The sequence below is a fragment of the Aulonocara sp. 'chitande type north' Nkhata Bay genome, linkage group LG2 (genome assembly GCF_057382095.1).
Source record: "Aulonocara sp. 'chitande type north' Nkhata Bay isolate Kocher_YH1m ecotype deep benthic linkage group LG2, A_spYH_male_GT1.1, whole genome shotgun sequence".
NCBI lineage: Eukaryota > Metazoa > Chordata > Actinopteri > Cichliformes > Cichlidae > Aulonocara > Aulonocara sp. 'chitande type north' Nkhata Bay.
In genome coordinates this window covers 5,677,770-5,749,858 of record NC_141345.1, presented here as the reverse complement: position 1 = coordinate 5,749,858, position 72,089 = coordinate 5,677,770, and the positions used below count along the sequence as shown (strand labels likewise).

General features: G+C 41.8%; 2 protein-coding genes, 1 long non-coding RNA gene and 2 pseudogenes across 3 annotated transcripts; 4 read left to right on the top strand and 1 right to left on the bottom strand.

The window, feature by feature from the left end:
- The first annotated feature begins 23,347 nt into the window (after positions 1 to 23,347).
- LOC147337345 (TBC1 domain family member 2A-like) lies at positions 23,348 to 32,749 on the top strand. The gene is made up of 6 exons (XM_086264387.1): positions 23,348 to 23,734; positions 27,216 to 27,403; positions 27,491 to 27,611; positions 27,696 to 27,881; positions 32,097 to 32,218; positions 32,548 to 32,749. The coding sequence occupies exons 1-6, from the start codon at positions 23,348 to 23,350 to the stop codon at positions 32,747 to 32,749; spliced, it is 1,206 nt and encodes a 401-aa protein (XP_086120513.1).
- Positions 28,602 to 30,313, top strand: LOC147337347 (uncharacterized). Its single transcript, XM_086303966.1, has 2 exons — positions 28,602 to 28,876; positions 29,767 to 30,313. The coding sequence occupies exons 1-2, from the start codon at positions 28,617 to 28,619 to the stop codon at positions 30,035 to 30,037; spliced, it is 531 nt and encodes a 176-aa protein (XP_086160092.1). The 5' UTR covers positions 28,602 to 28,616; the 3' UTR covers positions 30,038 to 30,313.
- On the bottom strand, positions 30,373 to 31,976 carry LOC147337346 (uncharacterized). The gene is made up of 2 exons (XR_015130754.1): positions 31,479 to 31,976; positions 30,373 to 30,641 (listed from the first exon to the last, which is right to left on the bottom strand). It is a non-coding gene; the product is annotated as an uncharacterized LOC147337346 (long non-coding RNA).
- An 11,500-nt stretch (positions 32,750 to 44,249) lies between the features above and the next one.
- On the top strand, positions 44,250 to 50,110 carry LOC147337344 (TBC1 domain family member 2A-like; annotated as a pseudogene).
- An 11,849-nt stretch (positions 50,111 to 61,959) lies between these two features.
- Positions 61,960 to 70,955, top strand: LOC147337343 (uncharacterized; annotated as a pseudogene).
- The last annotated feature ends 1,134 nt before the right edge of the window (positions 70,956 to 72,089 follow it).

Below are 72,089 nucleotides of genomic sequence, written 5' to 3'. Positions count from 1 at the left end.
GCCCATCTCACATCCCTCCCAGGCAGAGAGTTCTGCTGTTTGTGGCCCGAGATGGTTCTGAGGCCTCTCCAGACTTCACCAACGTTGTTTTGTTGAAGCTGGTTCTCCATCTTCTGCCTGTAGCTCTCCTTCCCATTCCTTATCAGTCCCCTCAGCTCTCTCTGCACCCTTTTCAACTCCTCTTTGTCTCTGGATTTGAAGGCCCTCCTCTTCTGCTTGAGGACAGCTTTAATTTCTGGGGTAATCCAAGGTTTGTTGTTGGAGAAACACCGTACAGTCCTGGTAGGTACAGTGTTATCCACACAGAAGTTTATATAGTCAGTAATGCATGTAGTAAGGCTGTCGATGTCCTCACCGTGGTCATCACAAATCACCTCCCACACAGTCGACTCAAAACAATCCTTAAGAGCCTCCTCGCTCTCCTCTGACCATCTCTGTACTGTGCGGGTGGCTGGTGGCTCCCTGCGCACTAAGGGCTCATACACAGGGACAAGGTGCACCAGGTTGTGATCAGATCTGCCCAGGGGAGGGAGAGGTGATGAACTGTATGCCTCTTCTGCATTGGCATACAGTAAGTCCAGTGTTTTATTGACTCTGGTTGGGCAGGTCACATACTGGGTGAAGGTGGGCAGTGTGGAGTCCAGTGAGGCATGATTGAAGTCCCCTGATATTATGAGAAGGGCTCTCGGTGATTGTGTTTGCAGTCTGCTGACCACAGAGTGGAGAGAGTCACAGGCTGCATCCGCGTTGGCCGAGGGGGGGGACATACGCTGTTATCGCGATAACATGCGAGAACTCCCGGGGCAGGTAGTACGGACGCATGCTAACGGCTAACAGCTCAATGTCTCTGCTGCAGAGTTGCTCTTTTACAGTGATGTGCCCAGGGTTACACCATCTGTCGTTCACAAAAACTGCCAGTCCCCCTCCTTTCCTCTTACCGCTGTTAGCAATGTTAGCAATGTTAGCCACGACTCCGTTAGCGCAATTTAATTAGATTAGATTAGATTAGATAGAACTTTATTAATCCCTCGGGTGGGTTCCTCTGGGAAATTCGATTTCCAAAAAAGCACAGCACCGACAGAAGTTACAGAGTTATACACACACACACATATATATAAATACAGAGACAATATAAATAAAATATACGAAGGGGATAAATATAATAAATAGGAATAAAAATAAAAATACAAGTGAATTGCACATTTCAAGTATTGAGTCTATTGCACCGTTGACTATTTACAAAAGTATTGCACAAAAGGTATTGCACAGTGAGGTGAAGAGGCACTACAGCTTAGTTGTTCCCCCCTCCTTTGTCCTCCTGTCTCCCCTCCCTCTCCCCTCCAGAGAGGAGTTAAACAGTCTGATGGCGTGTGGGACAAAGGAGTTTTTAAGTCTGTTAGTTCTTGTCTTTGGGAGAAGCAACCTGTCACTGAACAGACTCTTCTGGTTGTTAATGGCCGTGTGCAGAGGATGCCTGGCATTGTCCATAATGTCCATCAGTTTCTTTAATGTCCTTTTCTCTGCCACTGTCACCAGAGTGTCCAGCTTCATGCCGACCACAGAGCTAGCCCTCCTGATCAGTTTCTCCAGCCTGGATGAGTCCTTCTTTGCTGTGCTGCTCCCCCAGCACACCACAGCATATAAAAGTACTCCAGCAACCACTGACTGGTAAAACATCCTCAGGAGCTTCCTGCAGATGTTAAAAGACCTCAGCCTCCTGAGGAAGTACAGTCGGCTTTGGGCTTTTTTATACAGGTGCTCTGTGTTGCATGACCAGTACAGTTTATTGTCCACCCACAGCCCGAGGTACTTGTACTTGTTGACCACCTCCTAATTGAGACATTATTTATATTATTTCACTTTCAATGTGAAAAATGCTGTAAAAACGTTGAAAATAATGGTCACCCCTGTTCGCTGCAATGTAAAATAGTACAACTGCTGTCAGCCTTCATTAAGTTGCATCATTTAAACATTTGCATATTTTTATTCAACTTCTGCAGGATGCTTTGATGAAAGACTCCCTTTTCCCAAGTAGAGGCTTTACTAGAGGTCACAGGAACAGCGCTGCTGTTTTGGATGCGGAAAAATGTTGTCTTTCACTCTACCTGAGCTCAGTGTCCCAGTAAGGGCTCCGCCTCATTGTAGCTGACGCTGAAATGTTTGTGTGGGTTGCCATGACAACACCAGAAGTGCATCTGAGATCGTGTCCAAATTCATGGGCTGCATCCTCCTGAGGACTCGGTGTTCTGACAAAACGTCTTACTTTGGCAAAACGTCCTACCGTAAGTAGTTCATGCGTTCTCGGCAGCTCTAGTGACCCTCGAACTCTCGGCTAGCTATCGAGGTGGTGGATAACATACGTCTCCCCCACAAGAGCACGAACCTACAACTTTTCTACTACTGGTTTTACAAGGCGTACACGGTAAAAACATTATGCTGTTATTTGTTAAGCACTTGTGCACCTTGTGAAAAGAAATAAGTGGCTGAGATGGATGTCATATGTGCTATTGATATTATTTTACTCGTTTCTAGTTTTCACGGTGCTCCATGATTGTGAGAGGAATAAAAAAGAATTGTGGACATCAGTACGAAGCATGGATTCTTTTGACCAGAGTAGATACACTGGTCCCTTGAATATACTAATCTTTTTGAGGTGGGTGACTGTTCCTGTGTATTTACAGAAACAATGGTTGTGATAACCTCAGCTGTTTCAGAGGGTGACTGTTCGTTGCTTTGCGCACTTTTAAATCTGTATACAATGGTTTGTTCCCTTTTTGTGTTCTGAGGTTTAAACAAAGATGTACTAGATGTATTATACCGGTCCCTCGAATCTACAAATCTTTTAGATGTGGATGACTGTTCATTTTCATCTGTGTTTACAGAAACACTGGGTGTTGGAACCTCAGTAGTTTCTTTTTGGCTGACAGACTCTGGAGCTGTACAAGAGGAATAAAGAGCTGCAATGCTTTTGTGAACCTGACCTGGGAAGGGAGAGAAATATATTTTTGTTTTGTTTTTGTTTGTCTTCTTGTTTTATTTGATTCCTTGTGGGATTTGGATCCAACAAGTAAAGTATGCATATTATGCACACACACAAACACACATGCAGCTATTACCATTTCTTGTATTCTTGAATAAAGACATTGATCTGACACATTTAAAATGCAGCCAATTGTTTTTATTGTTATATTATTAAGAAAAAAGAAAAGGTGGGGTTGGGGGGGGTGTAAAGAAGAGCTTAAAGGAAAGGGCTAGAGGAGAGAAAACCCCAACAATTAGCAGGGCATTTTTTTACTTGGACAAATTGTTAATAAAGTTTCCATATCTGTAACAATGATGACGGTATAATTGTTTATAAACAATTATATTGACAATTATATGTGTCCAGTATGTTGGCTCATTTTCTTTTACTTTTTGCATTTGAAAATAAAAGTTGGGCTGATTTTGACACCATTACAAGAAGTGTTGTTAATGATTCTTTTTGAATTAAAATCAGGTTACCACAAATTGTTTTTTAATTTAATTTCATTTGAAATGTTTGTCAGTGGGTAAACAATTCGTAATGCAAAGTCAGAAACATCGAGTTATTCTTGTACTGCATGCTTGCAATAAATAAGTTGTCCTAACAGTCAGTCAAAGGAGCTTGGAAAGAAAAGCGTCTGGACTTCTTTGAGTTGAAGTGACTGATATATATATTTTTTGTCTGTTTGTTTTGTTGGTTTTTGTTTTTTGCCCTTTATCACCATTCCTCTTCCCTGCTGTTTTTCTTTCCCTCTTTCTTTCTCCCCTTTCTTTCCCCCAGTCATGTCTGTCCTATGTGTAGCAAGTGAAAATAAAATAAACAATAAAAACAAAGGTGAATCAAATAGACCAATACGGCAAGGCCGGGATGGTCCATTTGGTAAAGTAAATCCGTTAGTTATATTTAACATAATGTTAAATGGCAACATTCTGTTTACAATGTTACCATTTCACATTATGTTAAATGGTAACATTCTGTTTACAATGTTACCATTTCACATTATGTTAAATGGTAACATTCTGTTTACAATGTTACCATTTTACATTGTGTTAAATGGTAACATTCTGTTTACAATGTTACCATTTTACATTATGTTAAATGGTAACATTCTGTTTACAATGTTACCATTTTACATTGTGTTAAATGGTAACATTCTGTTTACAATGTTACCATTTTACATTATGTTAAATGGTAACATTCTGTTTACAATGTTACCATTTTACATTATGTTAAATGGTAACATTCTGTTTACTATGTTACCATTTTACATTGTGTTAAATGGTAACATTCTGTTTAGAATGTTACCATTTCACATTGTGCTTAAATGGTAACATTCTGTTTACAATGTTACCATTTCACATTGTGTTAAATGGTAACATTATGTTTACAATGTTACCATTTACATTATGTTAAATTGTAACATTATGTTTACGATGTTACCATTTTACATTATGTTAAATTGTCAGTAGGCCTGGTACCGGAACCGGTACTGGACCCCCTTTTACTTTCAGCCATCAGAAGAGGGTACACTGTGGTCATAACAATACTCAGACTGTAGCATTTAAAGGTCCCAAAGTGTACCAGGAAAATATCCCCCGCACGATTACACCAGCAGCCTGAATTGTGAATGTGAGGGAGGATGGATCCATGCTTTCATGTTGTTCACTCCAGGCTGATATAAAAATGATATAACTAATACTACTTCTACTAATAATGACAATAACAACAAAATAATAATAATAATGTCAAAAATACCAGTAATAATAATAACAATAACAACATAAACAACAACATTACTACTAATAATAATAAAGATAAACAAATGTATTAAAAAATTAATAATGATAATAATAATAATAAAACTGATCATAACAGTAACAATATCAATCATAACAACAACAGTACTAACAACAATAATAACAATAACAATGAAGGTGTTGCTGCAGATCTGAGTCCCGACTCTGCTGCCTTTCTAGTGCGGCAAAGAAAGTAAGAAATAGAAAAAGAAAAACACAAATAAACTGAGTGTGAGGGTTTTTCTACAAGTTACACTGAATATTTGCACAGACATGCTGACTGTTTGCTGGGAGACGTCACCTGTCTTTTATAGAATAGCAGGTAAGCTGTTCTCTGCCGCTGCTCACACACAGACTCACACGTGGTCTGGCAGACCAACTCGTCATCGTACGTGAGCCGGCTGTCTGTGACGTCGTCTCTTCCGCTCATCTGGTGAACGCCGTCACAGACGTAATGTCCTGAGAGGAGAAGGCGCACTTATTAACGTCTCATAAACTTTCAAAGCTGACCTGCATTCAGCACATGTGTCTGAAAGCACCCACTCACCGCTGTAAGCTGAGGAGCCCAAACGACTGATCACGCTGACCAACAAATAGCGAGCAGTTTACTGGGAGAGGGCAGCGGCACCACCCGTTAGCTTAGAAATGGGCTCCATCCATACTTGAAATGAACGGTGTGCCTTTTCCCTTACCTCTTCAGTAAAGGCTGTGTCCTGGCTGATCACCAGCTGCTGTGTCAGAACAATGGGGCTGTTCTTCTTCTCCACGGTGAATGATGGAGTGAACGTAAACCACTTCAGCTGGAGGATCAGCACACTGAAAGAGATGAGACAAAGAGGAGAGGCTCAAAGGAAGACGCAAGGAGGACATGACATGAACAAAACTGACACCGACTGAACTGTGGTGGTTTGAGGCCTTTGGGGACCGATTTGAGGTTACTCACTTTGGCAGGTTCAAGAACAACAGCTCCTCTTTGATCTTCTTAGCTCCGCACTGGCATTCGTAGTCCAACAGGCCGCCCTGCAGCAGGGAGCAGGAGGAACAGGTGCATTAGAGTTAAACTCTTTTACAGATGAATTCACATATTCGTGGGAGCAAGCCTGTTCACAGAATAGAGTCTAAACGAGCTCTTACTTTCAGACTCCAGCCCCGCCCTTCAGCAGCATCCTGCTGGCTGGCACAACCTTGCCATTGGCTGCTGCCAGGGACTCAACAGGTTAGAACAAAAATATAAATATTATATCTGAGTTCTTATGTGGACCCGCCTTCCAGGCAGAACCTCACCTTCCATGAATGTCCACAGGTTAGCGGCCCTCGCTCTGCTGGTCCTCCAAAGTAAGAAAAAATGAGGAAAAAATAAGGAGCAGACCAAGCAAAAGAGGGTATTTAAAGAGACAGTGTTCTTAAGGTGCATTTTTGGCGAGTTTTATTATCTAAATGTCATTGTGTCACTTTCTTATGAGGCTTCAGTGAACTGAAAAAGCTTCTGGGATGAGAAGCGAAACGTCTTCAAAAAAGTTAAAGAAGTCCGGTTGCTTTTTTCCCCCAAGCTCCTTAGAGTTCTCTGAAAATGGTCAGGTAGAAGGACTGGACTGAAAATGAGTAAAAAAGCAGCCAAAGCCCAAGGAAGTTGAAAGACTGGAAACTATTGCTGAGGTCATGTCAGTGTAAAAAGTTACCTACAAGTCTGGCACCTTGGAAGCAAAACATAAAGAAATAAGGTGTAAGGCCAAATGTTTGGTCCTGCAGCCAACCGGACTATGAAATATAGAGCACAGGTGAACAAAGTGAGGCAGCAGTTTGCTGATTTCCACCTTGTGCCTTTCATGTTGATCAGCTTAGTAGTTTGCCAGCTTTCTAGCTGTTAAAGACTTTTGGCGAGAGGTTATTCATATTTGAACTCTAATTGAACCCCTCTTTTTTACTGTTTTTTTGTTTGTTTGTTTTGGGGTTTTTTGTTGTCTTAGATGGCCTGACTCAGCAGGTGGGGGCAGTTTCTGAGTTTACCTTCGTTCAAACAGTGCAGAAATGGTTTCGCTATGCTCCAGACCGGATGGGTGGTGCAGGACGCCCGATATCCAGCCCCGTCATGGAGTAAACTAAAAACAGTAAATAATACATTTAACAAACAAGCAAGCTCTAAATTTAAGCGGAGAGACTGCAGACATAGCCGCACCATTCCAGGGATTTTTGGTTAGCATGAGGGGTCTAGCCAGGACCCTTACTGGATACTGGGTGGGAATCGAACGTGCGACTCCAAAGATGTGTAGTATTACCACTACGCTATCCAGCTGCGCTACACTATCCAACAAAAAAAGTTTTTAGAAAATTTGATAAAGTCTGATGCTTAATATCATAGGGATATTAATCTCCCTATGATATTAATACGGATTAAAATTGTAACATTATGTTTACAATGTTACAATTTTACATTATGTTAAATTGTAACATAATGCTTAACAGATAATGGTTATCCTCTTTTTATATCATACTTCATTGTCTTTGTAGGAGGGTCTGGAGCACCCCCTGCTGAGCCGCTGGGCTCAGTACCTTGCAGGCAGGTCCGACGATGACTTCATCATCTCACCTGAGCTCAAAATTCTGGTGCGTGAAGGCGTCCCTCGGGAGTATCGGCAGAGTGTGGCGCTGTTTGGTCCGAGCCAGAACTTTGACAAGCCAAGAGTGCCACACGCAACGCTATCAGCAGGTACAGCTGTAGAGAGAGAGAGTGTGTTGAAATAAGAAGAGAAAATTCTCTCAATTATGGAGACAGTCAAATGGTTTATTTATGTTTGATGTGTGCTTTACATTTGTGTGGCTGTTAATAAAGTTAGCGCGCTCTAGGGGGCGTATGCGTTCATCAAAAAATGGCCGAAGGCTGATGTGTGATTATTCCTCCCAAAATGTCGTTGATGAAGTTAGCTATGCACGTTAGATTTTACTGCGCATTTTCATACCTCTGCCAACAGGTTATGGGCCCAGGAAGCTAAGAAGTTTTCCAAAAGAGTCCATGTCGTTTTGCCACCGAGAGAAACGCCGCGACGTACTGCGCACTCGGTGAGGATTAGCATACCATGCTAGCGCCATGAGCCGACGAGCCGCTGAGTCAAATAGCCGTTGGGCTCGGCTAGTTTTTGATGGGGATGAAAAGAATTACGAACTATGGGAGACGAAATTTTTGGGCCACCTTCGTCTGCAAGGTTTAAGAGACATTATTTTGAAGCAGCCTACCGACGCGGAGGGAGAAGAAGAGAGAGCAAAGAATGCAGAGGCCTACGCGGAGCTGATCCAGTTTCTGGATGACAAAAGTTTGTCTCTTGTTATGCGAGAAGCAGCGGATGATGGACGGAAGGCGCTGGGGATTCTAAGAAACTATTATGCAGGTAAAGGAAAGCCTCGTATAATTAGCCTGTACACAGAACTCACTTCGCTCCAAAAGTGAGAGTGTGACTGAGTATGTGATACGAGCAGAGACAATAATCACAGCCCTGAGGAATGCTGGTGAAACTTTGAGTGATGGGCTATTGGTAGCAATGGTTTTGAAGGGACTGCCAGAATCGTTCAAACCGTTTGCTATCCATGTCACACAAAGTGAAGTTGAAGTGACTTTTGCTGAATTTAAAACTAAACTGCGAAGCTTTGAAGACACAGAGAAAATGCGCGCCGCAGCGTCAGATGACAACATCATGAAAGCACGTGCACGACCGAGCGACAATCCCACGTTTGAAAAATCGAATGACCGTGGGGCCGGCAACGCAGACATAGTGTGTTTCAGATGCGGACTAAAGGGACACAAAGCCAGGACGTGTCAGCGCAAGCAGTGGTGTAGCGAGCACCACCCATCGGGACTCAACATGCAGACGGAAACGGCGGCAAGACAATGCACGGAAAGTTTCCGAGGAGTGGGGTAGCAAAGACTACGCATTCCGGGTAAGCAGCGAGGGTGCAGCGTTCCAGTCAGAGCATGGCATCAACAAAAAGGGTCTGATGGTGGACACAGGGGCAACTTCGCATATTATTACAGATATAACGAAGTTCAGGAGATTCGACGACAGTTTCCAGCCCAAGTCACACTACGTAGAGTTGGCTGACGGCACCAAGTGCACTGGAGTTGCAGAGCAAAGAGGGGAGGCAGAGTTTTGCTTGATGGACAGCAGGGGGCAGTGCCACAAAACAACCTTGAAACAGGCACTGTACATCCCATCGTATCCACAAGACATCTTCTCTGTGAAAGCAGCTACCTCAAATGGAGCAACTATGATCTTCAAGCAAGGAAAAGACACCCTGCGACACAAAGACGGTACAAGGTTCCCAGTATATGAGTACAACAGACTGTACTACCTACAAACAGTAAACACTGAAGGTAAAGACCAGTGTAAGGGTTGCTATGACATGCAAACATGGCATGAAATTCTTGGTCACTGTAATTATGATGACATTCAGAAATTACAGGGGGTTGTTGATGGTATGGCAATCAAAGGAAAAACAGACAAATCTGTCTTGCATTGTGAAGTGTGCACACAGGGAAAGTTTGTTCAAACTAGAAACAGGGACCCTGATGCACGAGCCAAAACCGCCTTAGAGCTGGTACACACAGATCTAGCTGGTCCAGTAGACTCAGAGTCCAGAGATGGATATAGATTTGCACTATCATTCACTGATGACTATTCCAGTGCAGTGTTTGTGTATTTTCTGAAAAATAAGAGTGACACAGCAAAAGCAACACAGAAGTTTTTGGCTGATACAGCCCCGTATGGGCAAGTTAAATGTATCAGGTCTGACAATGGAACAGAGTTTATGGGAAATGAGTATCAGGCACTCCTTAGCAAAAATGGAATCAGGCATGAGACCTCAGCACCATACTCACCACACCAAAATGGTACTGCAGAACGCAATTGGCGTACTCTTTTTGATATGGCCAGGTGTATGTTAATAGAGAAACAGTTACCTAAAGAGTTGTGGACTTACGCAGTGCAAACAGCAGCTGTAGTGAGGAATAGATGTTTTAACAGACGCACAGAACAGACACCATATTTAATGCTGACAGGAAGAAGGCCAAACCTTTCCAGGATGCAGACATTTGGGTCAGTGTGTTATGCCTACAGGCAGAACAAGAGAAAACTAGACTCAAGGTGTGAGAAAGGAATTTTTGTTGGATATGACAAGAACAGTCCAGCTTATATGGTCTACTACCCGGGCAGTGGGAAAGTACAGAAGCATAGACTGGTGAAGTTTGAGACTAAAACAAGAGTAGAGAGACAAACACAGACTGACAAGGTGCCAGATGATGAGGGTGACTTTGAGACACCAAACAGGTTCACCAAGACCAGAGAACAGACTGATGTGAGTACAGAACACACAGATACTCAGGAACAGATCCCAGTAAGCATGTCTGAGATGAGCAGCCAGTCACAGGAGAATGAACTCGACTGCGAGGCTGCAAGGTATCCTTCCAGAGTGAGAAAGAGGCCTGGGTATTTAAGTGAATATGTTACTGATAAGGAGGATTGTGATCAAGTACTTACAAACATGGATTATTGTTACAGAGCAATGTGTAACATTCCCCAAACATTCAAGGAAGCAATAACTTCATCTAACTCAGAGAAATGGGTCAGTGCAATGGATGAAGAGATGCAATCACTAAGAGAAAATGACACATTTACCTTAACCACTTTGCCTGAGGGTAAGAAGACAGTGGGGGGTAGATGGGTGTACGCAGTCAAAAACAATGTTGATGGATCTGAGAAGTACAAGGCACGTTATGTTGCTAAAGGATATAGTCAGAGGATAGGTGTGGATTATGAAGAAACCTTTTCCCCTACTGCTAACCTGACTAGTATCAGAGTGTTGATGCAAAAGGCAGCACAAGAAAACATGCTTTTACACCAGATGGATGTTAAAGCTGCCTATCTTCATGCACCAATAGATTGTGAGGTATTCATGGAACAACCTGAGGGTTATGAGGTAAAATCCGACACAAATGAAAAACTGGTGTGCAAGTTGAAAAAGTCGCTATATGGGCTAAAACAATCAGGCCGGAATTGGAACAAGTTGTTGCATGAATATCTGAGTGAGAACAACTTTGTGCAAAACCCCGCTGACCATTGTGTTTACACAAAAATGACAGAAAATAAGAAGGTGATTCTGATTGTATGGGTAGATGACCTGATCATTGCTGCTAGTGATGAAAGTGAACTAACTGTTGTGAAGAAAATGCTTGCAGCAAAATTCAAAATGAAGGATTTGGGTAAACTGAGACATTTCATTGGTATAGATTTTGACCAGAGTGATAACTGTGTAAAAATGTCACAAAAACAATATGTGGAAAAAATACTTGAAAGATTCAACATGCAGGATTGTAAAGAAAGACAGACACCTTGTGAGCAAAAACTGAACTATGCTGATGATGCAGAAAAGATGAGTGATGTCAAAAGGTACAGAGAGGCAGTTGGTAGTCTGATCTATTTGGCTACATGCACAAGACCGGACTTGAGTTTTATAGTCAGTAAACTTTCACAGTACTTTACTGAGCCAACTGAAGACAAATGGACTACAGTAAAACATGTACTGAGTAGGGCTGGGCCATATTATACCGTTCACGGTAATACCGGTATAATGTTAGGCAACAATAGGAAAATGAAATATCGCGATAGAATATGAGTAAAACGCGCATGCGCAGTGCCTTTGTTTTCATACGCACACGGCCGATTGTTGAGTGAAACAGATGAACCAGAATTGGTTTGTAAAAATGGTGCAACTTCAGTGATGTGGAACTGGTTTGGTGTTTGTCCGTCAGATACACGACAAAGCACATTTTTTTGCAGAACATGCAAGCGGCCGTCGTTATTGTCGTATTTGTCGGACTAAGATGCTCTTAAATCTGGGAGTAATCTGGGTCCTAAACTCCTTAATTCTTCAGTTCAAACGAACACTGCAGCATCACTTAGAGTTAAAAACTGTCTAAATTCTTTCATCTTTAATAAAACGATCAGCATTGCTGCTTTACCAGGTGTAACTATGAAGTTTAACTTCCAGGCATCCATTAAAACAAAATTTATTACATTTAACAGAGTTAGAAGTTAGCGGGAAGCTAGCGGAAGTTAGCTCGCTAGTTACCTAAGCATGATATTGCATGTTCTGACTGAGAGATTTCTGAAAAAAATCAAACGTACAGCTCTGCTATCACTTCCAACATAAATGAAGACAGGAAACTAAACAGCAGTGACGTTTGTAGGGTTACTGAAGTTGGGCTAGCTGGTATATAATGATGTGCTAGGTAATCGCTAGCGACACAGCTATGTTAGCATAACATAAACAGGGAAGCTGGAGGACGAACACTAACACTTTTCCACTTATAAAAGTTAACGTGAAGGTTCTTCATGGTTAGAGACAAATGCAATCGCATGGCAGGGTGCTGTAAACAGACCAAACTTCAGTCAGGAGAACAACTGAGATAATCCATCCACAATACGAGGTTAGTCATTAATATACTGCAACAACATGGGAATAGAGCAGCTGCCAGAGAATTCAACATTAATGAATCAATGGTACAGAAGTGGAGGAAGCAAGAAGAATGAGTTTAATAAAGTTTGATTTATCTGACTGCTTTGTTTCGCTTGATGTGCCTTATAATCCCGTGCACCTTATGGTCCGAAAAATACGTATTGCATACTGCAGTTTAATTTTGCAAAGCACCTCTTTTTAACTTCAGTGGATATTATATATGGTTATGCTCAGGATATGTCAGCCCATTTCTAATGGAAATGCCTTTTGGTTAAACTTTCAGCAAGGAATTTGTATTTGCACTGTTACATTTTTATAAAGCTTTAATGTACATAAAAACCAGCTTCTTATTTAAGTGAAAATAAATGGAAGGTTTTCTTTTTGCGCTAGTAATGTTGTGGAGTTGTATTTTGTCTCGCATCAATTATATCGTCAGTTATATCGTTATCGCAAATTTTCAAATATATATCGTGATAAATATTTTTGGCCATATCGCCCTGCTCTAGTACTGAGGTATCTGAAAGGGACAACCGAGAAAGAACTGTGTTACAGGAAATGTGACAACAAAGAACTGAGGTTGTGGGCATACAGCGATGCTGATTGGGCAGCTGATGTAACAGACAGACGGAGTACAACTGGTTATTGCATAAGCTTGTCTGTAGATGGTCCTTTAATCTCATGGAAAACCAAAAGACAACCTACTGTTGCATTATCTACCTGTGAAGCGGAGTACATGGCTTTAGCTGCGACCCTACAAGAAGTTTTGTACCTAATGCAACTGTTACAAGGTATTGATGGACAAAAATATGCACCGCCAAAAGTTCATGAAGATAATCAGGGTGCAATTGCGTTGGCGAAGAATCCTGTGACGAGACAGAGATGTAAACATGTTGACATAAAGTACAACTTTGTGAGATCAACTGTGAGTGCAGGAAAAATAACTCTGGATTATTGTTCAACAGAAGAGATGGTTGCAGATGTAATGACAAAGCCTGCAACAAAAGTTAAGCTGTTCAAGTTTGAGAAGTTTATGTTTGGGCATTAACATGGTATACGAACATGTATACAGTACTGAGGAAGAAACCTTTTGTTTGTTGTTTTTTTTTGTTTACTTAAGAGCATCATAATATGAGAGCAAGTGGGGGTGTTGAAATAAGAAGAGAAAATGCTCTCAATTATGGAGACAGTCAAATGGTTTATTTATGTTTGATGTGTGCTTTACATTTGTGTGGCTGTTAATAAAGTTAGCGCGCTCTAGGGGGCGTATGCGTTCATCAAAAAATGGCCGAAGGCTGATGTGTGATTATTCCTCCCAAAATGTCGTTGATGAAGTTAGCTATGCACGTTAGATTTTACTGCGCATTTTCATACCTCTGCCAACAGAGTGCTTTATCCGCACCTGAGCACAGGTGGCTCCTCCTCCTTCCTGTTGGGAATGCTGGCGAGCACTCAGTAATCCTGTTCTGTTTCCAGCTGTGTGAGAAGAGTCGGACAGCTCCTAATCCTGCCTCCAGGCAGGTCCAGCTGGACCTTCACCGAACCCTGACGACCAATCAGCACTTCTCCTCGCCGTCCAGCCCCGCCCTCCAGCCCTGCCCTCCAGCCCTGCCCTCCAGCAGCTCCGCCGCATCCTTCTGGCCTTCTCCGGGCATAACCCTGCCATTGGCTACTGCCAGGTACTCAACAGGTCAGAACAAAAGTATAAATTTTATATCTGAGTTCTTATGTGGACCCGCCTTCCAGGCAGAACCTCACCTTCCATCAATGTCCACAGGTTAGCGGCCCTCGCTCTGCTGGTCCTCCAAAGTGACGAAGACGCCTTCTGGTGTCTGGTGGCAGTGGTGGAAGCCATCATGCCTCAGGACTACTACACCAAGAATCTGGTGGCCTCTCAGGTCAGCAGACACACTCACCTGCTTGCCTGCTGTGATCTGTTTTAGTGATCAGTGAGGCTGATCTCTGTGAGTCTTTGTGCTCAGGCGGACCAGCGCGTGCTAAAGGACTTCATGGCGGAGAAGCTTCCTCGCCTGGCATCTCACTTTGAGGATCACAACATTGACGTCTCTCTGGTCACCTTCAACTGGTTCCTGGTGGTTTTTGTGGAGAGTCTGCCCAGCGACATCCTGATGCCTCTGTGGGACGCCTTCCTGTATGAGGGTACCAAGGTACCATACACCCGAACACACCATGACAGAAATGCAGACAACACTTGAATGCACCACAGTAGTGTCCATGGAAACAAAAATGATTTTGTTTTCACCTTTAGATGTCTTTATTTACATTTTAGGAGTAATAAGACATTGTTTACTAAGCATGGGGAACTGTCATGTGACATGAAATAGGAGTGGGAAAGCAGATCATTCTAGTAACGACCTCACAGTCTACCACAAGCAGCGTAAATCCAGACGATGAGCGGGACAATGGCTTTGGGCTTGTTTCTGCAATGTGACAAATGCAGCACAGCTTTTACATCGTTTGTCTCAGGAAATAAAATCACAGTTCAGACACAGAAATATATACCACACAGGGATAAATGCTGACAACAGCTTCAGCCACGTAGATCCAACCCAAAAGTTTAATTTAAACTTAAAGCTCAACTACCAAGTAAGTTAATATTATCTGGCAACTGAGGAACCAAGTGGCTTATTGGAAATCGATCAGAGCTGTAATGAGTAAAGGGCCCAACTGCACCACAACTGAAAGAGTAATTTTATGACTCACCTCCTCAAAGTTTCCAATTAATTGTGTGGCGTGAGTGTCCTGTTATGAAATGCGTGTCTGTGCTGCAGGTGATCTTCAGATACACTCTGGCTCTGTTCAAATACAAAGAGGACGACATCCTGAAGATTCACGACAGCGTGGAGATCTACCAGTACCTACGCTTCTTCACAAAGACCGTCTCCAATGCCAGGTACGCACTCGCCTCCACCCGCCTTAATCTACGAGCTGTTACACTCTCAGAAGTGTAGCGGATGTAGCTGTTGAATCTTTGAGCTTCAAACCCTTTTTACTGAAATTTTGTGAGAAGTTTAAATTTCCCTGATCACAGTAACAACGATTTAAAGATTTTTAAGTATCTGCAGCTCTCGGATACATGTGGTCCAGTCAGTCCAGTATTTCCTGCTCAAACTGCAGTACCTGAAGTATCAAGCAGCATAAAACAGAAACACTCAAGCTGATCAGTTTCCAGTTCCTCTGTGTTGGTGATCGAGTCCTTTCCACCTGCGTGTGTCCATGCAGGAAGCTGACCAGCATCGCCTTCAACGACATGAACCCATTCCCCAGCCGGCTGCTGAGGAACCGGCGAGTGCTCCACCTGGAGCGCCTGCAGGCGGAGCTGCGTGAGCTGGAGGAGCAGCACAAGGAGTTCATCACCGAGAGCGTCGTACGGAAAGACAAAGAGCTCGACGTCATGGTGAGCGAGGACGACGAGGACCTCTGATCACACGGGACGCTTCAGCTGCTCACTTCGAGACGACGATGAGTTTTCCATGAGTTCAAGAGAATTTTACTAAACCGGCTGTTAACTGGTTTCCTTCACACCAAACACAGGATTGTGTCAGGTTCACCATCTCTACTAACACTACAAGGAAACAGACGCATACAGATTTAACTGCATCACATCTCTGAAACAAGCTTGCAGTAAACAAATGTGTACTGTGTTCACGTGTGTAATAAGTCAGGCTGCAGAAATGTGCAGATGTATTTCAGTGAATTCATTTGGATTAATATGTGATAGCTTATTTATTTCATTGCATCTTTTGCTTTATACCTAAAAATGCGTGACATTTCTAAATGTAGTCACATCCCTATGAAACATGGTTGATTATCAGCTGTAGTCACAGCTGGTGATAAAGTAATTAAAATGTCCAGCTATTCAAAAATAGGGCATTCTGCACAATGAGTACTTTTTGGTACTTGAAGTATATTTTGATGCTGATGCTTCAGGGCATTGTGCTGCATTGTCGAAGCTCTCTGGGCTTCCGGTTAGAACGACCTCACAGTGTTTTATTTTGATCTGGTGTAAAGTGCATTGTGCAGAAATGACAGCATGATAGTCACATGATAAAACTGACTTTTCTTTTTTTTTTTTAAATTTTACTGGGTGTGCATCTTGTTCAAATGTCTTTTTCAGCATTTGTACATAAATATTCTGTATATAAATATTTGATTTTCATTTATTTTACAGAGTCCTTTATTTTGTTTCACAAATATGACATTCATGTCAAATGACATCTGCAGACTTTATAATGACCAGCAGGGGGCAGTGTATTGCAGTCTATGAGAACATTTACTGAGACCTGTTTCATGCACTAGTTTCATGTCTCATTGAATCCAACATGATGTTGATTTTGTAAATTAAGGTCACATGTTCATCACATCTAATTTCAAAACACTGATCAATTTTAAAAAAAAATGAATTCCATACCAATTGCAGGAATAAAATAGGAATAAATAACAAATGAGAAATACATACAAAACAAGAGAAAGGCACACATGAGAGAACAGGTCACATGACAGCACAGCATTATCTACCCACAATTTGAACTAAATAACAGATAGCACAGGCAATGAAAACAAACGGAAATCAGAGTAAAATTTAAAAACTTTTATTGATGTTAACTTGAAGTGCTGAATTAGCCCTGTTGTCAGTTCAAATCACTTCAATCTATAGCGCACTTTAAGGTCTTTAGACCTTGAAAAGGAATACACTGCAAGGTAAGCTTGCAGCATCTTACTTTAAGGTCAACTGTGAAACTTTGTGGAAAGCCTGAGACAAGTTGATGAGTCAGTGAAGCGCACTTCCTTCTGATGACGGCTATACTGAGGTGAGTTTTTAAGCATATCCTGAACTTTATTCATTATTAGACTTCTGACACCTGGCAAATAAACTCTCACGCGATATGAGAACATAACAGCAAAAAGCCAGTAGCTGGTACATGAATGGATAAAAATTGGATCCCTCTTAGATTGAATTGGTTGCCCTCTTATATTACGTTGTTTTGCACCTAACCGCATCCACTGAATTAATGCAGTTTTCAGGACAGTAAAAACAGAGAACTCTGATATACACAATTTCTGATTGCTGATAGTGTTTCTTAATGCAAAATGGGCTTCCATTTAAAATGCAATTGCTTTATGTTCGATCTTTAGTGAAGAAGGGTCATTTTTGATTCTGTGGACAAGGGATGCAAATGGAATGTGAAGGCAACAGGTAGTAGGGTGAATTAGGGTTTCGTGTGGTCTTCAGTGCATGAATTTTATTGCCACTTTATTTCAACTTTTTATTAATGTACTCAAAAGAAAAACAAGAACCACAAAGGAGATTCTTGTGATTCTTGTTTGTGCTATCTGTTTGTGAAAGAAAGCACATTTTACCACATCATACTGTGTTTGCTGCCATTTATTTTACTCGTCCTGCCTGAGTGTCTGGGCTGCGTTTGTCTGTGCACCTTTGTTCTGGCCTTCTGCTGATGGGTTTCACATGCTGGGCTTTCCCTCTTGGTCCACACCCAGCAGCCTGCTGCTGACCACACACAGCCTACAAACTGATCCATCCATGCATCCATCCATGCATGCATGGCCTGGTTATTGTTGAGTTATCACCTCCAGCTCCTTGCTCATAACCAGGTAGATACTGGGCTGGGCCTGATCTCTGAGCTCAATAACAATGACAAAAATGCCAAACACTTTACTCTTCATGGTAAAAAATGTTTATAATACAGTAAAAACTGGATGTAGCCAAAATCAGTGTTTTATATACAGTGTAAGTGAACAACATTGCTACACTGCTGGTGTTTGATTGATAGAGGCTTTCTTTATAAGAACTATGATATCATTTCTTTTGCTGATTAACAGTTTTTATATAATTTTTATATCATATATAGCTTTCAAGAAGCCAAAGATCACTGGACGAAAAGACTACAGACCTGTGGCTCTGACATCTGGTCAGGAAGTCTTTTGAGCGCCTGGTTCTCTCCTATCTTAAGACCCTCACGGCCCCCCTCCTGGACCCCCTGCAGTTTGCATACAGAGCCAACAGGTCTGTAGACGATGCCATCAACATGGCCCTACACTTTGTCCTGCAGAATCTATGCTAGGATCCTGTTTGTGGACTTCAGCTCTACCTTCAACACCATCCTTTCAGACCTTCTTCAAGGATTGCTTTCCCAGATGAATGTGCCTGATCCCATCTGCCGGTGGATCACTGACTTCCTGACGGACAGGAAGCAACCAGTGAGGCTGGGGAAGAATGTCTTGGACTCCCGGACCATCAGCACGAGCTCCCCTCAGGGCTGTGTTCTTTCTTCTATGCCCTTCTCCCTGTACACCAACTGCCGCACCTCCAACCACCAGTCTGTCAAATTAATTAAGCTTGCAGATGACACCACCATTATTGGACTCCTCTCAGACGGGGATAAGTCTGCCTACAGGATGGAGGCTGAACATCTGGCGTCCTGATGCAGCCGCAACAACCAGGTGCTGAATAAGTGTTATTTTCATTTACCACTGGCCCAAGTACATTTTTATTGGCTTGTGAACAAAGCTGTAGTTTTTGTATTTTTAAATATTAACGCAATTTAATTGAGACATTATTTATATTATTTCACTTTCAATGTGAAAAATGCTGGAAAAACGTTGAAAATAATGGTCACCCCTGTTCGCTGCAATGTAAAATAGTACAACTGCTGTCAGCCTTCATTAAGTTGCATCATTTAAACATTTGCATATTTTTATTCAACTTCTGCAGGATGCTTTGATGAAAGACTCCCTTTTCCCAAGTAGAGGCTTTACTAGAGGTCACAGGAACAGCGCTGCTGTTTTGGATGCGGAAAAATGTTGTCTTTCACTCTACCTGAGCTCAGTGTTTCAGTAAGGGCTCCGCCTCATTGTAGCTGACGCTGAAATGTTTGTGTGGGTTGCCATGACAACACCAGAAGTGCATCTGAGATCGTGTCCAAATTCATGGGCTGCATCCTCCTGAGGACTCGGTGTTCTGACAAAACGTCTTACTTTGGCAAAACGTCCTACCGTAAGTAGTTCATGCGTTCTCGGCGGCTCTAGTGACCCTCGAACTCTCGGCTAGCTATCGAGGTGGTGGATAACATACGTCTCCCCCACAAGAGCACGAACCTACAACTTTTCTACTACTGGTTTTACAAGGCGTACACGGTAAAAACATTATGCTGTTATTTGTTAAGCACTTGTGCACCTTGTGAAAAGAAATAAGTGGCTGAGATGGATGTCATATGTGCTATTGATATTATTTTACTCGTTTCTAGTTTTCACGGTGCTCCATGATTGTGAGAGGAATAAAAAAGAATTGTGGACATCAGTACGAAGCATGGATTCTTTTGACCAGAGTAGATACACTGGTCCCTTGAATATACTAATCTTTTTGAGGTGGGTGACTGTTCCTGTGTATTTACAGAAACAATGGTTGTGATAACCTCAGCTGTTTCAGAGGGTGACTGTTCGTTGCTTTGCGCACTTTTAAATCTGTATACAATGGTTTGTTCCCTTTTTGTGTTCTGAGGTTTAAACAAAGATGTACTAGATGTATTATACCAGTCCCTCGAATCTACAAATCTTTTAGATGTGGATGACTGTTCATTTTCATCTGTGTTTACAGAAACACTGGGTGTTGGAACCTCAGTAGTTTCTTTTTGGCTGACAGACTCTGGAGCTGTACAAGAGGAATAAAGAGCTGCAATGCTTTTGTGAACCTGACCTGGGAAGGGAGAGAAATATATTTTTGTTTTGTTTTTGTTTGTCTTCTTGTTTTATTTGATTCCTTGTGGGATTTGGATCCAACAAGTAAAGTATGCATATTATGCACACACACAAACACACATGCAGCTATTACCATTTCTTGTATTCTTGAATAAAGACATTGATCTGACACATTTAAAATGCAGCCAATTGTTTTTATTGTTATATTATTAAGAAAAAAGAAAAGGTGGGGTTGGGGGGATGTAAAGAAGAGCTTAAAGGAAAGGGCTAGAGGAGAGAAAACCCCAACAATTAGCAGGGCATTTTTTTACTTGGACAAATTGTTAATAAAGTTTCCATATCTGTAACAATGATGACAGTATAATTGTTTATAAACAATTATATTGACAATTATATGTGTCCAGTATGTTGGCTCATTTTCTTTTACTTTTTGCATTTGAAAATAAAAGTTGGGCTGATTTTGACACCATTACAAGAAGTGTTGTTAATGATTCTTTTTGAATTAAAATCAGGTTACCACAAATTGTTTTTTAATTTAATTTCATTTGAAATGTTTGTCAGTGGGTAAACAATTCGTAATGCAAAGTCAGAAACATCGAGTTATTCTTGTACTGCATGCTTGCAATAAATAAGTTGTCCTAACAGTCAGTCAAAGGAGCTTGGAAAGAAAAGCGTCTGGACTTCTTTGAGTTGAAGTGACTGATATATATATTTTTTGTCTGTTTGTTTTGTTGGTTTTTGTTTTTTGCCCTTTATCACCATTCCTCTTCCCTGCTGTTTTTCTTTCCCTCTTTCTTTCTCCCCTTTCTTTCCCCCAGTCATGTCTGTCCTATGTGTAGCAAGTGAAAATAAAATAAACAATAAAAACAAAGGTGAATCAAATAGACCAATACGGCAAGGCCGGGATGGTCCATTTGGTAAAGTAAATCCGTTAGTTATATTTAACATAATGTTAAATGGCAACATTCTGTTTACAATGTTACCATTTTACATTGTGTTAAATGGTAACATTCTGTTTACAATGTTACCATTTTACATTGTGTTAAATGGTAACATTCTGTTTACAATGTTACCATTTAACATTGTGTTAAATGGTAACATTCTGTTTACAATGTTACCATTTAACATTATGTTAAATGGTAACATTCTGTTTACAATGTTACCATTTTACATTGTGTTAAATGGTAACATTCTGTTTACAATGTTACCATTTAACATTATGTTAAATGGTAACATTCTGTTTACAATGTTACCATTTTACATTATGTTAAATGGTAACATTCTGTTTACAATGTTACCATTTTACATTGTGTTAAATGGTAACATTCTGTTTACAATGTTACCATTTACATTATGTTAAATTGTAACATTATGTTTACGATGTTACCATTTTACATTATGTTAAATTGTCAGTAGGCCTGGTACCGGAACCGGTACTGGACCCCCTTTTACTTTCAGCCATCAGAAGAGGGTACACTGTGGTCATAACAATACTCAGACTGTAGCATTTAAAGGTCCCAAAGTGTACCAGGAAAATATCCCCCGCACGATTACACCAGCAGCCTGAATTGTGAATGTGAGGGAGGATGGATCCATGCTTTCATGTTGTTCACTCCAGGCTGATATAAAAATGATATAACTAATACTACTTCTACTAATAATGACAATAACAACAAAATAATAATAATAGTTTCAAAAATACCAGTAATAATAATAACAATAACAACATAAACAACAACATTACTACTACTAATAATAATAAAGATAAACAAATGTATTAAAAAATTAATAATGATAATAATAATAATAAAACTGATCATAACAGTAACAATATCAATCATAACAACAACAGTACTAACAACAATAATAACAATAACAATGAAGGTGTTGCTGCAGATCTGAGTCCCGACTCTGCTGCCTTTCTAGTGCGGCAAAGAAAGTAAGAAATAGAAAAAGAAAAACACAAATAAACTGAGTGTGAGGGTTTTTCTACAAGTTACACTGAATATTTGCACAGACATGCTGACTGTTTGCTGGGAGACGTCACCTGTCTTTTATAGAATAGCAGGTAAGCTGTTCTCTGCCGCTGCTCACACACAGACTCACACGTGGTCTGGCAGACCAACTCGTCATCGTACGTGAGCCGGCTGTCTGTGACGTCGTCTCTTCCGCTCATCTGGTGAACGCCGTCACAGACGTAATGTCCTGAGAGGAGAAGGCGCACTTATTAACGTCTCATAAACTTTCAAAGCTGACCTGCATTCAGCACATGTAAAGTTTCTAGCCCAAGTCACACTACCTAGAGTTGGCTGACGGCACCAAGTGCACTGGAGTTGCAGAGCAAAGAGGGGAGGCAGAGTTTTGCTTGATGGACAGCAGGGGGCAGTGCCACAAAACAACCTTGAAACAGGCACTGTACATCCCATCGTATCCACAAGACATCTTCTCTGTGAAAGCAGCTACCTCAAATGGAGCAACTATGATCTTCAAGCAAGGAAAAGACACCCTGCGACACAAAGACGGTACAAGGTTCCCAATATATGAGTACAACAGACTGTACTACCTACAAACAGTAAACACTGAAGGTAAAGACCAGTGTAAGGGTTGCTATGACATGCAAACATGGCATGAAATTCTTGGTCACTGTAATTATGATGACATTCAGAAATTACAGGGGGTTGTTGATGGTATGGCAATCAAAGGAAAAACAGACAAATCTGTCTTGCATTGTGAAGTGTGCACACAGGGAAAGTTTGTTCAAACTAGAAACAGGGACCCTGATGCACGAGCCAAAACCGCCTTAGAGCTGGTACACACAGATCTAGCTGGTCCAGTAGACTCAGAGTCCAGAGATGGATATAGATTTGCACTATCATTCACTGATGACTATTCCAGTGCAGTGTTTGTGTATTTTCTGAAAAATAAGAGTGACACAGCAAAAGCAACACAGAAGTTTTTGGCTGATACAGCCCCGTATGGGCAAGTTAAATGTATCAGGTCTGACAATGGAACAGAGTTTATGGGAAATGAGTATCAGGCACTCCTTAGCAAAAATGGAATCAGGCATGAGACCTCAGCACCATACTCACCACACCAAAATGGTACTGCAGAACGCAATTGGCGTACTCTTTTTGATATGGCCAGGTGTATGTTAATAGAGAAACAGTTACCTAAAGAGTTGTGGACTTACGCAGTGCAAACAGCAGCTGTAGTGAGGAATAGATGTTTTAACAGACGCACAGAACAGACACCATATTTAATGCTGACAGGAAGAAGGCCAAACCTTTCCAGGATGCAGACATTTGGGTCAGTGTGTTATGCCTACAGGCAGAACAAGAGAAAACTAGACTCAAGGTGTGAGAAAGGAATTTTTGTTGGATATGACAAGAACAGTCCAGCTTATATGGTCTACTACCCGGGCAGTGGGAAAGTACAGAAGCATAGACTGGTGAAGTTTGAGACTAAAACAAGAGTAGAGAGACAAACACAGACTGACAAGGTGCCAGATGATGAGGGTGACTTTGAGACACCAAACAGGTTCACCAAGACCAGAGAACAGACTGATGTGAGTACAGAACACACAGATACTCAGGAACAGATCCCAGTAAGCATGTCTGAGATGAGCAGCCAGTCACAGGAGAATGAACTCGACTGCGAGGCTGCAAGGTATCCTTCCAGAGTGAGAAAGAGGCCTGGGTATTTAAGTGAATATGTTACTGATAAGGAGGATTGTGATCAAGTACTTACAAACATGGATTATTGTTACAGAGCAATGTGTAACATTCCCCAAACATTCAAGGAAGCAATAACTTCATCTAACTCAGAGAAATGGGTCAGTGCAATGGATGAAGAGATGCAATCACTAAGAGAAAATGACACATTTACCTTAACCACTTTGCCTGAGGGTAAGAAGACAGTGGGGGGTAGATGGGTGTACGCAGTCAAAAACAATGTTGATGGATCTGAGAAGTACAAGGCACGTTATGTTGCTAAAGGATATAGTCAGAGGATAGGTGTGGATTATGAAGAAACATTTTCCCCTACTGCTAACCTGACTAGTATCAGAGTGTTGATGCAAAAGGCAGCACAAGAAAACATGCTTTTACACCAGATGGATGTTAAAGCTGCCTATCTTCATGCACCAATAGATTGTGAGGTATTCATGGAACAACCTGAGGGTTATGAGGTAAAATCCGACACAAATGAAAAACTGGTGTGCAAGTTGAAAAAGTCGCTATATGGGCTAAAACAATCAGGCCGGAATTGGAACAAGTTGTTGCATGAATATCTGAGTGAGAACAACTTTGTGCAAAACCCCGCTGACCATTGTGTTTACACAAAAATGACAGAAAATAAGAAGGTGATTCTGATTGTATGGGTAGATGACCTGATCATTGCTGCTAGTGATGAAAGTGAACTAACTGTTGTGAAGAAAATGCTTGCAGCAAAATTCAAAATGAAGGATTTGGGTAAACTGAGACATTTCATTGGTATAGATTTTGACCAGAGTGATAACTGTGTAAAAATGTCACAAAAACAATATGTGGAAAAAATACTTGAAAGATTCAACATGCAGGATTGTAAAGAAAGACAGACACCTTGTGAGCAAAAACTGAACTATGCTGATGATGCAGAAAAGATGAGTGATGTCAAAAGGTACAGAGAGGCAGTTGGTAGTCTGATCTATTTGGCTACATGCACAAGACCGGACTTGAGTTTTATAGTCAGTAAACTTTCACAGTACTTTACTGAGCCAACTGAAGACAAATGGACTACAGTAAAACATGTACTGAGTAGGGCTGGGCCATATTATACCGTTCACGGTAATACCGGTATAATGTTAGGCAACAATAGGAAAATGAAATATCGCGATAGAATATGAGTAAAACGCGCATGCGCAGTGCCTTTGTTTTCATACGCACACGGCCGATTGTTGAGTGAAACAGATGAACCAGAATTGGTTTGTAAAAATGGTGCAACTTCAGTGATGTGGAACTGGTTTGGTGTTTGTCCGTCAGATACACGACAAAGCACATTTTTTTGCAGAACATGCAAGCGGCCGTCGTTATTGTCGTATTTGTCGGACTAAGATGCTCTTAAATCTGGGAGTAATCTGGGTCCTAAACTCCTTAATACTTCAGTTCAAACGAACACTGCAACTTTAATAAAACGATCAGCATTGCTGCTTTACCAGGTGTAACTATGAAGTTTAACTTCCAGGCATCCATTAAAACAAAATTTATTACATTTAACAGAGTTAGAAGTTAGCGGGAAGCTAGCGGAAGTTAGCTCGCTAGTTACCTAAGCATGATATTGCATGTTCTGACGGAGAGATTTCTGAAAAAAATCAAACGTACAGCTCTGCTATCACTTCCAACATAAATGAAGACAGGAAACTAAACAGCAGTGACGTTTGTAGGGTTACTGAAGTTGGGCTAGCTGGTATATAATGATGTGCTACGTAATCGCTAGCGACACAGCTATGTTAGCATAACATAAACAGGGAAGCTGGAGGACGAACACTAACACTTTTCCACTTATAAAAGTTAACGTTAAGGTTCCTCATGGTTAGAGACAAATGCAATCGCATGGCAGGGTGCTGTAAACAGACCAAACTTCAGTCAGGAGAACAACTGAGATAATCCATCCACAATACGAGGTTAGTCATTAATATACTGCAACAACATGGGAATAGAGCAGCTGCCAGAGAATTCAACATTAATGAATCAATGGTACAGAAGTGGAGGAAGCAAGAAGAATGAGTTTAATAAAGTTTGATTTATCTGACTGCTTTGTTTCGCTTGATGTGCCTTATAATCCCGTGCACCTTATGGTCCGAAAAATACGTATTGCATACTGCAGTTTAATTTTGCAAAGCACCTCTTTTTAACTTCAGTGGATATTATATATGGTTATGCTCAGGATATGTCAGCCCATTTCTACTGGAAATGCCTTTTGGTTAAACTTTCAGCAAGGAATTTGTATTTGCACTGTTACATTTTTATAAAGCTTTAATGTACATAAAAACCAGCTTCTTATTTAAGTGAAAATAAATGGAAGGTTTTCTTTTTGCGCTAGTAATGTTGTGGAGTTGTATTTTGTCTCGCATCAATTATATCGTCAGTTATATCGTTATCGCAAATTTTCAAATATATATCGTGATAAATATTTTTGGCCATATCGCCCTGCTCTAGTACTGAGGTATCTGAAAGGGACAACCGAGAAAGAACTGTGTTACAGGAAATGTGACAACAAAGAACTGAGGTTGTGGGCATACAGCGATGCTGATTGGGCAGCTGATGTAACAGACAGACGGAGTACAACTGGTTATTCCATAAGCTTGTCTGTAGATGGTCCTTTAATCTCATGGAAAACCAAAAGACAACCTACTGTTGCATTATCTACCTGTGAAGCGGAGTACATGGCTTTAGCTGCGACCCTACAAGAAGTTTTGTACCTAATGCAACTGTTACAAGGTATTGATGGACAAAAATATGCACCGCCAAAAGTTCATGAAGATAATCAGGGTGCAATTGCGTTGGCGAAGAATCCTGTGACGAGACAGAGATGTAAACATGTTGACATAAAGTACAACTTTGTGAGATCAACTGTGAGTGCAGGAAAAATAACTCTGGATTATTGTTCAACAGAAGAGATGGTTGCAGATGTAATGACAAAGCCTGCAACAAAAGTTAAGCTGTTCAAGTTTGAGAAGTTTATGTTTGGGCATTAACATGGTATACGAACATGTATACAGTACTGAGGAAGAAACCTTTTGTTTGTTGTTTTTTTTGTTTACTTAAGAGCATCATAATATGAGAGCAAGTGGGGGTGTTGAAATAAGAAGAGAAAATGCTCTCAATTATGGAGACAGTCAAATGGTTTATTTATGTTTGATGTGTGCTTTACATTTGTGTGGCTGTTAATAAAGTTAGCGCGCTCTAGGGGGCGTATGCGTTCATCAAAAAATGGCCGAGGGCTGATGTGTGATTATTCCTCCCAAAATGTCGTTGATGAAGTTAGCTATGCACGTTAGATTTTACTGCGCATTTTCATACCTCTGCCAACAGAGTGCTTTATCCGCACCTGAGCACAGTTGGCTCCTCCTCCTTCCTGTTGGGAATGCTGGCGAGCACTCAGTAATCCTGTTCTGTTTCCAGCTGTGTGAGAAGAGTCGGACAGCTCCTAATCCTGCCTCCAGGCAGGTCCAGCTGGACCTTCACCGAACCCTGACGACCAATCAGCACTTCTCCTCGCCGTCCAGCCCCGCCCTCCAGCAGCTCCGCCGCATCCTTCTGGCCTTCTCCGGGCATAACCCTGCCATTGGCTACTGCCAGGTACTCAACAGGTCAGAACAAAAGTATAAATATTATATCTGAGTTCTTATGTGGACCCGCCTTCCAGGCAGAACCTCACCTTCCATCAATGTCCACAGGTTAGCGGCCCTCGCTCTGCTGGTCCTCCAAAGTGACGAAGACGCCTTCTGGTGTCTGGTGGCAGTGGTGGAAGCCATCATGCCTCAGGACTACTACACCAAGAATCTGGTGGCCTCTCAGGTCAGCAGACACACTCACCTGCTTGCCTGCTGTGATCTGTTTTAGTGATCAGTGAGGCTGATCTCTGTGAGTCTTTGTGCTCAGGCGGACCAGCGCGTGCTAAAGGACTTCATGGCGGAGAAGCTTCCTCGCCTGGCATCTCACTTTGAGGATCACAACATTGACGTCTCTCTGGTCACCTTCAACTGGTTCCTGGTGGTTTTTGTGGAGAGTCTGCCCAGCGACATCCTGATGCCTCTGTGGGACGCCTTCCTGTATGAGGGTACCAAGGTACCATACACCCGAACACACCATGACAGAAATGCAGACAACACTTGAATGCACCACAGTAGTGTCCATGGAAACAAAAATGATTTTGTTTTCACCTTTAGATGTCTTTATTTACATTTTAGGAGTAATAAGACATTGTTTACTAAGCATGGGGAACTGTCATGTGACATGAAATAGGAGTGGGAAAGCAGATCATTCTAGTAACGACCTCACAGTCTACCACAAGCAGCGTAAATCCAGACGATGAGCGGGACAATGGCTTTGGGCTTGTTTCTGCAATGTGACAAATGCAGCACAGCTTTTACATCGTTTGTCTCAGGAAATAAAATCACAGTTCAGACACAGAAATATATACCACACAGGGATAAATGCTGACAACAGCTTCAGCCACGTAGATCCAACCCAAAAGTTTAATTTAAACTTAAAGCTCAACTACCAAGTAAGTTAATATTATCTGGCAACTGAGGAACCAAGTGGCTTATTGGAAATCGATCAGAGCTGTAATGAGGAACGCGATGGACGCGAATAAAACGCCCCAAACGCCCCTAATTTGACGCGTGTACATTCGCGTCTCAACACGTGTCCAAGAAAAATCCATCGCGCGTCAAAATATGATATTATGACGCGCGTGAACCGGAAATGTGGGAGGAATGTGGGAGGGAGTTGTGCCAGACCGGTATCTTTGCAAGATGGCAGCTATCGAGCTAGCACTTGAAGAGAGAGTCTCCCTTCTCTATGTACTGTGGAGAGCAGAGCAGCAGCGTAAAAGACGTCCTCGCCGTACCTGGGTCCATCAGGTCCTCCAGAGGCATGAGCAGTTTGGTGAGTTTCACCACTTGCTCCAGGAGCTGCGCCTGGATGACGGCCGATTCCAGCGCTATCACCGTCGGCCAGTTTGAGGACCTGCTTTCCCTCGTCGGTCCCAGCATTGCCCGCCTAGACACCAACTACAGACGCTCAATCCCACCTGCAGAGCGCCTGTCCGTCTGCCTGAGGTTAGTAAAACTATTTAATACGGTAGTCCTTTATTGATATCTGTGCTAATATGCTAATCCATCCAGTTATACACTGCTAACATGGATGTGCTATGCTAACAGTGAATGCTGTCGGTGTTTACTGAAAGCAAACTGTGGTACAGAGACGACTCTTTATAATATTTCTAGTGATACTCAGAAGCTCTCATCAAGTCCCGATTTAATTCGATTTATGCTGTTATCAGTGTTTGAATGATAGCATGGCTGTGGTGTCACATCAACGTATGCGCTCGGTGTTTGCTGATATCAAACTGTAGCATTAGGACCACTGAGTTAACCTTTGTAGTGATACTCACTCCTTTTTATTTAGACCTGGTTTAATTCTGGGATAGTTGAATATTTGTATATAATCCCTGCAGCTGTCAGACTCTATAGCAGGGGTCACAGCCTTTATTAAAACAGAGTTAGATAAAACTGTGAACAGTTTGGTTCATCTCTAGTTACATGGTTCTATCTTGATAAGCTATGTCTTATCACAGATTAATTTTTCAAAAATATTAATGATTTAAGCAAGGAAAGGGCTACATGTCAACATACAACTCTTTATTTCTATTAATGTCTCACTTCATTCCTACCTGATTGACATGTTTAGGAATTATGAGTGATTGGCTCACTGTAGTTGTGAAAGTTGCTACCAATCAAATTATGATATGTTAAAGTTAAAACAAAACACAACTGTTTTAGATATTATCTAATATACATTTTGTAATTATCCTTATAATTACAAAAGGTTTTATGTAAGATTCATGTTTTGTGATTTAAATCTGACATCACAAAAGTATTTTGGAATTTGAATGATGTATTTTGTAACTGCAGTACACATAATACTGATTTTGAACAATTTTGTCCAGGTTCCTTGTCACCGGGGACTCCTTCAGGACCATCGCGTTCAGTTTCAGAGTCGGTGTGTCCACGGTGAGCCAGATCACCCCCCAGGCAGCGACGTCCATCTGGGACTGTCTAGTGGACGACTTCATGGCTGTGCCTTCACCTGGAGACTGGCGGTCCATCACAGAGGGATTCCAGGAGCGCTGGAACTTTCCTCTGTGCTGTGCAGCTCTGGATGGGAAGCACATCCAGACAAAGGCACCCCATATATCATATAGGAGACACACACATTGATATACACTAAATATTCATTTCATTTCTTTTTTGTGGTGCCCAAATTGATGCACCTGCTTGATTTTGTTTAAACAATTATTGCACACTTTCTGTAAATCCAGTAAACTTCTTTTCACTTCTCAAATATCACTGTGTGTGTCTCCTGTATGATATTTAACTGACATTTTTTATTGTAACAACCAACAATTTATACAGGAAAATAATGTCTATTAACAAGGTTGCCCAAACTTCTGCATCCCACTGTATCAGTATATTTTGTCATTAGTATAATATGAAATAAATTCTACATTTGTCAAGTCGTGTGCCAACATTTGCTGTGTAGTAGAACTGAGACATTAGTCATTATAAACATTTATTTGAAATAATATTAAAAGTCTCAAACAGAAAAACATTAAACATAAATATATAAAATATAAGAATTTACAGAGAGACAGGAATAAAAAGGACCAGCTGCTCTCCAGAGCAGGAACAAGGCTGAGGAGGAAATGCTCCATTGGAGACTGGTGTGGCCTCTTCAGGGACTCCAGGATGGCCAGCTCCACCGCCGATGGACCGTCCTGGGACCCGTCCCTCATCTGCCTCGGAGCCGTCCTCCTCTGTGGGCCTGTAAAACAGCACAAAACGCAAAGAAATGAGAAGGCTGCTACTAGATTTTAATTTCAACATTGAAAGAAAAAAAAAAAACAATAACAGGATATAATCAGATTGGTTGTAGATATTTAGTAAAGGTGATCACAAGGGAATCCCACCGACTAAAAAGGTATCAGTGCTTGCTGTACATATCTGTGGGTGCAGCAGCAGGAGCTCAGGGACTGGGGATGCTCTGCTGCAGAATCAGTTGGTTCTATCAATACAGTATTAAATGTTAACAGGTTCGATATAATAATCGTAGAGTAGACAGTGGTCCCTCATTTATTGCAGGGGTTCTCAGAATAACTAGCCCCTGGTCACAGTTCTCACAATTGATTCTCAAAGTGCAAACCTTTGTAGATTGCAAAACGTAAAAGTATTATTATGCCGCGGTTTGTCTTCATCTGCCCGCCACTTTCGTGCGCCTTTTTCCCTCACGGTGCAGGTGTCTATTTCCGAATGAGGCTCATAGTTATGGGTGTTTTTTTGCTGTTTTTTCTATTGGACGCGATGGTTATCAAAACCAAACGTGATAAATTTGGCAAGCGCAGGAGATTTGTCAATCAGGCTGCAGAATGCAATGCTGTACTGTGCAATAAAAAATCAGCGAAAAAGCAAAGCAGTGACGGATGAACAGCGGGACCACTGTGTGCTGTTTATTAATAAACAATAAAATATATTCCTAAATGATAACATGCATAAAAGCAGAACGGTATTTGTACGTCAGTGGGAAAATAGCGGTGGCTTGCTAGCTTTTGTGCGGCTTCCCCGGGTCAGTGAAAACTTTCAAAAGAGAAATGAATGAACTTACCAGGTTGCCCGATCTCTTCACATATCTTCCTCCAAGCTCGGTCCTTTTTATTCCTGTCTCGGTACTGAAAGCAGCTGGTGTTGTACAGCTCCGAGTTGTTTGCTACCGCATTGATTAGCCTTCCCCTCCATTGAAGTATGAAAGGCTTTGGCTGGATCTGCCCCTTTGACCTAGGTAACAGCCACGTCACCAGGCTCCTGATTGGTTGTCGCGGCGCGATTTGACGCTGGAGTTCAGATTTTTCCAACTCGAGCGGTAGACGCGAAACGCGCGTATGCACAAAATGCAACACAAAAACTCACGCGCGTGGTTTTATTCGCGAGTCAAACGCGCCAGACGCGCTACACTGACGCGCGTTTCACGCGTTTTGGCGTTTTCGCGACGCAAATCTGCTTCCGAATTTTCGCGGGACCCGCAATCGCGCGTCATCGCGCCTTTCCATTGACTTTACATGTAAACCTGACGCTCTATTCGCGTCCATCGCGTTCGGTGTGAACACACCGTAAAGGGCCCAACTGCACCACAACTGAAAGAGTAATTTATGACTCACCTCCTCAAAGTTTCCAATTAATTGTGTGGCGTGAGTGTCCTGTTATGAAATGCGTGTCTGTGCTGCAGGTGATCTTCAGATACACTCTGGCTCTGTTCAAATACAAAGAGGACGACATCCTGAAGATTCACGACAGCGTGGAGATCTACCAGTACCTACGCTTCTTCACAAAGACCGTCTCCAATGCCAGGTACGCACTCGCCTCCACCCGCCTTAATCTACGAGCTGTTACACTCTCAGAAGTGTAGCGGATGTAGCTGTTGAATCTTTGAGCTTCAAACCCTTTTTACTGAAATTTTGTGAGAAGTTTAAATTTCCCTGATCACAGTAACAACGATTTAAAGATTTTTAAGTATCTGCAGCTCTCGGATACATGTGGTCCAGTCAGTCCAGTATTTCCTGCTCAAACTGCAGTACCTGAAGTATCAAGCAGCATAAAACAGAAACACTCAAGCTGATCAGTTTCCAGTTCCTCTGTGTTGGTGATCGAGTCCTTTCCACCTGCGTGTGTCCATGCAGGAAGCTGACCAGCATCGCCTTCAACGACATGAACCCATTCCCCAGCCGGCTGCTGAGGAACCGGCGAGTGCTCCACCTGGAGCGCCTGCAGGCGGAGCTGCGTGAGCTGGAGGAGCAGCACAAGGAGGTCATCACCGAGAGCGTCGTACGGAAAGACAAAGAGCTCGACGTCATGGTGAGCGAGGACGACGAGGACCTCTGATCACACGGGACGCTTCAGCTGCTCACTTCGAGACGACGATGAGTTTTCCATGAGTTCAAGAGAATTTCACTAAACCGGCTGTTAACTGGTTTCCTTCACACCAAACACAGGATTGTGTCAGGTTCACCATCTCTACTAACATTACAAGGAAACAGACGCATACAGATTTAACTGCATCACATCTCTGAAACAAGCTTGCAGTAAACAAATGTGTACTGTGTTCACGTGTGTAATAAGTCAGGCTGCAGAAATGTGCAGATGTATTTCAGTGAATTCATTTGGATTAATATGTGATAGCTTATTTATTTCATTGCATCTTTTGCTTTATACCTAAAAATGCGTGACATTTCTAAATGTAGTCACATCCCTATGAAACATGGTTGATTATCACCTGTAGTCACAGCTGGTGATAAAGTAATTAAAATGTCCAGCTATTCAAAAATAGGGCATTCTGCACAATGAGTACTTTTTGGTACTTGAAGTATATTTTGATGCTGATGCTTCAGGGCATTGTGCTGCATTGTCGAAGCTCTCTGGGCTTCCGGTTAGAACGACCTCACAGTGTTTTATTTTGATCTGGTGTAAAGTGCATTGTGCAGAAATGACAGCATGATAGTCACATGATAAAACTGACTTTTCTTTTTTTTTAATTTTACTGGGTGTGCATCTTGTTCAAATGTCTTTTTCAGCATTTGTACATAAATATTCTGTATATAAATATTTGATTTTCATTTATTTTACAGAGTCCTTTATTTTGTTTCACAAATATGACATTCATGTCAAATGACATCTGCAGACTTTATAATGACCAGCAGGGGGCAGTGTATTGCAGTCTATGAGAACATTTACTGAGACCTGTTTCATGCACTAGTTTCATGTCTCATTGAATCCAACATGATGTTGATTTTGTAAATTAAGGTCACATCTTCATCACATCTAATTTCAAAACACTGATCAATTTTTTAAAAAAATGAATTCCATACCAATTGCAGGAATAAAATAGGAATAAATAACAAACGAGAAATACATACAAAACAAGAGAAAGGCACACATGAGAGAACAGGTCACATGACAGCACAGCATTATCTACCCACAATTTGAACTAAATAACAGATAGCACAGGCAATGAAAACAAACGGAAATCAGAATAAATTTAAAAACTTTTATTGATGTTAACTTGAAGTGCTGAATTAGCCCTGTTGTCAGTTCAAATCACTTCAATCTATAGCGCACTTTAAGGTCTTTAGACCTTAAAAAGTAATACACTGCAAGGTAAGCTTGCAGCATCTTACTTTAAGGTCAACTGTGAAACTTTGTGGAAAGCCTGAGACAAGTTGATGAGTCAGTGAAGCGCACTTCCTTCTGATGACGGCTATACTGAGGTGAGTTTTTAAGCATATCCTGAACTTTATTCATTATTAGACTTCTGACACCTGGCAAATAAACTCTCACGTGATATGAGAACATAACAGCAAAAAGCCAGTAGCTGGTACATGAATGGATAAAAATTGGATCCCTCAGGGAGGCGCCACCACTTGATCTTCTCCACCGTCGTGGTTGGTGTTCTTCGTCGTCGTTGGCCAAGGTTGAGTCGGAGATCCATCACAAGTAGCCGATGTTGAGGGCCAATATTGGTTGATGGTATGACTTTTACGTTCGTGACTAGGCTGAGATGGGGTCTTCGGACTAGCCAGTAGTCGATTTGGGTGTCTCTGCCGCCGCTGGAGTACGTGATGAGGTGTGCCGGCTTCTTTTTGAAGAAGGTGTTGGTCACGGCAAGATCGTGGGCCTCTGCGTAGTCCAGTACCCGGCAACCCTCGTCGTTTCTGGTCCCAAATCCTTGGCCGCCATGGAATCGGTGATATCCGTCTCTCCCCTTGCCTACATGTCCATTTAGGTCGCCGCCTACCGCCACGTGTTCCTCAGGGCTAATCGTTTGCAGGTGGTTGTCGAGGGCGCGCCAGAATTCTGTCTTCCCCTCGTCGGGGCAGTTGGTCTGTGGTGCATAGCAGGAGATAATCCGTAGGACGGTCGGGTCGGCGTCGATCTTCACTGACATGATCCGATCCGATATGCGGGTAACTTCGACCACGTTGTGCCGGAGCTTTATTATTAGACTTCTGACACCTGGCAAATAAACTCTCACGCGATATGAGAACATAACAGCAAAAAGCCAGTAGCTGGTACATGAATGGATAAAAATTGGATCCCTCTTAGATTGAATTGGTTGCCCTCTTATATTACGTTGTTTTGAACCTAACCGCATCCACTGAATTAATGCAGTTTTCAGGACAGTAAAAACAGAGAACTCTGATATACACAATTTCTGATTGCTGATAGTGTTTCTTAATGCAAAATGGGCTTCCATTTAAAATGCAATTGCTTTATGTTCGATCTTTAGCGAAGAAGGGTCATTTTTGATTCTGTGGACAAGGGATGCAAATGGAATGTGAAGGCAACAGGTAGTAGGGTGAATTAGGGTTTCGTGTGGTCTTCAGTGCATGAATTTTATTGCCACTTTATTTCAACTTTTTATTAATGTACTCAAAAGAAAAACAAGAACCACAAAGGAGATTCTTGTGATTCTTGTTTGTGCTATCTGTTTGTGAAAGAAAGCACATTTTACCACATCATACTGTGTTTGCTGCCATTTATTTTACTCGTCCTGCCTGAGTGTCTGGGCTGCGTTTGTCTGTGCACCTTTGTTCTGGCCTTCTGCTGATGGGTTTCACATGCTGGGCTTTCCCTCTTGGTCCACACCCAGCAGCCTGCTGCTGACCACACACAGCCTACAAACTGATCCATCCATGCATCCATCCATGCATGCATGGCCTGGTTATTGTTGAGTTATCACCTCCAGCTCCTTGCTCATAACCAGGTAGATACTGGGCTGGGCCTGATCTCTGAGCTCAATAACAATGACAAAAATGCCAAACACTTTACTCTTCATGGTAAAAAATGTTTATAATACAGTAAAAACTGGATGTAGCCAAAATCAGTGTTTTATATACAGTGTAAGTGAACAACATTGCTACACTGCTGGTGTTTGATTGATAGAGGCTTTCTTTATAAGAACTATGATATCATTTCTTTTGCTGATTAACAGTTTTTATATAATTTTTATATCATATATAGCTTTCAAGAAGCCAAAGATCACTGGACGAAAAGACTACAGACCTGTGGCTCTGACATCTGGTCAGGAAGTCTTTTGAGCGCCTGGTTCTCTCCTATCTTAAGACCCTCACGGCCCCCCTCCTGGACCCCCTGCAGTTTGCATACAGAGCCAACAGGTCTGTAGACGATGCCATCAACATGGCCCTACACTTTGTCCTGCAGAATCTATGCTAGGATCCTGTTTGTGGACTTCAGCTCTACCTTCAACACCATCCTTTCAGACCTTCTTCAAGGATTGCTTTCCCAGATGAATGTGCCTGATCCCATCTGCCGGTGGATCACTGACTTCCTGACGGACAGGAAGCAACCAGTGAGGCTGGGGAAGAATGTCTTGGACTCCCGGACCATCAGCACGAGCTCCCCTCAGGGCTGTGTTCTTTCTTCTATGCCCTTCTCCCTGTACACCAACTGCCGCACCTCCAACCACCAGTCTGTCAAATTAATTAAGCTTGCAGATGACACCACCATTATTGGACTCCTCTCAGACGGGGATAAGTCTGCCTACAGGATGGAGGCTGAACATCTGGTGTCCTGATGCAGCCGCAACAACCAGGTGCTGAATAAGTGTTATTTTCATTTACCACTGGCCCAAGTACATTTTTATTGGCTTGTGAACAAAGCTGTAGTTTTTGTATTTTTAAATATTAACGCAATTTAATTGAGACATTATTTATATTATTTCACTTTCAATGTGAAAAATGCTGTAAAAACGTTGAAAATAATGGTCACCCCTGTTCGCTGCAATGTAAAATAGTACAACTGCTGTCAGCCTTCATTAAGTTGCATCATTTAAACATTTGCATATTTTTATTCAACTTCTGCAGGATGCTTTGATGAAAGACTCCCTTTTCCCAAGTAGAGGCTTTACTAGAGGTCACAGGAACAGCGCTGCTGTTTTGGATGCGGAAAAATGTTGTCTTTCACTCTACCTGAGCTCAGTGTTTCAGTAAGGGCTCCGCCTCATTGTAGCTGACGCTGAAATGTTTGTGTGGGTTGCCATGACAACACCAGAAGTGCATCTGAGATCGTGTCCAAATTCATGGGCTGCATCCTCCTGAGGACTCGGTGTTCTGACAAAACGTCTTACTTTGGCAAAATGTCCTACCGTAAGTAGTTCATGCGTTCTCGGCGGCTCTAGTGACCCTCGAACTCTCGGCTAGCTATCGAGGTGGTGGATAACATACGTCTCCCCCACAAGAGCACGAACCTACAACTTTTCTACTACTGGTTTTACAAGGCGTACACGGTAAAAACATTATGCTGTTATTTGTTAAGCACTTGTGCACCTTGTGAAAAGAAATAAGTGGCTGAGATGGATGTCATATGTGCTATTGATATTATTTTACTGGTTTCTAGTTTTCACGGTGCTCCATGATTGTGAGAGGAATAAAAAAGAATTGTGGACATCAGTACGAAGCATGGATTCTTTTGACCAGAGTAGATACACTGGTCCCTTGAATATACTAATCTTTTTGAGGTGGGTGACTGTTCCTGTGTATTTACAGAAACAATGGTTGTGATAACCTCAGCTGTTTCAGAGGGTGACTGTTCGTTGCTTTGCGCACTTTTAAATCTGTATACAATGGTTTGTTCCCTTTTTGTGTTCTGAGGTTTAAACAAAGATGTACTAGATGTATTATACCGGTCCCTCGAATCTACAAATCTTTTAGATGTGGATGACTGTTCATTTTCATCTGTGTTTACAGAAACACTGGGTGTTGGAACCTCATTAGTTTCTTTTTGGCTTACAGACTCTGGAGCTGTACAAGAGGAATAAAGAGCTGCAATGCTTTTGTGAACCTGACCTGGGAAGGGAGAGAAATATATTTTTGTTTTGTTTTTGTTTGTCTTCTTGTTTTATTTGATTCCTTGTGGGATTTGGATCCAACAAGTAAAGTATGCATATTATGCACACACACAAACACACATGCAGCTATTACCATTTCTTGTATTCTTGAATAAAGACATTGATCTGACACATTTAAAATGCAGCCAATTGTTTTTATTGTTATATTATTAAGAAAAAAGAAAAGGTGGGGGTGGGGGGATGTAAAGAAGAGCTTAAAGGAAAGGGCTAGAGGAGAGAAAACCCCAACAATTAGCAGGGCATTTTTTTACTTGGACAAATTGTTAATAAAGTTTCCATATCTGTAACAATGATGACAGTATAATTGTTTATAAACAATTATATTGACAATTATATGTGTCCAGTATGTTGGCTCATTTTCTTTTACTTTTTGCATTTGAAAATAAAAGTTGGGCTGATTTTGACACCATTACAAGAAGTGTTGTTAATGATTCTTTTTGAATTAAAATCAGGTTACCACAAATTGTTTTTTAATTTAATTTCATTTGAAATGTTTGTCAGTGGGTAAACAATTCGTAATGCAAAGTCAGAAACATCGAGTTATTCTTGTACTGCATGCTTGCAATAAATAAGTTGTCCTAACAGTCAGTCAAAGGAGCTTGGAAAGAAAAGCGTCTGGACTTCTTTGAGTTGAAGTGACTGATATATATATTTTTTGTCTGTTTGTTTTGTTGGTTTTTGTTTTTTGCCCTTTATCACCATTCCTCTTCCCTGCTGTTTTTCTTTCCCTCTTTCTTTCTCCCCTTTCTTTCCCCCAGTCATGTCTGTCCTATGTGTAGCAAGTGAAAATAAAATAAACAATAAAAACAAAGGTGAATCAAATAGACCAATACGGCAAGGCCGGGATGGTCCATTTGGTAAAGTAAATCCGTTAGTTATATTTAACATAATGTTAAATGGCAACATTCTGTTTACAATGTTACCATTTCACATTATGTTAAATGGTAACATTCTGTTTACAATGTTACCATTTCACATTGTGTTAAATGGTAACATTCTGTTTACAATGTTACCATTTTACATTATGTTAAATGGTAACATTCTGTTTACAATGTTACCATTTCACATTATGTTAAATGGTAACATTCTGTTTACAATGTTACCATTTTACATTGTGTTAAATGGTAACATTCTGTTTACAATGTTACCATTTTACATTGTGTTAAATGGTAACATTCTGTTTACAATGTTACCATTTTACATTGTGTTAAATGGTAACATTCTGTTTACAATGTTACCATTTCACATTGTGTTAAATGGTAACATTCTGTTTACAATGTTACCATTTTACATTATGTTAAATTGTAACATTATGTTTACGATGTTACCATTTTACATTATGTTAAATTGTCAGTAGGCCTGGTACCGGAACCGGTACTGGACCCCCTTTTACTTTCAGCCATCAGAAGAGGGTACACTGTGGTCATAACAATACTCAGACTGTAGCATTTAAAGGTCCCAAAGTGTACCAGGACAATATCCCCCGCACGATTACACCAGCAGCCTGAATTGTGAATGTGAGGGAGGATGGATCCATGCTTTCATGTTGTTCACTCCAGGCTGATATAAAAATGATATAACTAATACTACTTCTACTAATAATGACAATAACAACAAAATAATAATAATAATGTCAAAAATACCAGTAATAATAATAACAATAACAACATAAACAACAACATTACTACTACTAATAATAAAGATTAACAAATGTATTAAAAAATTAATAATGATAATAATAATAATAAAACTGATCATAACAGTAACAATATCAATCATAACAACAAGAGTACTAACAACAATAATAACAATAACAATGAAGGTGTTGCTGCAGATCTGAGTCCCGACTCTGCTGCCTTTCTAGTGCGGCAAAGAAAGTAAGAAATAGAAAAAGAAAAACACAAATAAACTGAGTGTGAGGGTTTTTCTACAAGTTACACTGAATATTTGCACAGACATGCTGACTGTTTGCTGGGAGACGTCACCTGTCTTTTATAGAATAGCAGGTAAGCTGTTCTCTGCCGCTGCTCACACACAGACTCACACGTGGTCTGGCAGACCAACTCGTCATCGTACGTGAGCCGGCTGTCTGTGACGTCGTCTCTTCCGCTCATCTGGTGAACGCCGTCACAGACGTAATGTCCTGAGAGGAGAAGGCGCACTTATTAACGTCTCATAAACTTTCAAAGCTGACCTGCATTCAGCACATGTAAAGTTTCCAGCCCAAGTCACACTACCTAGAGTTGGCTGACGGCACCAAGTGCACTGGAGTTGCAGAGCAAAGAGGGGAGGCAGAGTTTTGCTTGATGGACAGCAGGGGGCAGTGCCACAAAACAACCTTGAAACAGGCACTGTACATCCCATCGTATCCACAAGACATCTTCTCTGTGAAAGCAGCTACCTCAAATGGAGCAACTATGATCTTCAAGCAAGGAAAAGACACCCTGCGACACAAAGACGGTACAAGGTTCCCAATATATGAGTACAACAGACTGTACTACCTACAAACAGTAAACACTGAAGGTAAAGACCAGTGTAAGGGTTGCTATGACATGCAAACATGGCATGAAATTCTTGGTCACTGTAATTATGATGACATTCAGAAATTACAGGGGGTTGTTGATGGTATGGCAATCAAAGGAAAAACAGACAAATCTGTCTTGCATTTCAGAATCAGAATCAGAAACTTCATTGTCATGAGAACAACGAAATTAAGAATGGTCCCCGATCATTGCATCATCCCTAGCAATATCAAAATATAAATAAAACAATAAAATTCAATAAATAAAATAGAATACTTAAAATACTAATAAGATATAACAGTAAAACATTCACATACATTCCCACACACATGCTTCAGACTAGGGCTGGGCGATATGACCCAAAATTCATATCTCGATATTTTTTAGCTGGATGGCGATATAAGATATATCTCGATTTTTTTTTTAAAGCCATAAGTTAAGAACAAAAAGAGAGTTCTTAGTCACACTGTGTCCCAGATGTCACACGGGCACTTTTATTTACATACAGTGTAGATGTACATGAAGAAATTACTCAAAAATAAATTATCAGCATTTATTAAATAATCATGGTCCATAAATAAAAGAAAACAATGTTGGTTTTGTGCATAACAAAAAGCTTACAATTGTGCAGTCAAAATGTAAACTAATAGACGCTGAGCATAATAACAAAGAGACAGATTTCACAGCTGCACCACGTCTCTGAACAGGTGCCGTTTGTGGTCCTTATACACACACAGTACGTATCACTCCGCGAGGCTCCTCCTCGGTAGCCGTAATCCTCCGACAATCCATCAAGTGGTGCAGCTCCGTAGCTTAGCAAAGTCATATTAAAACATTTTTTGACAGATTGCCGAGCGCTGTGTACCACATAAAATCGGTTCGCGGTCAGTAAGCACAACCAGAATTCATACATAAGGCGCACTGTCGATTTTTGAGAAAATGAAAGGATTTTAGGCCGTGCAGCCCCTCCTGGCTGCATGTCGTTAGCGCGGTTAGCTCGCTAACACGTTGACGCCGTCCAGCCCCACGCACGGTAACTCGCTAACGGAGATTTTCCGCTTTCATCTTGTCATTGCCTGCAGGTGAAGCTATGGGGGAGGGGGAGTTGTGTTCAGTGAAGGAGAGGTGAGGCCGAGTAACGTTGCGTAGAGACAAAAGTGGACGAAAGAGAGGCAAACCTGCGGCTCCACAAGTATAATTATAACGTAACATAGACTATATCGATATAAACGATATTGCCACATCTTATATCTCGTATGAAAATATATCGATATTTTTAAAAAACTCGATATATTGCCCAGCCCTACTTCAGACCGTGCATAGATTAACACAAGAGTGGCGTGATGGACATTTTTTTGTAGTATTCAGATGTGTTATTGCAGTTGGATAACAGCTGTGTTTGAGTCTATTAGTCCTTGCTCTGATTGCCCTGTACCGTCTGCCTGAGGGCAACAGTTCGAACAGGGAGTGGCCAGGATGTGAGGTGTCTTTTATGATGTTTTGGGCCTTTTTAAAACAGTGGGCGTTGTGTAGAACTTCCAGTGTGGGGAGAGGGCAGCCAGTGATCTTTTGGGCGGTGTTAATGATCCCTTGGAGTGCTTTCCTCTGAGCCCCTGTGCAGCTAGTGTACCAGATGCATATGCAGTAAGTTAGAACACTCTCAATGGTGGCTCTGTAGAAGGACACCAGCAGTCTCTGTGTGATGTTATTCCTCCTGAGAATTCTCAGGAAGTACAGTCTCTGTTGGGCCTTTTTCAGCAGCTCGGAGGTGTTCACACTCCAGGAAAGGTTCTCCTCTATATTGACTCCCAGGAAGCGGAAGCTTGCCACCCTTTCTACACAGTCCCCATTTATGAATAGTGGTTGGATCTCTGCCTTTTTCCTTCTGAAGTCTATTATGAGTTCTTTGGTTTTTGAAGTGTTGAGGAGGAGGTTATTGGCCTTACACCATGACGTCAGCTGCTCCACCTCGTCTCTGTACGTAGACTCGTCTCCCTTGGAAATGAGCCCCACCACTGTGGTGTCATCTGCAAATTTCACAAAGATGTTGCTGTGGTGGCGAGGAGTGCAGTCGTGTGTGTAGAGAGAGTAGAGCAGTGGACTGAGCACACAGCCCTGGGGTGAGCCAGTGCTGAGACTCAGGGCTGAGGATGTGTGATGGCCAACTCTGACTCTCTGTCTACGGCCCGAGAGGAAGCTATTGATCCACATGCAGGTGCTGTATGGAAGCCCCAGGTCTTGTAGCTTGGCCACCAGTTTGTGTGGAAGGATGTTGTTAAAAGCTGAGCAGTAATCCACGAAGAGCATCCGCACATAGCTACCATGCTCTTCCAGGTGAGTTAATGCAGCATGGAGTGCTGTGGCTACAGCGTCTTCCGTGGATCGGTTTGCTCTGTAGGCAAACTGGTGTGGATCCAGGCTGCGGGGCAGGGCTGCTGTGATGTGTCTGCGGACCAGCTTCTCAAAGCATTTCATTACCACTGGGGTGAGTGCCACCGGTCTGTAGTCATTCAGGCCGGTGATGTGGGGCTTCTTAGGCAAGGGGACTATGGTGGAGGACTTCAGGCAGAGTGGGACAGTCGCCTGTGCGAGGGATTTGTTGAAAATCCTGGTGAAGATCCCAGCCAGCTGTCCTGCACAATCCCTCAATATTCGACCTGGCACACCATCAGGACCCGCCGCCTTCCTCGGGTTAACAGCCTGCAGCATGCGCCTCACCTCGTGCTCTTCCAGGGTGAGGGTGGTGCTGCTATGGGTGGCGTGTTGCTGCTGTGGCTCCAATACCTCCGGTACCCTGGTCTCAAAGCGGGCAAAGAAGATATTCAGCTCCTCTGCCAGCTCCAGGTCACCGTCCGCAGCTCCGAGATTGATCTTATAGTTGGTTAGGTGCTGGATGCCTTGCCACACCTGCCGGCTGGTGAAGTGTGAAGTGTGCACACAGGGAAAGTTTGTTCAAACTAGAAACAGGGACCCTGATGCACGAGCCAAAACCGCCTTAGAGCTGGTACACACAGATCTAGCTGGTCCAGTAGACTCAGAGTCCAGAGATGGATATAGATTTGCACTATCATTCACTGATGACTATTCCAGTGCAGTGTTTGTGTATTTTCTGAAAAATAAGAGTGACACAGCAAAAGCAACACAGAAGTTTTTGGCTGATACAGCCCCGTATGGGCAAGTTAAATGTATCAGGTCTGACAATGGAACAGAGTTTATGGGAAATGAGTATCAGGCACTCCTTAGCAAAAATGGAATCAGGCATGAGACCTCAGCACCATACTCACCACACCAAAATGGTACTGCAGAACGCAATTGGCGTACTCTTTTTGATATGGCCAGGTGTATGTTTAAGCTGTTTAAGGTGTTTAAGCTGCTGCCGTCTGGCAGGAGGTTCAGGCTGCTGAGGTCCCGAACAAATAGACTCAAGGACAGCTTTTACAACAGGGCAATAGCCCTGATCAATGTAAATAGCTGACCTGACTGGATACCTCCCTGGACTTTTTAGGGGGAGGTAACAATGTTTAAAACGATAACAATAATATTTATATTTATAACAAGGTGCAATAATAATTAATGTGCAATAATAACAGTGTGCAATACACATACACTTATTCTTCTTTTTTATACTAAGTTAATATACTGTGTTGTGTTGTTTGTTACGTTGTGATGTGTCATATCGTGTCGTGTTGTGTTATATGTAGTGCCGACGTAGGACAGTTTTTTCCAATTTCATTGTACTACTGTACTATGTATGACTGTGCAATGACAATAAAGAGTTATCTTATCTTATCTTATGTTAATAGAGAAACAGTTACCTAAAGAGTTGTGGACTTACGCAGTGCAAACAGCAGCTGTAGTGAGGAATAGATGTTTTAACAGACGCACAGAACAGACACCATATTTAATGCTGACAGGAAGAAGGCCAAACCTTTCCAGGATGCAGACATTTGGGTCAGTGTGTTATGCCTACAGGCAGAACAAGAGAAAACTAGACTCAAGGTGTGAGAAAGGAATTTTTGTTGGATATGACAAGAACAGTCCAGCTTATATGGTCTACTACCCGGGCAGTGGGAAAGTACAGAAGCATAGACTGGTGAAGTTTGAGACTAAAACAAGAGTAGAGAGACAAACACAGACTGACAAGGTGCCAGATGATGAGGGTGACTTTGAGACACCAAACAGGTTCACCAAGACCAGAGAACAGACTGATGTGAGTACAGAACACACAGATACTCAGGAACAGATCCCAGTAAGCATGTCTGAGATGAGCAGCCAGTCACAGGAGAATGAACTCGACTGCGAGGCTGCAAGGTATCCTTCCAGAGTGAGAAAGAGGCCTGGGTATTTAAGTGAATATGTTACTGATAAGGAGGATTGTGATCAAGTACTTACAAACATGGATTATTGTTACAGAGCAATGTGTAACATTCCCCAAACATTCAAGGAAGCAATAACTTCATCTAACTCAGAGAAATGGGTCAGTGCAATGGATGAAGAGATGCAATCACTAAGAGAAAATGACACATTTACCTTAACCACTTTGCCTGAGGGTAAGAAGACAGTGGGGGGTAGATGGGTGTACGCAGTCAAAAACAATGTTGATGGATCTGAGAAGTACAAGGCACGTTATGTTGCTAAAGGATATAGTCAGAGGATAGGTGTGGATTATGAAGAAACCTTTTCCCCTACTGCTAACCTGACTAGTATCAGAGTGTTGATGCAAAAGGCAGCACAAGAAAACATGCTTTTACACCAGATGGATGTTAAAGCTGCCTATCTTCATGCACCAATAGATTGTGAGGTATTCATGGAACAACCTGAGGGTTATGAGGTAAAATCCGACACAAATGAAAAACTGGTGTGCAAGTTGAAAAAGTCGCTATATGGGCTAAAACAATCAGGCCGGAATTGGAACAAGTTGTTGCATGAATATCTGAGTGAGAACAACTTTGTGCAAAACCCCGCTGACCATTGTGTTTACACAAAAATGACAGAAAATAAGAAGGTGATTCTGATTGTATGGGTAGATGACCTGATCATTGCTGCTAGTGATGAAAGTGAACTAACTGTTGTGAAGAAAATGCTTGCAGCAAAATTCAAAATGAAGGATTTGGGTAAACTGAGACATTTCATTGGTATAGATTTTGACCAGAGTGATAACTGTGTAAAAATGTCACAAAAACAATATGTGGAAAAAATACTTGAAAGATTCAACATGCAGGATTGTAAAGAAAGACAGACACCTTGTGAGCAAAAACTGAACTATGCTGATGATGCAGAAAAGATGAGTGATGTCAAAAGGTACAGAGAGGCAGTTGGTAGTCTGATCTATTTGGCTACATGCACAAGACCGGACTTGAGTTTTATAGTCAGTAAACTTTCACAGTACTTTACTGAGCCAACTGAAGACAAATGGACTACAGTAAAACATGTACTGAGTAGGGCTGGGCCATATTATACCGTTCACGGTAATACCGGTATAATGTTAGGCAACAATAGGAAAATGAAATATCGCGATAGAATATGAGTAAAACGCGCATGCGCAGTGCCTTTGTTTTCATACGCACACGGCCGATTGTTGAGTGAAACAGATGAACCAGAATTGGTTTGTAAAAATGGTGCAACTTCAGTGATGTGGAACTGGTTTGGTGTTTGTCCGTCAGATACACGACAAAGCACATTTTTTTGCAGAACATGCAAGCGGCCGTCGTTATTGTCGTATTTGTCGGACTAAGATGCTCTTAAATCTGGGAGTAATCTGGGTCCTAAACTCCTTAATTCTTCAGTTCAAACGAACACTGCAGCATCACTGAGCGTTAAAAACTGTCTAAATTCTTTCATCTTTAATAAAACGATCAGCATTGCTGCTTTACCAGGTGTAACTATGAAGTTTAACTTCCAGGCATCCATTAAAACAAAATTTATTACATTTAACAGAGTTAGAAGTTAGCGGGAAGCTAGCGGAAGTTAGCTCGCTAGTTACCTAAGCATGATATTGCATGTTCTGACGGAGAGATTTCTGAAAAAAATCAAACGTACAGCTCTGCTATCACTTCCAACATAAATGAAGACAGGAAACTAAACAGCAGTGACGTTTGTAGGGTTACTGAAGTTGGGCTAGCTGGTATATAATGATGTGCTAGGTAATCGCTAGCGACACAGCTATGTTAGCATAACATAAACAGGGAAGCTGGAGGACGAACACTAACACTTTTCCACTTATAAAAGTTAACGTTAAGGTTCCTCATGGTTAGAGACAAATGCAATCGCATGGCAGGGTGCTGTAAACAGACCAAACTTCAGTCAGGAGAACAACTGAGATAATCCATCCACAATACGAGGTTAGTCATTAATATACTGCAACAACATGGGAATAGAGCAGCTGCCAGAGAATTCAACATTAATGAATCAATGGTACAGAAGTGGAGGAAGCAAGAAGAATGAGTTTAATAAAGTTTGATTTATCTGACTGCTTTGTTTCGCTTGATGTGCGTTATAATCCCGTGCACCTTATGGTCCGAAAAATACGTATTGCATACTGCAGTTTAATTTTGCAAAGCACCTCTTTTTAACTTCAGTGGATATTATATATGGTTATGCTCAGGATATGTCAGCCCATTTCTAATGGAAATGCCTTTTGGTTAAACTTTCAGCAAGGAATTTGTATTTGCACTGTTACATTTTTATAAAGCTTTAATGTACATAAAAACCAGCTTCTTATTTAAGTGAAAATAAATGGAAGGTTTTCTTTTTGCGCTAGTAATGTTGTGGAGTTGTATTTTGTCTCGCATCAATTATATCGTCAGTTATATCGTTATCGCAAATTTTCAAATATATATCGTGATAAATATTTTTGGCCATATCGCCCTGCTCTAGTACTGAGGTATCTGAAAGGGACAACCGAGAAAGAACTGTGTTACAGGAAATGTGACAACAAAGAACTGAGGTTGTGGGCATACAGCGATGCTGATTGGGCAGCTGATGTAACAGACAGACGGAGTACAACTGGTTATTGCATAAGCTTGTCTGTAGATGGTCCTTTAATCTCATGGAAAACCAAAAGACAACCTACTGTTGCATTATCTACCTGTGAAGCGGAGTACATGGCTTTAGCTGCGACCCTACAAGAAGTTTTGTACCTAATGCAACTGTTACAAGGTATTGATGGACAAAAATATGCACCGCCAAAAGTTCATGAAGATAATCAGGGTGCAATTGCGTTGGCGAAGAATCCTGTGACGAGACAGAGATGTAAACATGTTGACATAAAGTACAACTTTGTGAGATCAACTGTGAGTGCAGGAAAAATAACTCTGGATTATTGTTCAACAGAAGAGATGGTTGCAGATGTAATGACAAAGCCTGCAACAAAAGTTAAGCTGTTCAAGTTTGAGAAGTTTATGTTTGGGCATTAACATGGTATACGAACATGTATACAGTACTGAGGAAGAAACCTTTTGTTTGTTGTTTTTTTTGTTTACTTAAGAGCATCATAATATGAGAGCAAGTGGGGGTGTTGAAATAAGAAGAGAAAATGCTCTCAATTATGGAGACAGTCAAATGGTTTATTTATGTTTGATGTGTGCTTTACATTTGTGTGGCTGTTAATAAAGTTAGCGCGCTCTAGGGGGCGTATGCGTTCATCAAAAAATGGCCGAAGGCTGATGTGTGATTATTCCTCCCAAAATGTCGTTGATGAAGTTAGCTATGCACGTTAGATTTTACTGCGCATTTTCATACCTCTGCCAACAGAGTGCTTTATCCGCACCTGAGCACAGGTGGCTCCTCCTCCTTCCTGTTGGGAATGCTGGCGAGCACTCAGTAATCCTGTTCTGTTTCCAGCTGTGTGAGAAGAGTCGGACAGCTCCTAATCCTGCCTCCAGGCAGGTCCAGCTGGACCTTCACCGAACCCTGACGACCAATCAACACTTCTCCTCGCCGTCCAGCCCCGCCCTCCAGCCCCGCCCTCCAGCAGCTCCGCCGCATCCTTCTGGCCTTCTCCGGGCATAACCCTGCCATTGGCTACTGCCAGGTACTCAACAGGTCAGAACAAAAGTATAAATTTTATATCTGAGTTCTTATGTGGACCCGCCTTCCAGGCAGAACCTCACCTTCCATCAATGTCCACAGGTTAGCGGCCCTCGCTCTGCTGGTCCTCCAAAGTGACGAAGACGCCTTCTGGTGTCTGGTGGCAGTGGTGGAAGCCATCATGCCTCAGGACTACTACACCAAGAATCTGGTGGCCTCTCAGGTCAGCAGACACACTCACCTGCTTGCCTGCTGTGATCTGTTTTAGTGATCAGTGAGGCTGATCTCTGTGAGTCTTTGTGCTCAGGCGGACCAGCGCGTGCTGAAGGACTTCATGGCGGAGAAGCTTCCTCGCCTGGCATCTCACTTTGAGGATCACAACATTGACGTCTCTCTGGTCACCTTCAACTGGTTCCTGGTGGTTTTTGTGGAGAGTCTGCCCAGCGACATCCTGATGCCTCTGTGGGACGCCTTCCTGTATGAGGGTACCAAGGTACCATACACCCGAACACACCATGACAGAAATGCAGACAACACTTGAATGCACCACAGTAGTGTCCATGGAAACAAAAATGATTTTGTTTTCACCTTTAGATGTCTTTATTTACATTTTAGGAGTAATAAGACATTGTTTACTAAGCATGGGGAACTGTCATGTGACATGAAATAGGAGTGGGAAAGCAGATCATTCTAGTAACGACCTCACAGTCTACCACAAGCAGCGTAAATCCAGACGATGAGCGGGACAATGGCTTTGGGCTTGTTTCTGCAATGTGACAAATGCAGCACAGCTTTTACATCGTTTGTCTCAGGAAATAAAATCACAGTTCAGACACAGAAATATATACCACACAGGGATAAATGCTGACAACAGCTTCAGCCACGTAGATCCAACCCAAAAGTTTAATTTAAACTTAAAGCTCAACTACCAAGTAAGTTAATATTATCTGGCAACTGAGGAACCAAGTGGCTTATTGGAAATCGATCAGAGCTGTAATGAGTAAAGGGCCCAACTGCACCACAACTGAAAGAGTAATTTTATGACTCACCTCCTCAAAGTTTCCAATTAATTGTGTGGCGTGAGTGTCCTGTTATGAAATGCGTGTCTGTGCTGCAGGTGATCTTCAGATACACTCTGGCTCTGTTCAAATACAAAGAGGACGACATCCTGAAGATTCACGACAGCGTGGAGATCTACCAGTACCCACGCTTCTTCACAAAGACCGTCTCCAATGCCAGGTACGCACTCGCCTCCACCCGCCTTAATCTACGAGCTGTTACACTCTCAGAAGTGTAGCGGATGTAGCTGTTGAATCTTTGAGCTTCAAACCCTTTTTACTGAAATTTTGTGAGAAGTTTAAATTTCCCTGATCACAGTAACAACGATTTAAAGATTTTTAAGTATCTGCAGCTCTCGGATACATGTGGTCCAGTCAGTCCAGTATTTCCTGCTCAAACTGCAGTACCTGAAGTATCAAGCAGCATAAAACAGAAACACTCAAGCTGATCAGTTTCCAGTTCCTCTGTGTTGGTGATCGAGTCCTTTCCACCTGCGTGTGTCCATGCAGGAAGCTGACCAGCATCGCCTTCAACGACATGAACCCATTCCCCAGCCGGCTGCTGAGGAACCGGCGAGTGCTCCACCTGGAGCGCCTGCAGGCGGAGCTGCGTGAGCTGGAGGAGCAGCACAAGGAGTTCATCACCGAGAGCGTCGTACGGAAAGACAAAGAGCTCGACGTCATGGTGAGCGAGGACGACGAGGACCTCTGATCACACGGGACGCTTCAGCTGCTCACTTCGAGACGACGATGAGTTTTCCATGAGTTCAAGAGAATTTTACTAAACCGGCTGTTAACTGGTTTCCTTCACACCAAACACAGGATTGTGTCAGGTTCACCATCTCTACTAACACTACAAGGAAACAGACGCATACAGATTTAACTGCATCACATCTCTGAAACAAGCTTGCAGTAAACAAATGTGTACTGTGTTCACGTGTGTAATAAGTCAGGCTGCAGAAATGTGCAGATGTATTTCAGTGAATTCATTTGGATTAATATGTGATAGCTTATTTATTTCATTGCATCTTTTGCTTTATACCTAAAAATGCGTGACATTTCTAAATGTAGTCACATCCCTATGAAACATGGTTGATTATCAGCTGTAGTCACAGCTGGTGATAAAGTAATTAAAATGTCCAGCTATTCAAAAATAGGGCATTCTGCACAATGAGTACTTTTTGGTACTTGAAGTATATTTTGATGCTGATGCTTCAGGGCATTGTGCTGCATTGTCGAAGCTCTCTGGGCTTCCGGTTAGAACGACCTCACAGTGTTTTATTTTGATCTGGTGTAAAGTGCATTGTGCAGAAATGACAGCATGATAGTCACATGATAAAACTGACTTTTCTTTTTTTTTTTTATTTTACTGGGTGTGCATCTTGTTCAAATGTCTTTTTCAGCATTTTTACATAAATATTCTGTATATAAATATTTGATTTTCATTTATTTTACAGAGTCCTTTATTTTGTTTCACAAATATGACATTCATGTCAAATTACATCTGCAGACTTTATAATGACCAGCAGGGGGCAGTGTATTGCAGTCTATGAGAACATTTACTGAGACCTGTTTCATGCACTAGTTTCATGTCTCATTGAATCCAACATGATGTTGATTTTGTAAATTAAGGTCACATCTTCATCACATCTAATTTCAAAACACTGATCAATTTAAAAAAAAAATGAATTCCATACCAATTGCAGGAATAAAATAGGAATAAATAACAAACGAGAAATACATACAAAACAAGAGAAAGGCACACATGAGAGAACAGGTCACATGACAGCACAGCATTATCTACCCACAATTTGAACTAAATAACAGATAGCACAGGCAATGAAAACAAACGGAAATCAGAATAAATTTAAAAACTTTTATTGATGTTAACTTGAAGTGCTGAATTAGCCCTGTTGTCAGTTCAAATCACTTCAATCTATAGCGCACTTTAAGGTCTTTAGACCTTAAAAAGTAATACACTGCAAGGTAAGCTTGCAGCATCTTACTTTAAGGTCAACTGTGAAACTTTGTGGAAAGCCTGAGACAAGTTGATGAGTCAGTGAAGCGCACTTCCTTCTGATGACGGCTGAGGTGAGTTTTTAAGCATATCCTGAACTTTATTCATTATTAGACTTCTGACACCTGGCAAATAAACTCTCACGCGATATGAGAACATAACAGCAAAAAGCCAGTAGCTGGTACATGAATGGATAAAAATTGGATCCCTCTTAGATTGAATTGGTTGCCCTCTTATATTACGTTGTTTTGAACCTAACCGCATCCACTGAATTAATGCAGTTTTCAGGACAGTAAAAACAGAGAACTCTGATATACACAATTTCTGATTGCTGATAGTGTTTCTTAATGCAAAATGGGCTTCCATTTAAAATGCAATTGCTTTATGTTCGATCTTTAGTGAAGAAGGGTCATTTTTGATTCTGTGGACAAGGGATGCAAATGGAATGTGAAGGCAACAGGTAGTAGGGTGAATTAGGGTTTCGTGTGGTCTTCAGTGCATGAATTTTATTGCCACTTTATTTCAACTTTTTATTAATGTACTCAAAAGAAAAACAAGAACCACAAAGGAGATTCTTGTGATTCTTGTTTGTGCTATCTGTTTGTGAAAGAAAGCACATTTTACCACATCATACTGTGTTTGCTGCCATTTATTTTACTCGTCCTGCCTGAGTGTCTGGGCTGCGTTTGTCTGTGCACCTTTGTTCTGGCCTTCTGCTGATGGGTTTCACATGCTGGGCTTTCCCTCTTGGTCCACACCCAGCAGCCTGCTGCTGACCACACACAGCCTACAAACTGATCCATCCATGCATCCATCCATGCATGCATGGCCTGGTTATTGTTGAGTTATCACCTCCAGCTCCTTGCTCATAACCAGGTAGATACTGGGCTGGGCCTGATCTCTGAGCTCAATAACAATGACAAAAATGCCAAACACTTTACTCTTCATGGTAAAAAATGTTTATAATACAGTAAAAACTGGATGTAGCCAAAATCAGTGTTTTATATACAGTGTAAGTGAACAACATTGCTACACTGCTGGTGTTTGATTGATAGAGGCTTTCTTTATAAGAACTATGATATCATTTCTTTTGCTGATTAACAGTTTTTATATAATTTTTATATCATATATAGCTTTCAAGAAGCCAAAGATCACTGGACGAAAAGACTACAGACCTGTGGCTCTGACATCTGGTCAGGAAGTCTTTTGAGCGCCTGGTTCTCTCCTATCTTAAGACCCTCACGGCCCCCCTCCTGGACCCCCTGCAGTTTGCATACAGAGCCAACAGGTCTGTAGACGATGCCATCAACATGGCCCTACACTTTGTCCTGCAGAATCTATGCTAGGATCCTGTTTGTGGACTTCAGCTCTACCTTCAACACCATCCTTTCAGACCTTCTTCAAGGATTGCTTTCCCAGATGAATGTGCCTGATCCCATCTGCCGGTGGATCACTGACTTCCTGACGGACAGGAAGCAACCAGTGAGGCTGGGGAAGAATGTCTTGGACTCCCGGACCATCAGCACGAGCTCCCCTCAGGGCTGTGTTCTTTCTTCTATGCCCTTCTCCCTGTACACCAACTGCCGCACCTCCAACCACCAGTCTGTCAAATTAATTAAGCTTGCAGATGACACCACCATTATTGGACTCCTCTCAGACGGGGATAAGTCTGCCTACAGGATGGAGGCTGAACATCTGGTGTCCTGATGCAGCCGCAACAACCAGGTGCTGAATAAGTGTTATTTTCATTTACCACTGGCCCAAGTACATTTTTATTGGCTTGTGAACAAAGCTGTAGTTTTTGTATTTTAAATATTACCGCAATTTAATTGAGACATTATTTATATTATTTCACTTTCAATGTGAAAAATGCTGTAAAAACGTTGAAAATAATGGTCACCCCTGTTCGCTGCAATGTAAAATAGTACAACTGCTGTCAGCCTTCATTAAGTTGCATCATTTAAACATTTGCATATTTTTATTCAACTTCTGCAGGATGCTTTGATGAAAGACTCCCTTTTCCCAAGTAGAGGCTTTACTAGAGGTCACAGGAACAGCGCTGCTGTTTTGGATGCAGAAAAATGTTGTCTTTCACTCTACCTGAGCTCAGTGTCCCAGTAAGGGCTCCGCCTCATTGTAGCTGACGCTGAAATGTTTGTGTGGGTTGCCATGACAACACCAGAAGTGCATCTGAGATCGTGTCCAAATTCATGGGCTGCATCCTCCTGAGGACTCGGTGTTCTGACAAAACGTCTTACTTTGGCAAAACGTCCTACCGTAAGTAGTTCATGCGTTCTCGGCGGCTCTAGTGACCCTCGAACTCTCGGCTAGCTATCGAGGTGGTGGATAACATACGTCTCCCCCACAAGAGCACGAACCTACAACTTTTCTACTACTGGTTTTACAAGGCGTACATGGTAAAAACATTATGCTGTTATTTGTTAAGCACTTGTGCACCTTGTGAAAAGAAATAAGTGGCTGAGATGGATGTCACATGTGCTATTGATATTATTTTACTCGTTTCTAGTTTTCACGGTGCTCCATGATTGTGAGAGGAATAAAAAAAATTGTGGACATCAGTACGAAGCATGGATTCTTTTGACCAGAGTAGATACACTGGTCCCTTGAATATACTAATCTTTTTGAGGTGGGTGACTGTTCCTGTGTATTTACAGAAACAATGGTTGTGATAACCTCAGCTGTTTCAGAGGGTGACTGTTCGTTGCTTTGCGCACTTTTAAATCTGTATACAATGGTTTGTTCCCTTTTTGTGTTCTGAGGTTTAAACAAAGATGTACTAGATGTATTATACCGGTCCCTCGAATCTACAAATCTTTTAGATGTGGATGACTGTTCATTTTCATCTGTGTTTACAGAAACACTGGGTGTTGGAACCTCAGTAGTTTCTTTTTGGCTGACAGACTCTGGAGCTGTACAAGAGGAATAAAGAGCTGCAATGCTTTTGTGAACCTGACCTGGGAAGGGAGAGAAATATATTTTTGTTTTGTTTTTGTTTGTCTTCTTGTTTTATTTGATTCCTTGTGGGATTTGGATCCAACAAGTAAAGTATGCATATTATGCACACACACAAACACACATGCAGCTATTACCATTTCTTGTATTCTTGAATAAAGACATTGATCTGACACATTTAAAATGCAGCCAATTGTTTTTATTGTTATATTATTAAGAAAAAAGAAAAGGTGGGGGTGGGGGGATGTAAAGAAGAGCTTAAAGGAAAGGGCTAGAGGAGAGAAAACCCCAACAATTAGCAGGGCATTTTTTTACTTGGACAAATTGTTAATAAAGTTTCCATATCTGTAACAATGATGACATTATAATTGTTTATAAACAATTATATTGACAATTATATGTGTCCAGTATGTTGGCTCATTTTCTTTTACTTTTTGCATTTGAAAGTAAAAGTTGGGCTGATTTTGACACCATTACAAGAAGTGTTGTTAATGATTCTTTTTGAATTAAAATCAGGTTACCACAAATTGTTTTTTAATTTAATTTCATTTGAAATGTTTGTCAGTGGGTAAACAATTCGTAATGCAAAGTCAGAAACATCGAGTTATTCTTGTACTGCATGCTTGCAATAAATAAGTTGTCCTAACAGTCAGTCAAAGGAGCTTGGAAAGAAAAGCGTCTGGACTTCTTTGAGTTGAAGTGACTGATATATATATTTTTTGTCTGTTTGTTTTGTTGGTTTTTGTTTTTTGCCCTTTATCACCATTCCTCTTCCCTGCTGTTTTTCTTTCCCTCTTTCTTTCTCCCCTTTCTTTCCCCCAGTCATGTCTGTCCTATGTGTAGCAAGTGAAAATAAAATAAACAATAAAAACAAAGGTGAATCAAATAGACCAATACGGCAAGGCCGGGATGGTCCATTTGGTAAAGTAAATCCGTTAGTTATATTTAACATAATGTTAAATGGCAACATTCTGTTTACAATGTTACCATTTCACATTATGTTAAATGGTAACATTCTGTTTACAATGTTACCATTTTACATTGTGTTAAATGGTAACATTCTGTTTACAATGTTACCATTTTACATTGTGTTAAATGGTAACATTCTGTTTACAATGTTACCATTTCACATTGTGTTAAATGGTAACATTCTGTTTACAATGTTACCATTTTACATTGTGTTAAATGGTAACATTCTGTTTACAATGTTACCATTTTACATTGTGTTAAATGGTAACATTCTGTTTACAATGTTACCATTTTACATTGTGTTAAATGGTAACATTCTGTTTACAATGTTACCATTTTACATTATGTTAAATGGTAACATTCTGTTTACAATGTTACCATTTACATTATGCTAAATTGTAACATTATGTTTACGATGTTACCATTTTACATTATGTTAAATTGTCAGTAGGCCTGGTACCGGAACCGGTACTGGACCCCCTTTTACTTTCAGCCATCAGAAGAGGGTACACTGTGGTCATAACAATACTCAGACTGTAGCATTTAAAGGTCCCAAAGTGTACCAGGAAAATATCCCCCGCACGATTACACCAGCAGCCTGAATTGTGAATGTGAGGGAGGATGGATCCATGCTTTCATGTTGTTCACTCCAGGCTGATATAAAAATGATATAACTAATACTACTTCTACTAATAATGACAATAACAACAAAATAATAATAATAATGTCAAAAATACCAGTAATAATAATAACAATAACAACATAAACAACAACATTACTACTAATAATAATAAAGATAAACAAATGTATTAAAAAATTAATAATGATAATAATAATAATAAAACTGATCATAACAGTAACAATATCAATCATAACAACAACAGTACTAACAACAATAATAACAATAACAATGAAGGTGTTGCTGCAGATCTGAGTCCCGACTCTGCTGCCTTTCTAGTGCGGCAAAGAAAGTAAGAAATAGAAAAAGAAAAACACAAATAAACTGAGTGTGAGGGTTTTTCTACAAGTTACACTGAATATTTGCACAGACATGCTGACTGTTTGCTGGGAGACGTCACCTGTCTTTTATAGAATAGCAGGTAAGCTGTTCTCTGCCGCTGCTCACACACAGACTCACACGTGGTCTGGCAGACCAACTCGTCATCGTACGTGAGCCGGCTGTCTGTGACGTCGTCTCTTCCGCTCATCTGGTGAACGCCGTCACAGACGTAATGTCCTGAGAGGAGAAGGCGCACTTATTAACGTCTCATAAACTTTCAAAGCTGACCTGCATTCAGCACATGTGTCTGAAAGCACCCACTCACCGCTGTAAGCTGAGGAGCCCAAACGACTGATCACGCTGACCAACAAATAGCGAGCAGTTTACTGGGAGAGGGCAGCGGCACCACCCGTTAGCTTAGAAATGGGCTCCATCCATACTTGAAATGAACGGTGTGCCTTTTCCCTTACCTCTTCAGTAAAGGCTGTGTCCTGGCTGATCACCAGCTGCTGTGTCAGAACAATGGGGCTGTTCTTCTTCTCCACGGTGAACGATGGAGTGAACGTAAACCACTTCAGCTGGAGGATCAGCACACTGAAAGAGATGAGACAAAGAGGAGAGGCTCAAAGGAAGACGCAAGGAGGACATGACATGAACAAAACTGACACCGACTGAACTGTGGTGGTTTGAGGCCTTTGGGGACCGATTTGAGGTTACTCACTTTGGCAGGTTCAAGAACAACAGCTCCTCTTTGATCTTCTTAGCTCCGCACTGGCATTCGTAGTCCAACAGGCCGCCCTGCAGCAGGGAGCAGGAGGAACAGGTGCATTAGAGTTAAACTCTTTTACAGATGAATTCACATATTCGTGGGAGCAAGCCTGTTCACAGAATAGAGTCTAAACGAGCTCTTACTTTCAGACTCCAGCCCCGCCCTTCAGCAGCTCCGCAGCATCCTGCTGGCTGGCACAACCTTGCCATTGGCTGCTGCCAGGGACTCAACAGGTTAGAACAAAAATATAAATATTATATCTGAGTTCTTATGTGGACCCGCCTTCCAGACACAACGTCACCTTCCATGAATGTCCACAGGTTAGCGGCCCTCGCTCTGCTGGTCCTCCAAAGTAAGAAAAAATGAGAAAAAATAAGGAGCAGACCAAGCAAAAGAGGGTATTTAAAGAGACAGTGCTCTTAAGGTGCATTTTTGGCGAGTTTTATTATCTAAATGTCATTGTGTCACTTTCTTATGAGGCTTCAGTGAACTGAAAAAGCTTCTGGGATGAGAAGCGAAACGTCTTCAAAAAAGTTAAAGAAGTCCGGTTGCTTTTTTCCCCCAAGCTCCTTAGAGTTCTCTGAAAATGGTCAGGTAGAAGGACTGGACTGAAAATGAGTAAAAAAGCAGCCAAAGCCCAAGGAAGTTGAAAGATTGGAAACTATTGCTGAGGTCATGTCAGTGTAAAAAGTTACCTACAAGTCTGGCACCTTGGAAGCAAAACATAAAGAAATAAGGTGTAAGGCCAAATGTTTGGTCCTGCAGCCAACCGGACCATGAAATATAGAGCACAGGTGAACAAAGTGAGGCAGCAGTTTGCTGATTTCCACCTTGTGCCTTTCATGTTGATCAGCTTAGTAGTTTGCCAGCTTTCTAGCTGTTAAAGACTTTTGGCGAGAGGTTATTCATATTTGAACTCTAATTGAACCCCTCTTTTTTACTGTTTTTTTGTTTGTTTGTTTTTGGGGGTTTTTGTTGTCTTAGATGGCCTGACTCAGCAGGTGGGGGCAGTTTCTGAGTTCACCTTCGTTCAAACAGTGCAGAAATGGTTTCGCTATGCTCCAGACCGGATGGGTGGTGCAGGACGCCCGATATCCAGCCCCGTCATGGAGTAAACTAAAAACAGTAAATAATACATTTAACAAACAAGCAAGCTCTAAATTTAAGCGGAGAGACTGCAGACATAGCCGCACCATTCCAGGGATTTTTGGTTAGCATGAGGGGTCTAGCCAGGACCCTTACTGGATACTGGGTGGGAATCGAACATGCGACTCCAAAGATGTGTAGTATTTCCACTACACTATCCAGCTGCGCTACACTATCCAACAAAAGAAGTTTTTAGAAAATTTGATAAAGTCTGATGCTTAATATTGTAGGGATATTAATCTCCCTATGATATTAATACGGATTAATAACACAGAGAAGTCATACTTCTGTTATGACAGAATTAATTGGGTAAATTATATTTACAATTGTAACATTGTAAACTTAATGTTATGATTTTACATTATATTAAATTGTAACATGATGTAAAATCGTAACATTGTAAACTTAACGTTACAATTTTACATTATGTTGCAATTTAACATAATGTGAAATTGTAACATTGTAAACATAATGTTACAATTGGAACATCAGTCCATCTATCCATGCATCTTCATCCGCTTTATCCGAGGCCGGGTCGCGGGGGCAGCAGCCTAAGCAAAGAGGCCCAGACCCAACACGCTGTGTACTCACCTTTGCTAAGTACATGTGAACAGATCTTGAATAAAAAAAACAAAACAAAACACACTTTTCTTTTCTGTTTTATTGAAAGCACTTTACAGAAAGTGTAATTGTTTGTAATGAAGAAAGAAGTAGGTAGGTTTGCATGTGTAATTAGTGTGTTATTGCAGAAGAAGCTTAATGTGTAGTTTGCAAAAACAATGGGAAAAAAAGGTGGCCGAAGAAGAAAAGATAAATGTCCTTTTTTTTAAGTATTCCCTTGGCCGGTCGTTTGGCTTATGACATGTTGCGGGGACTCTGCTACAGAACTCCGCCAGTTCGAACCCCCCACGAACTCAGTGCCACGGCCCTGCGCGGGGGGCGGGGAAACGCACTCGCATTTCCTTTTTGCTTTTTCCTGCTTGAGCCAAGTCCTCCGCCCGCTCTTCATCTCTCTCATTACCCCTTATTACCTTACACTCATGCCTTTGCCTTTCACCACTTCAAAACGAAGCCTACTTCAATATTACCTTCATATGCTCTCTTTGCTTTTGGCTTTCCTCATGCTGTGTACTCACCTTTGCTAAGTACATGTGAACAGATCTTGAATAAAAAAAACAAAACAAAACACTTTTCTTTTCTGTTTTATTGAAAGCACTTTACAGAAAGTGTAATTGTTTGTAATGAAGAAAGAAGTAGGTAGGTTTCCATGTGTAATTAGTGTGGTATTGCAGAAGAAGCTTAATGTGTACTTTGGAAAAACAATGGGGGAAAAAGCTGGCTGAAGAAGAAAAGATAAATGTCCTTTTTTTTCAAGCCTTCTCTGGCCAGCCGTTTCAGTGCCATGGCCCTTGCTTGGTGGGCGGGGAGACATGCCCTGGCGTTTCCTTTTTGCTTTTTCCTGCTCTCGCCAAGTCCTCCGCCCGCTCTACATCTCTCTTATTAGCTTTTATTACCCGAAAATCACAATCAAGAGATGTTGAATAAAAAAAAAGAAAAGAAAAGAAAAGCTACTTTTGTTTTGTGTTTTATTGAAAGCACTTTACAGAAAGTGTAATTGTTTGTGATGAAGAAAGAAGTAGGTAGGTTTGCATGTGTAATTAGTGTGTTATTGCAGAAGAAGCTTAATGTGTAGTTTGCAAAAACAATGGGAAAAAAAGGTGGCCGAAGAAGAAAAGATAAATGTCCTTTTTTTTAAGTATTCCCTCGGCCGGTCGTTTGGCTTATGACATGTGGCGGGGACTCTGCTACAGAACTCCGCCAGTTCGAACCCCCCACGAACTCACTGCCACGGCCCTGCGCGGGGGGCGGGGAGACGTGCCCCCCAAGGAGACCTGCTAGATTGTTCAGAAGGTTGTTCTCATCCATCCAGATGGAGGATCACTAACAGGAGCGTGGAAGACTCCAGAATCCACTCTGGCTGGAATCCGGTGGATATGCAGTGTGTACAGGTACAGGACCATTTAAACGGACAGCATTTATAGAATGACTATTAAAAGTCAGCGAGTGTCAGTAATGTTAATGTGGTTATGTTAGTAATACACCGAGTGCTAATATAAGAGCTTTAAGATGCATTTGTAGATATTATTACGTGTTTTACCGTCTTTATGGTGCTAGCTTAAAGTTACGGTGTAAACGTTAGCTTATATTGGAGGAAAGCTGTTACTGGTTAAACGATGTTAGCACAGAAATATTAGCTTCTGTCATGACTGATGAAGTTACTAGTTAATAAAGTTTTCAGTAAAGTGATTAATCGCAGCCACAGGTTGACAGCAAATATCTCGATTAGCTTCAGTGCATCTGTAATAAATATGTGCAAGTTTCAGTGCTTCGTTTAAACTGTATGATACTTATACTGACCCAGGGTCAGTGTAAAATACAATCCTAGCTGTGTGAACAAAGCCACTGTAAATTTAATCCTGCATGACAAACCTCAGGATGCAGGTTATTATTACTCTTTCCTGCTGGCACACCTGAGAGTCAGCTAGAAACTTATAGTGACGTGGACATCATGCAAAGACTGCCAGACTCTGTAATACTGCAAATGATCAGTGACTCAGGTTAACACTAAACTTCAAACGGTACCTCTGTGTGCTGAACATCTAGGATTGAGTCAGGCTGCATTGACTGTGGGACTTTAATGTGTTAAAAGCAGGTTGAAGACGGCTCAGAAACATTTGAAGATTAAAATTGAGCATTATGGCTGCTGGTGGTTTGTAATATCTACTCAGCTGTATTTTTGTTACTAATTTATGTTTGTTGTTGTTTAACACAGATTTCAGAAGAGCAAATATGCTTAATAGTTTAACTAGATTTCATTTGTCAGTGTTTGACTGCTGAGTCACCGGAAGAACTCATTTCATTCATTCTCCATATGATGTTAATTTACAGAAATGTTTCACAGGAACTGATTTCTCCCAAAGGTTGAACTAGTGTGTTTCCATAGATTACCTCTGTATGAATGTACTTCTTAAATGAAGGCAAGTGTTTGTCCTTTTTTGTTCCTCAGGTACAGTACGTGATATCAAGGGCAGGTGGTCAACACTGGGGACAAGAAGCAGACATACTTCCAAGAGGGAGCTGCAGTGAGGTCAGAGGTCAGAATCTGAAACAGCTCAGGTTTATATTTTAGAGGTTATAAAAAATCAAAATGTATTTATAAAGAAACCTTTAAATAATAGTCATAATTATGATTATTATAAGAAATATCAAACATTTAAGTGGATTTTCTGTTACACATATTGTGTTAGCCCTGCGATAAACTGACAGCCTGTCTTTGTCCTGTATCAGCTGGGATAGGCTTCATCCTCCCGCAACCTTGAATTGGATACATTTTATTCCAATTATGTAATCTGATCATTTACAAACTCAAGGTATCTAATCAAAATGTAAGTAATAATTATAAAATGGGAAAGCAGAAATAAGTGTGACATAAATGTAAATGTGTGAGCTGACATAGAGCTACATGCAGTCTGAAAAACCTTTGTTGTCAAGTTTGCAGGTATATCAGCACGAGACATTCTTACATAGAAGAGACATTAAAGTCTCTAACTCAGTGAAGCATTATTGGTCCCGTCTGTTTGGATAAATATAGTAAGTTGATGTATGTCCATTTATTGACACATTTTCTTAAGTGCTTATCCAGTTCAGGATCACAGTGGAGCTGCAGCTGGATATGTTCACTAAATAAACCTTACAAAAGTTAACAATAAACCTGCATCCATGTACGTTGTTGTCCACAGGATGAGAAAATCAAACTGGAACACTGTGGAACATGTTAATAAATGTTTGTGTGTTTATGCCTGTGTCTTTCACAGGAGGCGCTGGAAGGTTTCCCTAATAGTTCCTGGTGAATCAAAGCAGAACCATAAAGGTTGCTGGACTGCATGATGGCCTTACCCCTGAGCAGTCATCCTGTTAAAGGATGAACCAGTTAGAAGCTGTTTTCAAAGTAGCTGAGCAGATTTCATCTCAAGTAAGCGATTAACTGTTTGTTCATCTGTTCCGCCACTTAAAGAGCATTTAAGGACGTCTTTTGAGTGTCCAGTTGAATTAATTCTACTGGCTCTCATGGTCATTTGTTATTATAGTCATATTTTTCATGTTCATCCAGCTATTTAGTAAATTCTATCTATTTAGTAATATCCGTCAGCTATAAAATGTAATATAAATATAAAAATATCTAAATATCTCCTGCCCTTTATGTTTTAATGATGCAAGTCTGTTATCGTGTTACATTAGCATTCCTCACATATCAATGAGATGCTGTACAGTACAATCCTACTGACACAGCAGAGGGATAACGACAGCTATTCAACATCGTTACACGACACATTCGAGCTGCATGACGCAGACAAAGTGACTAAATCATCTTTTTGTGGTTTATTGTCTTCAAACCAGCAGACAAAGCCGATGGCAGAAGATCATCACAGATTACAAGCCCCCACCACAGACCTGTGATAGCACTATCCCCCTGCTGAACGAGCTGAACACTTTCTTTGCTCGCTTTGAAGTCCAAAACAGCACCACTGCACAGAAGACCCCACCCCCTCCTGGTGACCAGGTGATGACTCTGTCACCGGACAGCGTGAGGAGATCCCTCAGCAGGATCAATGCACGTAAAGCTCCGGGTCCTGACAACATTCCTGGTCGTGTACTGAGAGACTGTGCAGTGGAACTCACTGATGTCTTCACAGACATCTTCAACATATCACTCATCCAGGCTGTCGTCCCCACATGTTTTAAAGCCACCACAATCATTCCGGTTCCAAAAAAGTCATCTCCCTCCTGCTTTAATGACTACCGTCCTGTTGCACTTACTCCCATCCTGATGAAGTGCTTCGAACGACTAGTCATGCAACACATCAAGACTGTCCTGCCCCCCTCCCTGGATCCCTTCCAGTTTGCCTATCGGCCCAACCGCTCAACCGATGATGCCATCTCCACTGCACTCCACTCAGCACTCACACACCTGGACAAAAAAGACTCATATGTTCGAATGCTGTTCATAGATTTCAGTTCAGCATTCAACACCATAATCCCCCAACAGCTCATTCAGAAACTGGTCCAGCTGGGGCTCAACACCTCACTGTGCAACTGGCTGTTGGATTTCCTCACCGGAAGACCTCAAGCAGTACGGGTTGGCAGTAATACATCCAGCACCATCATTTTAAACACGGGGGCCCCGCAGGGATGTGTGCTGAGCCCCCTCCTCTTCACTCTGCTGACCCATGACTGCACTCCATCATACAGCTCCAACCTCTTCATCAAGTTTGCGGACGACACAACGGTGGTGGGTCTCATTAGCAACAGGGATGAGACCGACTACAGAAGTGAGGTGAGACGCCTGGCCACGTGGTGTGCTGACAACAATCTCTCTCTGAATGTGGAGAAGACGAAGGAGATTGTTGTGGACTTCAGGAGAATGCACACCCAACATGCTCCTCTGACCATTGACGGAGCGTCTGTGGAGAGAGTGAGCAACACCAAGTTCTTGGGTGTGCACATCACAGAGGATCTCTCCTGGACGTACAACACCACAGCACTGGCCAAGAAATCACAGCAGCGTCTCTTCTTTCTCCGCAAACTAAGAAGAGCAGGAGCTCCAGCCCCCATCATGTACACTTTCTACAGGGGCACCATCGAGAGCATCCTGTCGAGCTGCATCACTGTGTGGTTTGGAGCCTGCAATGCGTCCTGTCATAGAACCCTCCAACGCATAGTGAGAGCTGCAGAGAGGATCATTGGTGTCTCTCTCCCCTCCCTCCAGGACATTTACAGCACCCGTCTCACTAAAAAAGCCCTTTGCATAGCGGCTGATCCCACACACCCAATGCAAAGCTTCTTCAAGCTGCTGCCGTCGGGGAGGAGACTGCGGAGTCTCCAGGCCAGGACCAGCAGGCTGAAGGACAGCTTCATCCATCAGGCTGTCAGGAAGCTTAACTCCCTCCCGATTCTGCCCCCTCTCCCCTCTCTCCTCCACGGTCTCACTGAACTCTGTCACACACACACAAACACACACACTCTCTGACTCACTCACTGGCCTGCACCAGTTACCAGTCACTTTGTGGAGCATTGGACTGCCATTACCTCATAAGACTTTGTTGTTACACTTTCTCTTACTGTACATTACTAAATCTCCATTTGCACTATTTGCCTATTTGCACTACTCTGCCTGGTTTACACTCAATGTCACTTACCCATTATATTGTATATTATATAGCTTTCTTGTTATATGTAAAATTGTATTTATTTAAATTTTTACTTTTTAATTATTTTACTTGCATTTTTTAATCACTTTTATATTTAAATATATTTAAATGTTCATTTGCTATTTATCTAGGGATTGAAGAGTAACGCAATTTCTATTCTCCGTATGTCCTGTACATGTGGCAGAATCGACAAATAAAGTTGACTTTGACTTTGACTTTGACTTTTTTGACTTTGACTTTGATGTCAGAGAAGAACTTCAGGCCGTGGACTGAAAAGGTATTTTTTTCTTGTTATCAAAAGACATTTGGAGTGGCAGCTTCTACAACTGGTTGTGCTAAAGTAAAGCTTACAGTCTAAGAAATCACAGTGTTGATATTCAGCACAAAGAGAAAAGCTCACTTGTTTGAATTTATTTACAATCATAGTTTTATAAATTCTGACTGTAAACAGCTTTTACAGCTTTGATATTGTTTGACACTCGATATCAGGTGATAGGGTTTAATTTAAAGGTTTCTGTGTCCCAATGAGCCATTTACACTGATCAGTGTCAGTTTAACTGTAACACATTCATTATTTAGATTCAACAAAGAAATAACTGAATGTAAAAAATGGCAGCCCTCAGGCAGGTTTATAGAGATACATGCATGCATTATGAAATTTATGTATCCCAGATAATTGTTATTCATCTAGTCATGGCAGACCTACCTCTTCCTCCCAAGTTAACTGCAACCCAAAATAACTAGTGGGGCTATTTACACACTCACAACCAGTGTGGGGTAAAAAGAGCCACCAAAAAACTGTCAGCCACAGATGTGCTAGAAGAGTTAGAAGCTCTACTTATGGAGAAACTTTCTAAGTCTAACAGGGGACAGGAACTCCTGCCCAAGTAACATGATATAAGCCCACATACAGCCCAGCCATAAAGTGAACCAAGTTAAAGACAGCATGGGACCAAATGCATGTAACCAGCCTGCACCCACCTGACATTTCTTCCTCCTGAATTAAATGAATGAAGGGATGAAAGTTAAATGACTACAAACCTAAAGCCACTAGTTCCCACACTGGAGCTCCCTGACACTGTGTGTTAACTGTATTTAGCTTGTATCAACAGTTGTAACAGGCTAAGCCACCTGAGACACTGCATTGAATTTGTTCCTGTCTTACTGGTTTCAGCTGACTGGTTTCAACTCAGATATTCTGCTTTTTCCTTTCAGTAGATCAAAGCAGCTCGTGCTCCTTCTGCTTCCAATTTAGAAGAAGAAGAAGAAGGCGAAGGCTTCAGCGAAGTGGCGTTCATGGTCTCAGTGAACAGTCACGGTCACACACTGCATGTGGTTTTAAAAGCAACATGTCTGTTCACCACAACAATGGAGATGTGTAATATTAGTGCAGCTATGGTTTGTTCTTGAACATCAGTTCTGTTTTCTACTTTGATCACTCAGACCAAAAAAGTGTTGTTTTCAGATTCTTTCTTTTAAATCTATAAAGCACCTGTTCATTTTTTTTATTACAATTAGTTTCACATAAATGTTAGTGTTTCCTTTTATGATCTTTTAATGCTTACACTACACTGTACATGAAATCAAACCTAATAATGAGGCAGATAACATTCCTGTTACGATCCAGACTAGTGGTCTTACTGGGGCCGGTGAACAGGACTGTAAGCTTGCCATTGTGCCAGTTAAAGTAAAATCAAAGAGAGGTCAAAGAATAGTGGAAACGTATGCCTTTCTGGACCAAGGGAGTTCAGCATCCTTTTGTACAGCGGGTCTTATGGACAAGCTGAATATTGCTGGGAGGAGGACAAAGATTCTCCTGCGCACCATGGGACAGGAGAAAGTGGTGGACAGTTTCATTGTACCTGAACTTGAAGTTGCTGGATTGGACAGTGACATGTACTGTGATATGCCTAACCTCTTCACTCAGCATAAAATGCCTGTAGATATTGGTAACATCTCAAATCAACAGGACCTGGTTGACTGGCCACATTTGAAGCATGTTCATTTGCCAGAAATTAAGGCCAATGTTGAGCTTTTGATTGGCATGAATATGCCCAGAGCTCTAGAACCTTTGGAGGTCATCCGGAGTGTAGGTGATGGACCCTTTGCCATTAGGACTGTGCTCGGCTGGACTGTGAATGGGCCACTTAATCGAGAATGCTGTGGAAGGCCAGGATGTTTGGCAACAGTTACCGCCAACAGAGTTTCTGCTGTCACACTGGACAAGCTATGGAAACAGCAGTTCAAGATGGATTTTCCTGAGAGCAGCAATGATGAACAGATGGGGCTGTCAAAGGAAGACTTGAAGTTCCTGGAATTGGCCAGCAAGATGGTGACTTTGGGGGATTGGCACTACAGCATTGCCCTGCCACTAAAAGACCGAGACATAAGAATGCCTGACAACTGTGCAATTGAGCAACGAGCCTTAGGTTTGAAGAAAAGGTTCATCAGAGATAAAGACTTTCATAAAGACTACACTGCCTTCATGACAGATCTTATATCTAGAGGATATGCAAAGAGAGTCCCAGTCACAGAATTAGAGCGCCAGAAATGGGGAAGGATTAAACGTAACTTTGTTCCTGGAGATGTGGTCCTTATAGTGGATGATTCTGCACCTCGTGGTTCTTGGCTCATTGGGAGAGTCACCGGAGCTGCACCAGATGAAAGGGGGCTTGTGCGTCAGGTCTGGATTAAGACCCCAACCAGCCATGTGTGCAGACCCATCACAAAGATATGCCTTCTTCAGGAGGCCTCTGACCCATGACTATGACATTTTTGACACAGTGTGACATAACTAACTTTGAATTGACTTTAATGTTATGAGATGTACATCAGACTGACTATATTTAGGCTAAGTGCTGGTAACCTCTGGCCTATGACTGACTGACCATGTGCAGACAGAAGAAAAGAAGAGAAGACATGAGAAAATAACTTTGGTGGACTTTTGAGTATGTTATGTTGTCTCACTGGGTGTCTGTGATATGATGAAGTGTGTGTTGTGAGTTATGGTGTTGGATGTGTAATTATTACTGTAAAAATGTAATAATTAGGGGCCGGAATGTTGTGGATAGGCGTAGCTTTGGGTCACGTGGTGTCAGTAATAGTGATTGCTATATCACCTGTTCACGGCCCGAGGGAAATTTTGTGAATGAGTGGGTGATGGGGGAAGTCGACTTTTGCTGACCGCTCAAGCGTCCCAAGGCGTTCCCAGGCCAGCCGAGAGATATAATCTCTCCAGCGTGTCCTGGGTCTGCCCCGGGGCCTGCTCCCGGTGGGACATGCCTGGAACACCTCACCCAGGAGGCGCCCAGGGGGCATCCTTGTCAGATGCCTGAACCACCTCAGCTGGCTCCTTTCGATGTGGAGCAGCAGCTGCTCTACTCTGAGCCCCTCCCGGACGGCCGAACTTCTCACCCTATCTCTAAGGGAGAGGCCAGCCACCCTTCGGAGGAAGCTCATTTCTGCCGCTTGTATACGCGATCTCGTTCTTTCGGTCACTACCCACAGCTCGTGGCCATAGGTGAGGGTAGGGATTGTAACATTGTAAACATAATACAATTTTACATTATGTTACTGTCAGAGTCGGACGGTGCCCCGACCGGTCGACCTGTGTGTGTGTGTTTTTTTGTTCTCCTCTCTCGCTCCGCTTTTTCTCCGCTGCGATTGTTACCTCCGACCCTAAGTGCTGCCACTCTGAGCTGCCTAATAAGCCTGGACGCGATCGAGACGGAGAGACGGAAGGGGACACTTCACTGATTCTAGGGAGTTTTGTGGACACACGAGGGGAGACGGGGAGAGGAGCACTGAAGGGACTTGCACTGTGGATAACTGTGGATTGATTTTGGCTTCACTGTAAATAAAGACACTGTTCAACTTAAACGAGAAGTCCGCGTCTAGGTTCGCTAACTCACCACCCTTAACAGCTACAATTTAACATCATGTAAAATTGTAACATCATGTTACAATTTGTAAATTGTAACATTGTAAACATAATGTTACAATTTTATATGATGTTAAACTGTAACATAATGTAAAATTGTAACATTATGTTTACAATGTTACAATTTAACATAATGTAAAATTGTAACATAATGCTTAACAGATAATGGTTATCCTCTTTTTATATCATACATCATTGTCTCTGTAGGAGGGTCTGGAGCACCCCCTGCTGAGCCGCTGGGTTCAGTACCTTGCAGGCAGGTCCGACGATGACTTCATCATCTCACCTGAGCTCAAAATTCTGGTGCGTGAAGGCGTCCCTCGGGAGTATCGGCAGAGAGTGTGGCGCTGTTTGGTCCGAGCCAGAACTTTGACAAGCCAAGAGTGCCACACGCAACGCTATCAGCAGGTACAGCTGTAGAGAGAGAGAGTGCTTTATCCGCACCTGAGCACAGGTGGCTCCTCCTTCTTCCTGTCGGGAATGCTGGCGAGCACTCAGTAATCCTGTTCTGTTTCCAGCTGTGTGAGAAGAGTCGGACAGCTCCTAATCCTGCCTCCAGGCAGGTCCAGCTGGACCTTCACCGAACCCTGACGACCAATCAGCACTTCTCCTCGCCGTCCAGCCCCGCCCTCCAGCCCTGCCCTCCAGCAGCTCCGCCGCATCCTTCTGGCCTTCTCCGGGCATAACCCTGCCATTGGCTACTGCCAGGTACTCAACAGGTCAGAACAAAAGTATAAATTTTATATCTGAGTTCTTATGTGGACCCGCCTTCCAGGCAGAACCTCACCTTCCATGAATGTCCACAGGTTAGCGGCCCTCGCTCTGCTGGTCCTCCAAAGTGACGAAGACGCCTTCTGGTGTCTGGTGGCAGTGGTGGAAGCCATCATGCCTCAGGACTACTACACCAAGAATCTGGTGGCCTCTCAGGTCAGCAGACACACTCACCTGCTTGCCTGCTGTGATCTGTTTTAGTGATCAGTGAGGCTGATCTCTGTGAGTCTTTGTGCTCAGGCGGACCAGCGCGTGCTGAAGGACTTCATGGCGGAGAAGCTTCCTCGCCTGGCATCTCACTTTGAGGATCACAACATTGACGTCTCTCTGGTCACCTTCAACTGGTTCCTGGTGGTTTTTGTGGAGAGTCTGCCCAGCGACATCCTGATGCCTCTGTGGGACGCCTTCCTGTATGAGGGTACCAAGGTACCATACACCCGAACACACCATGACAGAAATGCAGACAACACTTGAATGCACCACAGTAGTGTCCATGGAAACAAAAATGATTTTGTTTTCACCTTTAGATGTCTTTATTTACATTTTAGGAGTAATAAGACATTGTTTACTAAGCATGGGGAACTGTCATGTGACATGAAATAGGAGTGGGAAAGCAGATAATTCTAGTAACGACCTCACAGTCTACCACAAGCAGCGTAAATCCAGACGATGAGCGGGACAATGGCTTTGGGCTTGTTTCTGCAATGTGACAAATGCAGCACAGCTTTTACATCGTTTGTCTCAGGAAATAAAATCACAGTTCAGACACAGAAATATATACCACACAGGGATAAATGCTGACAACAGCTTCAGCCACGTAGATCCAACCCAAAAGTTTAATTTAAACTTAAAGCTCAACTACCAAGTAAGTTAATATTATCTGGCAACTGAGGAACCAAGTGGCTTATTGGAAATCGATCAGAGCTGTAATGAGTAAAGGGCCCAACTGCACCACAACTGAAAGAGTAATTTTATGACTCACCTCCTCAAAGTTTCCAATTAATTGTGTGGCGTGAGTGTCCTGTTATGAAATGCGTGTCTGTGCTGCAGGTGATCTTCAGATACACTCTGGCTCTGTTCAAATACAAAGAGGACGACATCCTGAAGATTCACGACAGCGTGGAGATCTACCAGTACCTACGCTTCTTCACAAAGACCGTCTCCAATGCCAGGTACGCACTCGCCTCCACCCGCCTTAATCTACGAGCTGTTACACTCTCAGAAGTGTAGCGGATGTAGCTGTTGAATCTTTGAGCTTCAAACCCTTTTTACTGAAATTTTGTGAGAAGTTTAAATTTCCCTGATCACAGTAACAACGATTTAAAGATTTTTAAGTATCTGCAGCTCTCGGATACATGTGGTCCAGTCAGTCCAGTATTTCCTGCTCAAACTGCAGTACCTGAAGTATCAAGCAGCATAAAACAGAAACACTCAAGCTGATCAGTTTCCAGTTCCTCTGTGTTGGTGATCGAGTCCTTTCCACCTGCGTGTGTCCATGCAGGAAGCTGACCAGCATCGCCTTCAACGACATGAACCCATTCCCCAGCCGGCTGCTGAGGAACCGGCGAGTGCTCCACCTGGAGCGCCTGCAGGCGGAGCTGCGTGAGCTGGAGGAGCAGCACAAGGAGTTCATCACCGAGAGCGTCGTACGGAAAGACAAAGAGCTCGACGTCATGGTGAGCGAGGATGACGAGGACCTCTGATCACACGGGACGCTTCAGCTGCTCACTTCGAGACGACGATGAGTTTTCCATGAGTTCAAGAGAATTTTACTAAACCGGCTGTTAACTGGTTTCCTTCACACCAAACACAGGATTGTGTCAGGTTCACCATCTCTACTAACACTACAAGGAAACAGACGCATACAGATTTAACTGCATCACATCTCTGAAACAAGCTTGCAGTAAACAAATGTGTACTGTGTTCACGTGTGTAATAAGTCAGGCTGCAGAAATGTGCAGATGTATTTCAGTGAATTCATTTGGATTAATATCTGATAGCTTATTTATTTCATTGCATCTTTTGCTTTATACCTAAAAATGCGTGACATTTCTAAATGTAGTCACATCCCTATGAAACATGGTTGATTATCACCTGTAGTCACAGCTGGTGATAAAGTAATTAAAATGTCCAGCTATTCAAAAATAGGGCATTCTGCACAATGAGTACTTTTTGGTACTTGAAGTATATTTTGATGCTGATGCTTCAGGGCATTGTGCTGCATTGTCGAAGCTCTCTGGGCTTCCGGTTAGAACGACCTCACAGTGTTTTATTTTGATCTGGTGTAAAGTGCATTGTGCAGAAATGACAGCATGATAGTCACATGATAAAACTGACTTTTCTTCTTTTTTTTAATTTTACTGGGTGTGCATCTTGTTCAAATGTCTTTTTCAGCATTTGTACATAAATATTCTGTATATAAATATTTGATTTTCATTTATTTTACAGAGTCCTTTATTTTGTTTCACAAATATGACATTCATGTCAAATGACATCTGCAGACTTTATAATGACCAGCAGGGGGCAGTGTATTGCAGTCTATGAGAACATTTACTGAGACCTGTTTCATGCACTAGTTTCATGTCTCATTGAATCCAACATGATGTTGATTTTGTAAATTAAGGTCACATCTTCATCACATCTAATTTCAAAACACTGATCAATTTTTTTTAAAAATGAATTCCATACCAATTGCAGGAATAAAATAGGAATAAATAACAAACGAGAAATACATACAAAACAAGAGAAAGGCACACATGAGAGAACAGGTCACATGACAGCACAGCATTATCTACCCACAATTTGAACTAAATAACAGATAGCACAGGCAATGAAAA

Excerpts from the sequence above, each read along its gene's own strand:
- LOC147337347 (XM_086303966.1), top strand. The coding sequence starts at position 28,617 with ATGTACTGTGGAGAGCAGAGCAGCAGCGTAAAAGACGTCCTCGCCGTA. Across the intron at positions 28,877-29,766 it reads CGCCTGTCCGTCTGCCTGAG|GTTCCTTGTCACCGGGGACT; the intron begins GTTAGTAAAACT and ends AATTTTGTCCAG.
- LOC147337345 (XM_086264387.1), top strand. The coding sequence starts at position 23,348 with ATGCAGACATTTGGGTCAGTGTGTTATGCCTACAGGCAGAACAAGAGA. Across the intron at positions 27,404-27,490 it reads TACTGCCAGGTACTCAACAG|GTTAGCGGCCCTCGCTCTGC; the intron begins GTCAGAACAAAA and ends CAATGTCCACAG. Across the intron at positions 32,219-32,547 it reads AAGACCGTCTCCAATGCCAG|GAAGCTGACCAGCATCGCCT; the intron begins GTACGCACTCGC and ends GTGTCCATGCAG.